This window comes from Cheilinus undulatus, linkage group 4 (assembly GCF_018320785.1).
Source record: "Cheilinus undulatus linkage group 4, ASM1832078v1, whole genome shotgun sequence".
In the NCBI taxonomy this organism is placed as follows: domain Eukaryota; kingdom Metazoa; phylum Chordata; class Actinopteri; order Labriformes; family Labridae; genus Cheilinus; species Cheilinus undulatus.
Genome location: NC_054868.1, coordinates 17532633 through 17593580, shown reverse-complemented (window position 1 = coordinate 17593580; position 60948 = coordinate 17532633). Strand labels below are relative to the sequence as shown.

The following is a 60948-nucleotide window of genomic DNA, read 5'->3' as shown; positions in this document are numbered from 1 at the left end:
ATCTCAGACGGCCTCTCTCACAGAACATTCATCTGTGACATTGTCTCTTTCAGAATTCAAATATAAAATCAGATTAAAACCTCCGTATAGGGTTAGGGTAAAGGTTAATGTTAGGGTGACCAGATGCCCCCCTAATTTCTGGGGATAATCCCCATTTTGAGAAACCCCTCCCTGGAAATGTCCCCAGAAATTCAGGAAATGTTTGCTGTTTTGCTTCGCCTAAATGCATTTTGATGAACAGTTTAGGGCTAACGCTAAACGCAGGCATTTACTGTAAGAGGCCCCTTCAAAATAAAAGCCAAATTGTGCTTTACTAGTTAAATACTTTTAGTGGGAAGCTGCAGCTGCAGGAAATATTAGGTTTTCATAAGCAAAAACTTGACACAGCACCAAGGCAGCTCAGTGTTAAAAATATGAAAAATGAAATAAAGTTTAAAAAAATTTCCTGGAACCGGAATACGATTCAGATCACTGCCAAAATTTATTTCAGTATTTTTAACATTGCTGAATTGTTAACATAATACAGTCTCCAAACGGGGCTGTGTTTGATGCTCCCCCCAAAAAGTTAAACTTCCTGAAACTGTAGGAGTCCCCATTTTGTATTTCATAATGAAAATTTGAAAACATTTCTCTCCACTGAACAGAGAATGTCCCGGTTTTTAATTGCGAAATCTGGTCACCTTAGTTAAGGTATGGGTTAGGGTACCAGATGTTAAAATTTTATAACCTGACCTGCAAAACCTGATTACAAAACATTAACAGTCTGCCAACAGGAAAAAAGCTCACCCTCCATGAAAACATTTTAGCAAGTGTAGCTTATGTAGCACCATTAGCTGCATAAGCTACATAGATAATGTAGCTACATAGATAATGTAGCTACATAGCTAATGTAACTAAAGCTACACTATATTGTTTTGTACTTTTACAATGCAATGGCAATAAACAACTATCTATCTATTGCCGAAAGTATTTGTTCACCTGCCTTGTCTTGCATATGAACTTAAGTGACATCCCATTTTTAATCCACAGGGTTTAATATGATGTCGGTCCACCCTTTGCAGCTATAACAGCTTCAATGCCTCTGAGAAGGCTTTCCACAAGGTTTAGGAGTGTGTTTATGGGAATTTTTGACCATTCATCCAGAAGCACATTTGTGAGGTCACACACTCATCTTGGACAAGAAGGCCTGGCTCTCAGTCTCCGCTCTAATTCATCCCAAAGGTGTTCTATCAGGTTGAGGTCAGGACTCTGTGCAGGCCAGTCAAGTTCATCCACACCAAACTCTCTCATCCATGTCTTTATGGATCTTGCTTTGTGCACTGGTGCACAGTCATGTTGGAACAGGAAGGGGTCATCCCAAAACTGTTCCCACAAAGTTGGGAGCATGGAATTGTCCAAAATCTCTTGGTATGCGGAAGCATTCAGAGTTCCTTTCACTGGAACTAAGGGGCCAAGCCCAGCTCCTGAAAAACAACCCTACACCATAATCCCCCCTCCACCAAACTTTACACTTGGCACAATGCAGTCAGACAAGCACTGTTGTCCCGGCAACCGGCAAACCCAGACTCGTCCATCAGATTGCCAGATGGAGAAGCACAATTGGTCACTCCAGAGAACGTGTCTCCACTCTCCAGTGGCGGTGTGCTTTACACCACTGCATCTGACGCTTTGCATTGCACTTGGTGATGTATGGCTTGGATGCAGCTGCTCGGCAAAAGAAACCCATTCCATGAAGCTCTCTACGCACTGTTCTTGAGCTAATCTGAAGGCCACATGAAGTTTGGAGGTCTATAGCGATTGACTCTGCAGAAAGTTGCTGACCTCTGCACACTATGCACCTTAGCATCTGCTGACCCCACTCCGTCATGTGGCCTACCACTTCGTGGCTGAGTTGCTGTCATTCCCAATCGCTTCCACTTTGTTATAATACCACTGACAGTTGACTGTGGAATATTTCGGAGCGAGGAAATTTCACCACTGGACTTGTTGCACAGGTGGCATCCTATCACAGTGCCATGCTTGAATTCACTGAGCTCCTCGCCAAAGCTAAAGAGGCTAAAGCAAGCCACTGTTCTTGTAACTGCTTCTTTAAAAAAACATAATTTTATAATGGATTTGACCTTGGACCTTTTTCTGTTTTATTTCTGAAATGTTGCTTAGTTTGTAATGTTTGCAATGTGGTTATTTCATGGATGCAACTGACATTTGAAAATCACAGCACTTCTGTTCTGAATGATCAGATGAACGGTCTGTGAGAGTGGCTCTCAGAGATGTAGGTCAGACTATCTTGCATTGTCACACTTTGTCCACTGAAAGGGCAACCTGGAGGGGACTTTGTCAGGGACGGTCAACTGAGGGGTAATCAAAACGGCATTTATTACATTTTGTGCACTGGAAGAATACCCTGGAGGGCACTTTATCATGTCTATCTACCAAAGGGGAAATACAAGAGGGCACTTACGTGGTATTTTTCATATCAACATTAGGACACCGAGGGGGTAGGGGGGTGATTGCCCACTGCCCACTCAGACAAATTATTGGCACACTGCTCAAGTTAGCTTTTCTTGTTCTGAGTTAGGTGGGCTTTAACTACAACCTTTGACTTCAAAGCTGGAGCTGGCCATAACGATAGTGGTGATGAACTAACTTCTGGTAACCCAGCAAAGTTTGCTGCAAAGTGATGTTATACATGATGTAGCTGACTTTGTATGAGGTTATACAAATTTTTCACTTTGCAGCAAATTTGGAAATCTAACTTAGAACAAACATAGACATCCTTGTTGATCTTCTTGACTAACTTACTCTATGCACATTGTTCTACCATTTTCTCAGTTATAACTGTAACCACAACTTGCACAAATAACTGGATTCAGGAGCAGCCTGATGATTAGCATCAATTTTTTTGCTATTCCTCCGGGTATAATAATAAACAGTCATTATAAATCAATCATCTATCGGGAAATTGTGATTTATGAGGGATAAAACATACAGGAGGTTAAGATGAAGAGAAACGAGAAATACAAGAAACCTGACACTGAGTGACTAGAGTTGTTTTTAGCAGCATGAATAGGCCGGCTGTCTGCACATTGTCCCTCAAGGAAAATGAGAGGAAGCTGTGCCAAGTTGCCAACAGTCAGCTCAGTACTTTGTCTCTGTTTTGGTTGTTTGCCCTCTGATTATAGCCTGAGGCTAGCTAAGTGAGATCACAGAGACGGAGAAGATGTTACTCACTGATGTCATGAAATACTTGACTGAGGTCAGTTCAATTCAGTTCAGTTGCTGAAAGTCCATGATGAGAAGATAAAAGCAGCATTTTTTAAATCCTTCATACTGAAGCTCTCAGTTTCCCACGCCCTACTTGTCATCCAAATCAACACCTTTGCCAAATGTTTTTTTTCATAACATGTAATGTGCAGCATAGCCATGCCAAAATCTCCTGTGTTAAAAAAGCCAGAGTGGAAGTGCAAAGAAACTGCTTTTCCTAAAGTTTCCACTTGAAGCTAGGTGCAGAAGTCAAGAAATCTCCAAAGGTCACATGCTAGTTTGGAACAAACTAGATCACTATCAGTAGCTCGTTTCTTTGTTAGCAAACACCGTAGGGAGATAAAAAAAAAAATGTTGTTGGCTCATCTGTTTGGATTTAATCAACCGTAAAAGTTATGCTTGATTATAGGTGTGGCTGATCCGACTGACAGGTAGATGCATTGTAATGGTCACACAAAGGTTTCAGGCCCTTCTCTGCCTTTTGCCTCTTTTTACACTGATCTTTAGTCAGATGAAGATGACCTTTCAGTTTGATGACAGCCATGAGTGAGCTTCTAAATGCCTCCTCAGAAACCAGTAGGTGACATCAGTAAGCCTACTGTATTATCTACTATGAGTTAGCCACAGAAATACCCATTATGGCATGATCAGAGGAATCAAGTACTCTTGATAGAGGGACACTTTGTGGGACAACAAAGTAACTTGACATGCCAGATAGTTTCCGATAAATCTTTTGCTTGGGATTTTTCTTTTTTTTTATCTGGGTAATATCCCATTATCTGTGTTTAGGAAAGGCAAAACATGTAACAAATAACTTTGAGGGTGAATGGATGAATGCTCTGTCTATCAAATTCATTACAGGCCAGTCAGAGCAAAAAAACATACGGCATAGTGGGCATGCACAGCCCTGAGGAGTTAACAAGCAGCTGTTTCAATGGAGCCAGTTGGTGAATAAAACTCATACTGAAGCCGGCTGGGAGAAGAGCAAAAACAACTTCTGCCAGGAAAAGCTTTCAGTGCAGTTTCTTGCTTTTCTTTAGTAAACCAAGTTCCCCATTGACCCAGTTCTGAAAAACCTGTAGCTATAGCTACATCTGAGCTAATCACACTCGCCGCCATTGTTTACCAGCTTGCAGTAAAACTAAAACTGCCAACTGCTATGGCCCATTTTTCCTCAAATGATACTGAATGTTTGTTTGAATCTTTGCAAGATGGGGTTTCTTAAAGATATTGAATCTGTTCAGTCCATCAGCTTTGCAAGGTTCTTGAATAATATTAAACTATCAGTCTGTTTCCCTGTGTTTGAAGTATTCACTTTAAACATTTGTATTAGTCTTTCTAGTTTATTTCTGTATACTTTTACTACGATTTTAACATTTCTTACATTGCTACATTATGTATAAGAGTGTCTGTAATGACCAAATTCCCTCCTCAGATAGATAAAGTATTTCTGATTTATGCTAAATTGGGCTAATCTACTGCTGGTTGTGTTTAGCATAAAGGGGTACCAGTCTTCTAATCTCTTTGCAAAATAAAAGTGTATCTAATTTTCACTAACTTATAAACTTTTTCTTTTTTTTTTTACTGTGGTTCTGTGGAACTGGAAGAATAATTACTTAAACACAGGAGTGTACAAAGCCTTATCAGTCAAACTGCCATAGGCCTACAGTATTTCAAAGTGATTTTTTACCAAATCACTCTTAGCCTTCATATCAGTGAAATGTTTGCTTTAGTTTTACTCATATCTGCAACAGTTTAACCGGAGGCTGACGCCCATATCAGCAGGAATGTCTGATGGCTCAGGGTCAAAAAGCCCATAACGATGCTGGTGAGAGAGGGAGTGTTCTCTTCTCTATTCTGGAGCAGTGTTAGGTTTTACACCCAAGCCCAGAGGAATGCCTAACCTCTTTGCTAAAGGACTCTGTGCACTGTATGGCATTAGACCCTCCTGTGAAGTTTTCAAACTGTGAGCTGCAGCCAGGCATAGGAACATTTGAGAGGTAGAGAGTGGAACAAAACCAAATACACTTCAGGAGCCGACAGACTTGGCCAAGCCTGAGATGGATGATTTTTTTATCCATTTGAGTTTGGTCCTCCTGCTTAAGCAAGAACAGTTGTCTTTATAGACACTCTTTGACAATGTTTATCTTCTCTGCAGTGAAGGACAGCTCAGAGGAGGGGGTTAAACAGGTAGAACTGGTTTTAAGAATCACGCCCTCCGTACAGTCTAGAAAGTCTGCAGACCGGGGCGGATTACAGCAGTTCAGCAACAGTTTGCCTGCTATAATGAAAGAAGGAGCTTATACAAAGAATAGGTTTGATCCCTTTGCATTTTTCTGGAGTGACTATTAAAGGGACAGTATCCACTGGAGAAACTTCCCACGGGCTGGGCAGATGTTTCATAGTATTCAGTCTGTGTTTAAAGAAACATTCAGTTTTAATCTCTATTAAGATGCACAGAAATCACAGAGCAACCACAAAGGGAGAGACACGCCAATGAAAACCACTCAGGATAAAGTGAGGCACATTTTCCCTGCAAAACAGTATCTGACTGTAGTGTAACTGTGATTTTCCAAATTCTGTACATTTATGTTTTACGTAAAGGTTATGAAGAGGCTCACAATAAGGTTTATTCACCGCAGTAGTCATAAAATTAAGCATTAGTAATTAACTCAGTGTTCTACATGCTGATGTCAGACAGGGATAAAGCTGCAAACTATTCAGATGTATGCAATTTTTAAAACCAGGGCAACCTAATTTCAATAAAAGCAAACAAAAATGGAAAGTACTGCATGTGCATTTGGCCCTGAGCAGAATGCAGCTTTTAGGTCATCAGTTTTCAACATACAGGTCAATTTGGCCTCAGCCTTGAATGGACAACTCCCTTTTCTTTAGAAGGCTACAAGGCGGCCTCCAAAGCTGCTTCCAATCGGCTTGCATCACTTTATTTGAACATCTGATGAGAGAGACTTTGTTACAATCTTGTGAAAGACAAAACTACTAATATGTGTCTAAGTGTTGCTGACAACTCCAGACTCACTTTCTCAATATTTAGGCAATACACAGAGTCTTTGTTCATGTGTGGCTTTGTTTGAATAAATATGGCTTTGCTATGTGCTAAAAGAACTATAAGAAATAAGAAAGAAATATAAAAAGAACTTATATATTTGGAGAGTGTGTTTTTTGTACAACAGGAACATCTAAGTATAGTATGGAGTTTGTTTTTAGATCAGAGAATACTATTCTTGCAAATTAATACAACCCTGAGAGAAGGATCGTTTCGACATTACTAGCAGCAGATGACTCACACGGAGTGCTCCAAGAAGTACAAATAAGCACATCTGGCATTAGTTTGCCCTAAAAGGTCTTATTCTTTCACTTTGCTCTGCAGAAATACTCCTCCTTGAGTACTCACAGTCAAAAGAAACCTTCTGAGCTGTCTGTTTCATGGTGTCATGTTTATTTTTGGCCTGTTTCACCTTTCAAATATCAAACACTAACATCTAATCTGTGATGCCTTATAAAGCTGTAAACGCTGTCCAGCTGGGCTTTTCCAACAGGGTCAAACATTTTCTTTGTACAACTCTGCCATCTAGAGGAAGAAAGAGGTAACGACAGTAGGATGGGTAACTACAAGCATACTTATGAGGGTAACAATAATAAACAACTTGAGCTGTACAGGGTTGTTTTAGTCATCTCATCACTCAAAAGCCTTTTTACACCACAGACCACCCTTACCCATCCACACCACATTCAGACACTGATGGGAAAAGTTTCTATCCTGTGTTGCAGCAGTGGCCAAAGTTTGGAGTTCAGAGTCCGTCCCAGAGACTTTCGGACATGTGACAGCAGGAGCTGAGGATCTAACCTTTGACTTTACACAGCTGCCCTACCCCCTCTCTGTCTTTGTCATGTCTGATTAAATACATTTAAGTGTAGGCTTTAAGGTTACACTAGATTATCATCAAGCAATTTCAAATCTGTTGTACTGACTGTTAGAACTGCTGTGATCTGGTCACAGTCACAAAGCTTCAGTTATGATATTCATCTATAATCTCAGAGTTACCATAGTGATGACTAACCTCTTTTAATGGCACATTTTGAAGTTTCACAATTTTGCGTTTAAATCTTCCTTTTGCTTTATTTTAGATTTTTTGTACTGTCTTAAACCAAGGGTAATACTTCCTGTTTGGATACAGACCTGCTTTTACATTTGAAAGTAAATAAGGAAGTTCAGAGGTTATGATGAAAACTCAGCAATGGAAAAAATAATTTACAAGGATTGAAAAGGGAAATAAAGAAGTTGTTAAGGAGGTAAATGTTTGATACAAGAGGTAAAGATGGCTTCAATTGTCCACTGAACTGTCTTTGAGTTTTTAAAGTGAATGAAACTTTAAGGAGAAGTGGTGGACTTATTTTTCAGCACCTATGGCTGCAGGGAGACACTGCAATGGCTTCACCTGCTAGGGAAAACAAAGCAAGTGATTAAAAAAACATAATGCAGTAATTATGTGCCTTAATGGCATCCCAATGTCATTAATTCAGACAGCAACCCAGATTTGCTCTTACAGTCTATCTTCTTTGTGTCCATTGGTACAGCAGAGCTGAACATTTACGTAGTTGTATGTTATAATTTATAATGCATTTATCATGCAGGGAGTATTTTTTGTGATTCAGAGATACAAGCTTGATCGATCAAAACAAACCCTAATGTTGTACTCTACACTCACTGGCCACTTTATTAGGTACACCTGTTTCATTGCATGTTAACACAAATATTTAGTCAGCTAACCATATGGCAGCAACTCAATGCATTTAGGCATATAGATGTGGTCAAGACTACTTACTGAAGTTCAAACTGAGCGTCAGAATAGGGAAGAAAGGGGATTTAAGTGAGTTTGAAAGTGGCATGGTTGTTGGTGCCAGACAGGCTGGACTGAGTATGTCAGAAACTGCTGATCTACTGGAATTTTCACAATTTACAGTGCATGGTCTGGAAAAGGGAAAATACCCAGTAAGCGGCAGTTGTGTGGATGAAAATGCCTTGTTGATGTCAGAGGTCAGGGGAGAATGAGCAGACTGGTTTGAGAAGATAGAACGGCAACAGTAACTCAAATTTTCATTTTCAATTTTTTGTTAAAATCAAGCTATGCAGAATATCATCTCTGAACACACATGTCCAACTGTGAAGCAGATGGGCAGTAGAAGACCACACCTGGTGCCATTCCTGTCAGCTAAGAGCAGGAAACTGAGGCTACAATTCACACAGGCTTACCAAAATAGGACAATATAGAAGATTGGAAAAATGTCGTCTGATCTGATGAGTTTCAACTTCAGCTGCAACATTCAGATGGTAGGGTCAGAAATTGGTATAAACATGAAAACATGGATGTATCCTGCCTTTTATCAATGGTTCAGGCTGGTGGTGGTGGTGTAATGGTGTGGGGATATATTCCTGGCACATTTTGGGCCCCTAAGTACCGATTGAGCATGGTTTAAATGCCACAGCCTACCTGAGAATTGCTGTTGGCCATGTCCATCTCTTTATGACCACAGTATGCCGTTCTTCTGATGGCTACTTCCAGCAGGATAATGCACCACGTCACAAAGCTCAAATCATTTGAAACTGGTTTCTTGAAAATGATAGTGAGTTCACTGTACTCCAACGGCCTCACCAGATCTCAAACCTTTGGGATGAGGTGGAATGGGAGATAGCAGCATGGATGTGCAGCAGACAAATCTGCAGAAACTGCATGAAGGTGTCATGTCAATATGGACCGAAATCTCTGAGCAATATTTCCAACACCTTGTTGAAACTTACCATGAAACATTAAGGTAGTTCTGAAGGCAAAAGGAGGTCCAACCCTGTACTAGCAAGGTGTACCTAAAAAAATGGCCAGTGAGTGTCCAATCACAGTAATTGGTTGAAACTTAACTAGATTTATTGTACTGTTACTCTCACTCTTTACTTAAATCTTCTTCCAGATGAGTTCAGAGGACTGATGAAGAGCACATGGTACTATAAAAGACAGCATCAATAAAACTCATGAGCTCGAGGTGCATTAAGCTTTGACTTACTGAGTCCTTGCAGAAGATCCTCTGAGGTCTTGTTGGATGTTTGGCTCAGGTCTGCTGCACATCATCATTACAGAACGATTCAACATGTACACTTCCACTCTCTAAAACCACCTTCACTGTCACTGGTGTGTATTTACAGATTCATTCTGTTAGTGTCACATCTGTTGTAAGCATGGCTGTGCTAGTAAAAGGGATTGATCCTCTGCTTTCTCTGAGTTTCTTGTACAGCATGTTGTCTATAAAAAGGGAGCTCCACCTTATCCAAGATGATGGTTCAAATAAAGGATGTCTTCATTGGGAAGCCCCTTCAGGCTGTTTCTTTTATTTCCTCTACAGAGATAGATTCACACAAAACATCTTTGACTGACTTACAATCTTTATTTTTGTCCTGCTGTATCTCGATTTGTTAGAGAGGACCTAGAAATAACAAAGCACCTCATACAGGCCAAAAAACTGACTGAACTTAGAGGACGCAAAATTGTAGCCATGATTGTTGTGCACATTGTAAAATATGATTACAACCCTCCATTCTCTTTTAGAGCTTTTGTGTAAAATAAAGGCCAGGAAAGGGATTTTGCAAAACGTCATGTCAAGGTGACATTGTCCTTGCATATACTTGGATATACTGTAGAAGTTCATACCTTTCATTGGACTTGTGTAAACCATTACTCCTCCTGCTGGCATGTTGCTGAAACAGCTGCTAAGTGTAAGGCTCTTCAGTATTAAACCAAAAAAATCTCTAATTGAAATCTCCTCTCCTGTCCTGTTAAACTGAACCTTTTTAATTGTAACAATCATAAAAGACAAAACAGATCAAGTTGTTTCGTATCACTTTAATTTTATAGGGGAACCACAAGTACTTTAAAAGAAGGTTATACAGCGCTGTACATCTGGGAGCAGTACAGACAGACTTGATAGTCAAATCTTCTCCCTTTAAATACTATTCATTAAATGTCTATAATCTTATAATGATACAGTGATACAATAAAAGCTTGTTTAACTGGTCCTGCAGCTCTTCTGATATGTCGGTATCATTTTTGTTGGGACTGTTATTTCCTTGTCATGTTTTCCAAAAAAGGAAAATAAAAGTTATGATCAAAAACCATACGACAGGCAGAAACTGCCAGGCTGTAATCCTGTATGACTCCCAATTCACTCACACAATAGAGAGAAATAGAGAGACAGAGAAAGGGAGAAGGGAAAGAGAGAGAGAATTTCCATGTTCTGAAGGCTGGTCCGTGATGGAGTACGGCATCAGTTCATACCGAGGCACAGAGAAGCGCAAGATACATTTTGCACCGTCTGTGACGTAGGCTCTTACTCTGCCCGATAACCAACCCACTCGAAGACTCACTTCCACAGCTGTGTGCTCAAAGTCTGGCCAGATCCAGCAGCGGCCCATCCACCCATGGCTGACGGGGGCTGAGCGAAGGCCATCTGACCACCAGCACCATTCAGAGTCAATCCTGACATCTGCTGATTCATCTGAGGATATCACAGAAGTTTTCAATTACTAAGGGAACAAAACAACTTGTAGACTGTCCAATGGCCAGTGACTGAATAAAATTTTGGAGTGACCCATAGTATTCCCCAACTGGCTACTTCATTGACTATATGTGCTGAAGTGCTCCATAACACAAGTATCTATTCAGCCGTGATAGCAACCATGGCATTCAAATTTAGTCAAGACAATTTGCTGAAGTTAAAACTGAGCATAAGAAAAGGAAAGAAAATGTATTCAGCAGACACAGATCATGCCATGGTTGATGACCTCATATTGTTGCATTTAAGACTCTTTAATAATTTTGTAATCACTTTAAAAGCCTTAATTTTAGGAAAATGGATTTATCAACTTTTAATACTTTGAAGACCCTTAAAGCCTAAATGCATCGGCTGCTCCCATGTGATGGCTGACTGGTTAGGTATTTATGTTAATGAGCAGGTGAGAAGATGTACCTAATAACGTGGTTGGGGATTTTTCAAGTCTGCAACATGTAGTATAAATAAACACACAACCAACTGGACTTTAAGTTTTCAAATTATGCATTATAGTACTTTTCCTTAGTGTTCCCCTGAGGATGGGTAAAAGAACTCATGCACACATTGATCATTATTACAGTGAAATTTCACTACTTGCACACCTGCACACATACTGTTTAAGGCTATAATAATTCAACGGAGGCAGCGCTGCATGCACAAGGTTAGCCTTGATCAAGAAAAATGATGGCTGGAAGTAGTCAAACAAAGAAGACGGTATTAATGTGCAGTACATGATATTTTGTGATAAATTTGGGAACCACGGAAATACTTGTGTGATGATAGAGCACATTTACATAAAGTATGAGAAGAAACCAGCTGAGATGAAAGCCAGGCTTATATCAAATCATTGCTAGCCTTGATATCACACGTCATTATGATGATACCAGAGCAGAGCAGATTAGCCTGCTATAGGAAGATGGTGATGTGCTCTTATTGAGTTTTGTGGCAGGAGGAGCTTCAGCATACTGATGGTCAGCTGGAGTGCAAGGCACTATCACAGCAAATACCAGCTACAAGAGTGAGTTGAGTGAAAGCACAGCAGAAATATGGGTTGATTTGCAATGTGCAGACAAAATGGCAGCTCTAACCATGTGTTACTATTACATGTAATTCAAGCAGATCTAAAGCTGTCCTAAAGACATGCAGCACTGAGGAGCTGTGCACTGCAGGAAGCATTATCACCAACAATCATAAAATCTACTTATGTTTTATGGTATTTCAGTTTGAAGTCCTGCTTGTGCTGCCATCTAGAGGCCACTCACTCTTCTGTTCACATCCTGTACAGTAAAGCACCTAACAATGGACTAGTTTGAAATGCATCACCACAGCTGGGTGTGGTCACGTGTAAAATAAATCCTCCCTGACAGACACTTGAACACAGTCTAACAGCTGTATGAGGTAGGCTTTTGAATATCTCCCTAAACATGGCATTTATCAACGTACCTGACCCATGTTCCACTGAGCCTGTTGCCCAGGCTGGATGGCGTACATGCCCTGAGCTGGCATCATGCCTGCAGGCATTGCGCCACCCTGTGGTCCCATCATCCTCGGTGCCATGCCCATCACACCTGTGGCTTGTGCATTCCCCATGAAGCCATTGGGCATTGTCATCCCAACCATCATGCCTGGATTAGGCCCCATCATGCCCGCCCCGCTCTGAGCCATCATGGCACCCATGACAGTTGTAGGTGGCATGGCGGTGCCCATGCCAGGGAAGGTCTGATAACCAGCAGCAGCCTGGACAGGAAACTGCATCTGGGAGGGGCCCATGAACATGCCAGCTGGGGTGGAGAAGACACGATAAGAAAAGGGAAGATATAAAGTTATGTCAAAGTAATGCTATGAATGACGTTTCAAACCAGTATTTTGAAGTGTGAGGTGAAATATGACTTCCAGTATTACTTAAATATTTGGTTGTTTGTTTAAGGAGTCTTTTGTTGTACAAGATGAGAAGTTAGTGTAGCTCTGTAGGGCTTTGTCCGGTCATTAGAGCAAGTTTCTACCAGGGGATTTACTATGAAGGCGGTTCAACTTTTCCAAGATATCTTTTGTTATCTTAAAAAAAGGTTTACAATACAAGTCTCACTTAAAACACAAGTCTAGATCTTACAATAAATTTATATCCATGGACTCCATACGATAAGATGCTGTAGAAATGTATTTTCATTATAACGTTTTTGTCTGAAAAAGTATGTATTATATATGTTGCTCTGCTCTCAGTGCTCTTTTCCTCCTGTACAATAAGAAACCACCAACTTCCAGTGTGAGGACAACTTCAGGTGTTGTTTTTACTCTGGCTGATCTTATACCTTGAAGCTAACCTGCTCTAGAGCAGGTAAGTTGTGTAGGACAAGTTACCATAGAGATATATCCCAGGGGTCAAGTTACTTGCTAAAATGGTACTGAGGCTTGGGATTTCAAAGTAGACCCCTGTGAACCCACCACAGGGAAAAAAACAGGACATCTTTTTCATCAAATCATGGGAAAAAAATAATAAAGTACTCACATTAAATACCCAGTCATATTTGAAATCATGCTGGCTCATGCCCTGACTGACGTAGGCTCAAAGTGTCAGTTTGACTGAATGACTAGACAGCATGCAGTATTTAAAAAAAACATGGCTACTTCCGTTGATGAAAAATGTCTTTTAAAGAAAATATTACAGAGAAAATCACAGTCACATCCTCACCAGCAGGGGCTTGTTGTGACATGCTGTTTGTCCCGTACAGGGACAGGATGGAGTCCTTGGACAGGGGCTTCTTGGCTGTGTCGTCAGTTTTAGTGGTGCTACTGCTGTCACTGAACAAGTCCAGGTCTCCCTGCCCTGACCCTGAGCTGGCTGTACCTCCTGCTGCTCCTGCTGATGGAGCTTGTGTCGGAGTGCTGGCCGCATTACTAGAGCTCACCTGAAAGGAAACACATTAATCTATAAAGATCTTTTGATTGTGGACTTTGTTGTACTGATGAAGGGGAAAGAAAACAGTCTTTTAATTTCAGTTCATGGCCTGGGTGCTGTCCTGGCTTTACAGGATTCATATGAACATTGAGTCATCAACAAAGCTTCAATAATTAAATATGTGACACATTCTGTTACTCCTCTCGTATTCAGACCAGCCCTGAGAGCAAGTTAAAGCCCTGGATATAATTTTGGCAAAGTGTCAGCAGCCCTGGTTTGCCAAATCTGACAGAATGGTTCCCATATTTTATTAATTTAGAACTGAAGTAACAACGATCTGTCTTGAATGGTAATGCCCCATATATAAGCTTAGGCGTGCTGACAGGCTGTTTACATCAGATACTGCCGTTTTTATCGAAACCTGATCAATCTAGAACCAGTAGATATTTCATATAACTTTATTTTTGATCTGTCTTCTAAGCTTTCTTTCTTTTACCAAAGTCAAGAGGCTCAGCTTCCTCATCAGAAATACAAGTACAATGCTTTGATATTAAATTTGTAGAGTACATTTGCTCAGTACCGTTTCAATGCAATTTTACCTTCCAGAAACTGTTAAAGTTTCTCAGTGTCTGGTAAGCAATACTTAGAAGAAAAATCATGATAACTAGTGTTACTGTGTGTTGAATTACTAAAATCCTTATTTTTGGGGGCAAACCAAACACTAAGAGGAAACTTCAGCAGGTTTTGAAGCCCTTAATGATAGAAAATTCAATTCTTTTACACAGCATGATTCATCAAAGTAATCTCAGAATGAATCTATAATGAAAACAGTCTGTGGTTACAGTCTCATTTAAATGCTTAGCTTATTGCTCCATAGCAATAGCTCCATTCATTTTCTCTCACTGTCTCTCCGTTTCACTGTGGCTGTCTTGGGCTACTTATGCTGTTCATCAACATTTCATTTTTTACTGCAACTTAATTTAAGCTTTTAACTGAACAACCTTGGCTGCCCTGAGCTTTTTGATAAATTAGGGCAAGTTATGGATGAGGGAATCCTTGCTTGGTCGTACCTGAGGAAACTGAGCTGCCGACGAGGATGCAGGGAGGGGGTTGGACACCATGGGGCCGAATATATCCAGGTCATTGTTGTTCTGGCTTGTGCTCGTGCTACCATTGTTAGCTGATGCAGCTGTTGGTGCGTCTGTGACAGAAAGGTGAAGAACCAGTTTTACAGGTGGAAAATGAGCTCACAGTTAGAGGAAACAACAATGAGGGAGTACTCGAACAGAAACAGCATAACTCACTGACACATTCCCAAGAGTTCTGCATGAATTCACAAAGAACTTATGTAATATAAGAAAAAAGACCCAAAGACAGTAATTGTGGGCAAAAGAGCTCTGGTTTGCTATAGTTCAATGTGTTCTTTGTTGTTCACTTAACAGTGAATTACAGAACTACAGAGCTGCTTGCACATTAAGCAGAATGATTAGTGCAATAAAAAATTAATCAGCTTACTCTTATTAGTTCATTGGGCACAAAACAAAAATAACAGTAAATCCAAATACCAATGCACCTACAGGGCAATCACTATCCTTCATATGTTTAATGAAATTTCTGTAATGAAGTGATAACACCAGGTACTGTGAGTAATGACGTCAATGATTGATTTCAAAGCCATCTCATTGAGAAGATAGATGGACTAGAAAGCTAATGAATATGACATCAAAACTGTAACACCTGTATAAATGCTACTATTACACAACAAAACCTCCAGTAAGAGGTCTAGAGATCAAGCAGCTGTTTGCAAACCTGGTCTTCAAACAGAAATTACTCACCATTTTTCAACATAGTTTGCAATTTTGTGCTGCGACAATCAGTGACCAGATGTCACCTATTTTTTGAATTTCAAGCCAATCTCATGCCTATCATTTAACAGCTTTGTAACACCGATTCCACAAAACAAGTTAGAAAAAATAAATATGTAAAAACAAGAATTCAACAATGAGTTATAAATCTCAGAGACTAAGCCTTAAGATTTAACACTTGTCTTTACACTTTTCTAATAACCCATAACCCTCAGCAGTGGTTCACTGGTTCAAAGTTTAACTTTGGAGGAGCATGAGTGCTACAGTTAAGATTAAGGAAGATTAAAAAAACAGCAGACACATCAGCAGCATAAAAGGTCGACAACTGGTCAGCACAAGCTGTTAAGCCCAGTTCAGACCAAAGATTTGCGACGCGATGAGACGGTTCTAGAATGAGTCGCAGCGGTCTGAACTGAGCGCTGCAGCTCGAATGAAGCCGTCTGATGGAGTCGCCAGCAATTCAGCCTGTTAAGCAACGCAGCAAGCAGAGAAATGTTAAAAGGGAAATATAAATCTCATTTTGAAAGGCTATATATGCCAATTCCATCAGATATTCATGGTATTAATTTTAAAAATATCTCTTTTCTCATCGATCCTCCTGATAATCACTTGTTATCACCATGCAGCACGGCAGCGAAATTTCACGGCACATTAAAGTCTAAAATGCTTTTTTTTTAGATCAGCCTTGTTATAACAAAGATATCCGCTAAGTATAATTAAAGTTCTACTGACATATTCACCTCCTACAGCCTTGAATTTCTCATGGATTATCCAGTAAAGCGCAGCGCTTCCTACTTATGAGTGCAACTAAATAAAGTTAAGGAGAATCTTTTCTAAACAATGTTTCTATTTCAATTTTATCTATCAAATCTATCTGCTTCTTGGAAATATTAGACAAACATCGATCTTTTTAATGATTAAACATGAAAACTTCTGCCTACCAAACTCCAGTCTCCTCCATCAGCTGTCATCAGGCTAAACAGCTGATGGAGGAGACGGCAGAGTTTTCAGACTGAGATTTAAGGGTGAAAACTAAAAAAAGAATATATAGTCATTTCCAAGGAGCACACATATAATAAAGGGAAATAGAAACAACCTTTTAGAAAAGTCTAACATGCTCCAGCTGCATTTGTATGCAGGAAGCGCTGCGCTTCATGTGATAAACCATGAGAAATCCAAGGCTGTAGAAGCCTGACTTGTTCACAAAAAAATAATAGAGGGACCCAACTGCAGTCAAGATGGCTGACATCCAATCCATGCCAGAAGTCCCAAGCGGAAGTTTCTTCTTCGCATTGGACTCAGCTGCCAGTGTTTGTCAGCCTTTTCGCGCCTAAGCCTAACCCTTGCTGCTGGGTCTCAAATATATCACCTTCCCCACTGCCTTACCCTGAACCTAACCCTTCGGGTTTTAATGCCTAAGCCTAACCTTAGGCGTATGGACTTCCGGTATGGATTGGATGTATGTCAGCCATCTTGTCTGCAGCAAGGTATTCTTGAAAAATAATAGCTTTCAGCAGATATCTTCATTATGACATGAGTGAGCGAGACAAGCATTTTTTTGTTTATATGTGCCATTAAATTGCTCTGCAGTGCTGGAAACTTCTGCTTAGACTCCTGTCTCCTCCAGCAGCTGCATCAGGCTTTAATGTGCAGCTGATGGGCTGAAGGTTCTGTGTAATAACAAACAAAAAAGAGGATCGATGTGATCATTTCCAAGAGGCAAAAAATGCAATGAATAAATAAATGAAAGGTTAATAGATTATATCATTAGAAAAGGATCTCTCTTTCCAGCTGCGCACGGACAGGACGCACAGTGCTTTATGAGATAATCCATGGGATTTCAACAGGCTGAATGAGCTAAATCTGTCCATGGAAAAATAATTTTTCTCAGCGGATATGTTCATTATGACATACGTGAGCTAGAAAGGGTTTTTGTGTTAGATGCGCCGTTAAACTGCGCTGCCATACTATAAAACTTCTGCCTTTAAACTCCTGCCTGCTCCAGCACATCAGGCCTAAATGCACAGAAAGAAGTTTCAGCGTAATAACAACAACAAAAAGGATCTGTGTGATCACAACAGGCAGTAATATAAAAAATAATGAAACGTTACTAGATTATATTGTTTTAAAAGGCTCTCTTTACAGCTGCACACGGACAGGACGCACTGCGCTTTATAAAATAGGCAGGAGAAATGAAAGGCTGTCTGCGCTAATCTGTCGGTGGAAAAAATATTTTTCTCAGCAGACATTTTCATTATAACAAGACTGATCTAGCAAAGAATTTTTGTATTCATATGTGCCGGGAAACTGCACAGCTGCACGATGTTGATGACAAGGAGGAGTAATCACTCTCATGCACCTGCATGTGATATAAAGGCGTGATCATGACGACAACAACACAGAAACAGTGAATGTACATTTCTTTCCCTCTTTAAGAGACAGATTTATTGCACAATAACTTAGGTATATCTTTTTAAATTGAGTGACGGTGAGAGTCATTGCCATGGAAACGATGCATCGTCTCACTCAATCACAGTAGTGTGAACTGGGAGGTGTTTAGAGCATTGCAGAGTGGAACGCTGCAAGCAGTTGCAAGCAGTTGCAAGTTTCAACTTGTCTGATCGCGAATCTTTGGTCTGAACTGGGCTTTAGATGAAATAACAGTAAGAATGAACAGTCACAGTGACTCCTGTTAGCAGGAGCTAGACACAAACCAAACCATAATCACAAAAGGGTTGTCAGTTTGTCACCATATCAGACTGTTTTAACTGATACGGTACTAGCTTAAAGAAAACATCAGTTAACTATGTAATGATCTGAAAATTTCATGTTTCTAATACAGCACCTATCCTACGGCACCTATTGCGAAAAAAAACACGTGCTTCACACACACCGATGTCTGAAGGTAAATGCTAGCTACTCATTGAAGTGTTTGTATTGTTGCTAAGGCGTTTGAAAATGATTAGCTTTAAAGTTGAGCAACACATTCACTTGAAATCTTTGGTGAAACTGAACAAAACAGCAGTTGAATCTTTTTGTACATTAACTGAGGTGTATGGGGAACACCGCATGTCACGTGCACATGTGATTGAATGGCACAAAAGATTTTATGGAGGCAGAGAGGATGTTCAAGACCATGAATTTTCTGGGCAGTGAACTAAAGATGTCACTCATTGGAAACGTACTGCATGTGTGCATTAATACACGGGCCTTTAATACATAACAATTTGGACTATATCTGAACACAGAGAAATGGAAAACTCTCTCTCTCTCTCAGTCCTAGTTCTGTATCAATACACATCTAATCAATGAGTCTATGATGACAACAACTTCCTGATTGTTCAGCCTTGTGCCAAAAGGGCCAAGATATTTCACTTCAGTGCAGTTATTATACGATTTAACAACACGTTAAGGGGTAAACAATCACAGCCGTACTATATTTCAGCATAAGCAATAAGCCATATTCATATGAAACCTACACTCATTATTTATTAAGAATAATTTCAACATTATACAAACAATGTCTCCTGGTGTTAGCAAGCTGAAGGAGAGTGATCAAGATTTTAAAGTACCATAAATCCATAAATCCTGATTCCATGCTAAGAATTTCCCCTCTGGGGATCAATAAAGTCTTACCTTATCTCATATTAAACATGCAGTCTCAGTCAGCAGATTCAGGAAATGTATCTTATGTATCAAAAAAAGTGCACAGATACTCACCAAGGCCTAGTAGGTTCACAGCAGGTTCTGAAGTCTTAGCAGGGCTAATTTTTGGAACTGGCCTGGGCTCTTCACACTTTGAAAATACAGAGCATTTTACATATATAAACAAAACTTGACAGTTTCTGCAGCTCTCCTTCAGAGTTGTATGTGTGTAAGAATCTTACCTTGCTGTACGATGACACCTTGCTCCCTCCATCTGGCTCCTTCTCTTTCTTAACTTCTTTTGGCTACAAAATAAACAAACATAAGCAAACTGAAACTTAAAAAATGACTTAGATGACGCTGCAACTTACAGTAAAAGTCTACTAAAATGTGCACAACTGTTTAAAAGGAAATGACACGTACACTGCTTCCATTGGTCACATTCTTGCTGCAGTATTTCTTCTTCTCATATTTATCCCTGATGAAGAATTCCACAGCTCTGAGGTCAAAGTTAAGAGAAAACTGTGACAAATAGGCTAAAGGGAATAATCAAAGTGTACCACACTGAAAAGAAAGATAAAAAGCATCAAGTGATGCTGAAGGATACTGGTCTGTTTGAGGTCTTCTGAAGCTTTCTGGAAGGTTGGCCTCGTAGAGTTGTCTGGCCTTGGTGTTACCCATATCCTGTATACTCTGCAGAGAAAGGACAGGATGATCAACAGAGGATAGGGACAATTTATGTAAGCATGAACATATTTAAAGAGTTATTTAGTTTGAATTATCAGGGAATAGAAATACATTAAATGTATCACTTTTTATGATGTTTTAATGTCCCTCTTTAATATATTGTATTTTAAGACCACTTTGCATCTTCAATTTCTAACTGTTTTGTGCAGATTTTAAGATAAAATGTGACAAGAAAGTCAAGAAGATGCAGATAGTATCTGATACTGTAGTATGCAAATAAAGCATTCTTTGAGATGCTAGCAATGCTAACATGTTCAGACTGTGTGCTAGGATCACACTAGGCAAACACTTCACTGCAAAGCTGCTGTTTATTTGCAAAATACTGTAAAATGTTAACAAGTATTGGTCTCAGCCCCAGAACCAAACCCTCCTCCTACAACCACTTCTCAGAAAACTTGCATTTAACTATCAATTATATGCACATATTACTTGATTACACAAGTAAGTAGCTGAGCAGAGATATATGCATAGAACATAAACAAGCACGCAGACTGACATCTGATCTGGTGGAGTTCCATCAGAATCTCACTTAAGCTCAAAAGGTTGTATTAGTTAATTTGAAAACAGATACAAAATTAAAGAGCTTATGATGTCAAATGTAAGACTTTTTAATATTTCTTAAAAGCCTTAATTTTGGCTTAAATGACTTATCAAGTTTTAATACTTTTTAAAAACCTGCAGACACCCTGAATAACTAGTGATGTGATGGCTTTCTTAAAGATTTAAAAATCCAGATTAAGTCATCTGGGTTTAAGAGAATGGCTAACTGGGGCCTGGGGTTGTGATGGGTGAGTGAGTAATGGGTATTGTGAGCAGATGTGTGGGGAACAAAAGAGAAACTGTCTCAAATTTAAGATTAATGAGCAAACACAGTGGACAATGGCTGACTTCAGATAGCCAAGAAAATCTAATTTCCAGGCAATTTGGGATTACTTGGCCAATGGAACAAGTCGCAGCTTTCAGAAAAATAGTTCAGAGCATATTTGTTGGTTTCTTTTCGGCCTTTTCTTTATTTCTTAGTTAGTAGGGCAGATTGAAAGCAGTTACTAAAGTTAGGCTTGAGAGTTGGGTGTCCCTGATAGACAGAGCACTATTTGAATCGTACAGCATGTACATCTTGTGTATTTTTTATTTTATGGTTAGCATGTTCTACTTAAGTGAAAGAGATTTAAAAACCCAGAGTCTGGGTTTGATTGTTTGACATGTGTGGTCAATGTAGAGACCGACTAATTATCAGTTTGGCTGATAATCATCAATGATTTTCAGGATGTGGCTGATGATCTGCATCTGCACTGGCGGTTTATTTTACTCATTGCTGATAAAACTTAATTAATGAAAAGGTGCACCACTTTGGTTCTGCTGGGAAGTGCATCTTGCCAACTTCCACCAAAGTTCCCACCAACAACACAGCCTCATTGGCTATGATGATGCGTGTAATAGCCAATCAACACGGAGGCCAGTGACACATATCGGTGCCAAATATTGGTAATTGGTCTCATGAACTGCAGATAAATGGCATCAGGCTCAACCTTGACAACAGACTTCAGACTGTAGACGTCTTAAAATTGCCCTTATTACATTTAACAGCTTATATCCCCCCCCCCCCATGAGACTTTAAGTTGAACTCTGGTCCGTCTCTTCCAGTCCGCTAGATTAACTCAGGGGCACTAGTTCAGTTATCATGAGAAGCCCTTAAAGTGTTTTTGTGTTGTCACTGAAATTAAAAGGTATAAGGAACAAAAAGGGCATGTATAGGGACACAGTGACTAAGTCTCGTCTCATAAAAGATCTGACAATAATGCCTCACCAAAACCACTAACTAAACAAACTTCTGTGACCCCACCACACTTAAGTAAACAAACAAGAAGACAGCACCTGGATTTGTTCTGAAGTCCACTGGTCCAGGTTGACAGATTTCACTCTGGATATGTGTACTCCCAGGTTCCTGTGGATGCCTGCACATCGGATGCAGATAAATACTCCTAGATTCCAGGAAGCCCATCTCGGACCTACAAAAGCATGAAAGAGGCTTGTGATTTGTTGTTAGACGGACGTCTCTGGAAAAACAGACATGAAGGATCGAGTACCGTCAGCTCCTCAAAGTGCCAAAGGCAAGCTTTACATTCTTTAACGATAACACAACATGAAGCTAAGAAATCCTGAAAATAGTCTCAGAGGGGGATTTATACAAGTTCGTCTATGAGTTGAAAGCCGAGGGCGGCGGCGGCGACGCAGAGGTACCGTGGGGAGCTTATGTAGATTTAGAGAAGTTAGCTTGCTAGTTAGCCACTTAGTTTAGCTTAAAGGGAAGAGATGTCAGCTGACTTGCCCGAACCAGTTACACATAGACGAGTTAGCTTAGCTGGGCTAACAAACGCCGATGCTTAATTGATAGTTATCGTAAGCGATGGATTCTGTGTAAATAATATAAACTTTATGAGGTAAATTGGATTTATTTCGATAGCGTAACTGTCGCACCTTTCGCCTCGCAGTCGGCGCAGTACTTGTTGTCTTCCTCTCTCAGCATTTTGGACAGGATGGCCTGGTGCTGCTCGTTCAGTTTCTGGGCCTTCTCCCTCTCCGAGCGGGTCGTCATATTCACGGCTTCAGCTGGACTTTCTCAATAAAAACAACTCTACTTTAATGGTCGTCAATCTTGAAAAGTTTCTGATAAAAGACCATAATCAGAGGGATGAAAGCCTCCGAGACGGATATGAAAACACCCGGAACCGGAATCCCTTCTCCGCCCACAGGAATTCTAGAGCTGACGCGGCGCTGAAACGCGATTGGACAGTAGCTCTGACGTCACATGACGCACATTTTCTTGTGAATCAAGTTTTACATTTACATAGAATATTAACTACTAGTGGTCTAAGTTAATTCACAACAGTCCTTATTAATATTGGAGTATTTTTTTTCTTTCTGACTCCCTTCTAAATAAACTGACTGCATGTATGTATTTTAAATAAACAGCTAATGTAGTTTTTCACCGTCTATGTCAGTGGTACCCAACCCTAACTTTAAGTTTTTAATTGACAGAACCCCAGCATATTAGGCCTACATACACTTGTTCTTTACAAAATATCTATGTATATACTGTATATTATTATGACGATGTTTTAGACATTCTAGAAAAAATATAAAGAGGATCTGTTATTTTTCAAGAAAAAAACTTGAAATTCTTAGGTTTAAGGTGTTAATTTATTAGGAAAAAAAAAAACTTTAAAAGTTGTGAATGGACGTGAACCAAAAACCCAACCACTTTTTCATTTTTTTTTTGGTAAACTTTTTTACCTTACACTGTAGTAAACTGATTATTCTAACTATCCAGATGTAAATACCTAGAAATAAAAGATGAAATGTTGATCACTTGTCTCATATTCATCTTTTGTTGTCAAACCCAAATGTTGTGTTCAATGTTCAGTCTATAGCAAAAATAACATCTGAGCAGACAGGGTCCTGTGCCCCAAACTGGGAACCACTGGTATGTCAAGGCAAAATCATCTTTACTATATTTGTGACAAACATTACATGAAAAGTACAGATGAACATTTTAAATAAGATAATAATGTGCATCACTTTTAGATAACAAAACCTTGCCTTTGAAAAACAGAAAAAGTTGATCCAAAGACAGCATCTAAGAGAAGACCTACAAGACATCAGAGTTCAATCAGTTTAAATGAAAGTGACAACACTTTATCCAAATATGACTTCATTCAATATATGAATACATGCTCTCAAATGTTTTAAGACCCCTTTGCTTTTTTATTTCATACAAAACAGTTTATACCCAGACCAAGCTTAAATGGGCACTTTTTAAAAACCTTTTTATAAAGCACACAGTTGTGAAACATGTCAATTTACATACATACAGCTAATCATAGCATCATGTCTTTTCTAGTTATTGTTCTACGCACTAATTTACAGAAGTATACACCCTGATATCACCATACAAGCACACATTGAAAAGGAACAACTTTAGAAAGGTGGTGCTTGAAGGCCAGATTCACCACTGCCTCACCAAAAGGTTTCCAGGCGTATCTTGAAGTTGTTTTCTTGGTGCCTCACTGCAATACCATAGCGGAGCAGCATCTCTACATATGGAGGCCAGAATGTGCCATCTATCGTCACATAGGGGTCATGTGGGGTTGTCAGAACTTTGTTCATAAGTAGCTGTTACAAAGACAAGACAGAGAACAATTTAAGCCAAGTATTATGGGTATTTGATACAATTTACAAAATACACAAGTACACACAATTTAACCTTTGAATAGTGACTGTTCTCCAATGTTTAGGTACTAACCCTATTAAAAGTAACTAGTCTGATTTTAGCAATCATTATTGAAAATAGAGTATGATACGGTTTTGGAGAAAAGGAAGTCATTATTTTCTTTGCTCTTTCAATAAAAATATGAATAATAACAGTATCATGCGATAACGTTTCTCTTTTCACGTTGACGTTATATAAAGCCTTTACTAAGTCTAAACTGCTGCCTTCTGTGTGATGCCTATGCGTTGAGGAAGGAAGCCTTGCCTGTGAGCCTGTGCTAAGGGCAACAGACCCAGCTCTTATGCTTACGGATCTGAGTACACATTTGCGGATCATGTGCGGTACAAGTGTTGCAAAAGTCACATATGTAAGACAGCCAATTGAGAGGCAGATTTCGGTTGTAACTGATGGCTTGTGAGGATTTTGAAAACTTGAAGCAAAAAAGAGTGAATTTTCTGAACCAAAATGAACTAAGTCCACAATTACAAATTGGTCTACATTTTTGTAGATTGGTGCACACATTTGTGGATCTTGACACACTTTTCATATCTGTACACAAATTTGTGGATTTTTGCACGCATTTCCAAATCTACCTAAACATTTGTGTACAGATCATTGCAAATAATAGCCCCATAAGAGTCAACTTCATAGTAAGACAATACATAGAATAAGCCCTATGCGTCTTGTAGGAACATCTAAAGTCACAGGTGGGAACACTGACTCGGTGGATAACTTCACTCATGGTGCAAATGTGTCTCACATCAAAAACAACAATCCACCGGACACATGAGCAAAGAACCCCAGCAGGGACCCATGCACAACAGGCAACATTCAAACACAACTAAACACATCAAAACACTTTGCCCAAGGGCATGATGAGAAACTCCATGTACACATCCCCCCAAATTTGAAATCCCATTGGGTAGAGCTTAGATCAGTTGATTCTCTACAGAGATGAACTAACACTGATGGATCAACACTGTCAAATAACTCCAACACTGAAGACCATTTCACTCAGAATTGAGTTAAAGTTACACCTTGGGAGGTAAAATCAAGTCTGAAATTTTTCACCCTATCAACACTCCATTTTTTGCTGTGTACAGCAGCTGTTTTGGGATGTGATATGGAATCATTCTCTCACTATGTGCTACTGTGTAGTCAACAGAGGTGGTAAACATACAAGTAGGGCTGTAGTCAACCAAAGAAAAACCTGGTCGACTAAAATCGCACCAGATCATCAATTAATCGACTGGTCGTGGGACAGACTTTCTGGGTATTTAACCTGTAATTAATGAGCCTTAAAGGCATGAGTAAATTATATTTGAATAGTTAAATTCATTGTTTTATTTTATGTAAATTATATTTGTAACACTAGATGACTGAAAAAAATAAATACACATGACTTCGCCCTTCTCACCCCTGCAAAAATGGATTCTTCCAATTAAAGTAGCATGTCCAATTGTTCGACCAATTGGATTTTGGTCGGACATGAGGTCATCAACCAATTAATCGACCAGTTGACTTGAGGCTGTCAGCCCTACATACAAGAGTATTGCACTCAAGTAAAAGTGCAGTTAGTCTGGTTAAAACTTACTTAAATAGAAGTAGGGTTGTAACGTACGAGAATATTTCGGTTTGGTACACACCTTGGTTTTGAAGTCACGGTTCAGTACAGTAATTAAACGGAATAAATAACAAAATGTATTTATCTATTTATAATTGTATTCAAATAAATAGGCTGAATAAATTCCATTTAAATTACTAATAATGCTGCAACCTCCCTCCAAAAGGTCTTCAATTAATAAAAATATTAATAAATACATATTGGAATTACTAGGTTATTTTAATTGATATATTGACATATTTACACCCATTCTTTAAACACTAAAATTTCCCAGCCAACTTGAACACGTCATCATACAACTGTAAGTTAGCTTGTTAAGTGTGCTAATTAGCATCTATCCTGCTGGTTTCAAAATAGACTTCAGCACTGGATTACTTTTTTAACCAATGGGACCTACTACAAAGTTTGGAGAACTTTTCACAGCCCATCTTGGTGGATAAGGATGTTGGAGCCGTGTGAAATCTGAGGATAACTTTACCACTGATGCAGCTGCAGACATGATTAAGTCCCCCCTCTCCGTACTCTGAGGCTGGCAGTTGAAGGAAGAATTAAAACCAGAGCACCATCGTTATAATAAAAACATCTTAAATCATGGGAAATTCATAACTGGCTGGTGAGACTTTTTGTTGTTCGTCCTTGTTACAGTGACGTTATTGTTTGAGTGGTGCCCTTTTCAAATGCTTTGATTGATCCGCTGGACGATGTGCTGTCAGCGACACACCTGCTGAATGATGTCAGTGCTACTGTTGTTGTCTTTGTCCACTGTTGTATTTTACTGGGAAACAAAGTGTCACTAAACAGGGCACTTTTATCTGGGAATACTCAGGCTGTTGCTGTCATTTGCTGTGGTTGCTAGGACAGTGTGACGGTGAGTTGTTTTCTGTTTTTCCGTCAGTGTATGAGCTTCGTTCAACGTGTGTCCGTTTGGTACACGTCTGTACCGTCCTGAGAGGCCTGTACCGAATGGATACGGTACGAATACATATACCTTTACACGCCTAAGTAGAAGTAAAAACACTGATTTCAAAATGTACTCAAAAAAGTACAATTGCCCAAAAAAAACACTCAATTGCAGTACTTTGAGTAAATGTAATATGTTTCTTTCCACCCTTGGTTCAACAATTAAAATGTTCCTTTTTGACTTATTATCAGTCCATAAAAATATATCTGAACCTACCTAAACTGGATGTTTATCGGGCATAAGTGATCGGTGAATTGATTCATGTATCTCAATTTACGTATTTACCAATTAAAGAAAGCACTCTGAATGCATCTGACAGCCAGGACCTTTAAGTGTTAACAGAGCTCAATGTCATTCTTATGCCTACCACACATACAACTCACAACGATATTAACTCTATATTAAATTAGATGTAATACATTGACCCAAAACTATAGATGATCATTATTTCTTAATACCGTGATGTTTTACACATTCTATCCACCTTATTTAATCACTATACTGCTTTTTCATTTTTCAAATGTTTTGCAAACATTAAATCTATAATTAATATGCAGGTTCTTTGCTTTTACAGTATTTACTGTTCTCTTCCTTTTATTTGGATTGTTATGAACTATACCACTAAAGAAACTAATATTTTATTTCAAAACCAACTTGGCTATAAGCCTGTTTTTATATCTCAATGGACATTGTGCTGATAGTATTGTCCATCACAACTCACCTCAAGAATTTCGTTAAGTGAAATCCAGTCTTCATGTAGCTCTGAGGTTATGTTCTAAAAATGAAAACAAAATTGTTTAGCTGGACCAGAGTAATAATGGAACAGTCTGTCAATGCACAATTGCTGCAAAGCACAGGAGATCATGAAACACAGAGTGACAAACTGCACCTTCTTCTTTTTGTTTGCACTGGATTCATTCTGAGGCAAAGGGGCATGTTTCTCTAGAACTTCGCCCAGAGACTCCATCAACCGTTCCTCATACACCTTCATCTTCTGAATTTTGGCCTTGGTGTCATGCCATACACTGTAAAATGGATGACACAAACATACTTTTTAAAACATTCACAATTGTCTATTTATGTAAAATGTGTTATAATGTTCAATACACTTCTGTCACTTTCACATGCTTTGCTGCCCTCTAGTGGAGTAACATTGCTTCTAAACTTTTAATACTTAGGTTGATCTGACTCTACCATCACACTTACCTGAGCTCTGATAATTTCTCCTTCTCATTCTTAAGCTTTTCAACATGATCACTGGCAGCTATCAGCATATGTTTCTTCTCCTCCAGCCATTTCAGTTCCCTAAGAGACAGAAATTTTTCAGAACACACAGAGTAAAATGAATTAAATGGCAAAATGCTCTCTTCAATTCACCTCTGAAAGCCTCTACATGCCCAGAGTAAGGAGAGTGAGATATTAAAAGCTTGCACTATGACTTAAAGGTAACTTACAGTTCTTTAGTTTCTCTCAGTTTGTCTCGCTTTGCTTCATAGCAGGAAACAATCATTTCAAGTTCAGAGCACAGCTTGAGCATCTGTGACGTTAGAAAATGGATTTTAGAACTTCTGCAATGTATCTAAATCAGACGGTTTAATAAGAAACATTTCAAAGGTGCATTTTACAAACAAACATACCTCATCTTTTCCAGCTTGAAGTAGAACTTCAGAATTCCGTGCCAGTACTGAATGGAGCCAAATAAAGAAAAAATTAAGATCATTCCAAAAAGCACATTGCTATATTTGGAAAAAAAAATGCATCTTCTCCTATTTCACACAGGGCAAAACTTATACTTTCTTTTCAATTGTTCAATGTGGCATGCCTCAGACAGTAACTGTGGCATAAACCTGTGGCCCTGATTTCTGATATTCTTTTTCTACAATACTGATTTATGGCGTTGTGGTCAGAGCTTCACTCACAATGTAAAACAGGACTTACATTTTGGTTCCACTGTCATCCACTGCTTCAGCTCAGCTTCTGTTGCCATCAGCTGATTCACTGACTATTGAGGGGAAAAAAATCACAATGCATGGAAAAAAACAAACAAATGCAAGTTATTTGTTTACAATATGTCACAACTAAAAAGATTACAGCATTTTAAAGTAGTAGCTGTTGGATATCAGTTACAGGAGAAACAGTGCAAAATGTTTTGTGAAACTACAATTACTAAAGTCTTGTAAAAATATTTTTCAAAGAGATTCTACAACACTTAAAGCTGCTGTGAGAAACTTATGGTTGTCTCAACTGTTCCCATAACATTCTGTTACTAACTTTGTCTGATATCTAACCGGTAGCAGTGGAAGATGTTAACATACCAAAATAGAAATGGGCAATCTTGTCATTAATGGGGTTTTTTTTGCCTTAAAGTTACATAGGGGCGTCAGTGTTTATTTATGTTTTATAACCAGCTAAAAAACATCTCAGCCGATTAAATTTCCATTATGATTTTTTTTACAGACAAGTACAGTAATAAAACAGAAATGTTCACTATCTGTTTGTTGTGTTGAAATATTCAATTTCAAAGTTTTCACTTCATGCATATCAAAAACAAGCCTTTTAAGATTTAGTAATACCTTTGAACGGGGTGTGTGTACAGTTTTATCAGCTGAGGTCAGTGAGGTCTCTGCTGTTTGTGAAAGAGTCAGATTTGTTTAGACACAACTTAAATCAGGCCTATGTGGTATGATAGTGAATGATGAACAAAATAATGGCAATATAATAATAATTTGATTGATGATGAATAGTGCACTGTATTTAATCTGAAAATGATATTACTTGTTGCTTCATCTTTGAATCTCCTTTTTAAAGTTGTGTACCATTACTACTGAGGAATTTTTCCCCAGTGCAAAAAAGGCGTTGGGGGTGTACGGGTTAATCTGACAACCAAATGGACTGAATTGCATATTCATGTCGTGGAAAGTAGAGCTAGGTCAATTATTATGTAAACAATGACAGAATTTTTACCATTTTGCCTCTATTCACCATACGGCTGAGCAATCAATCAAAATTTAGATTAAAACGCTATTTGGGCCTCTGCAATTTTCAAATCGAAGATCATTTTTTGCAGCAGAGATGTTAAGCTTTACCCGTTGTGCAAACATTCCAGTGTCAATTTTTTTGCAGATTAATTAGCAAATAATCTTACATTTCGTAGTTTTTATGCTCCCCTCATTAAAAATGAGAATGACAAAAAATAATCACTCTTCAATTAAACAATTCATCTTGAATTTGCAATATGAGTGTGAGTAATTGCAATGAGCAATTTTTTTTTTTTTCAAAATCTTTCAGCCCTAAGTTAAATCTATCTAATATTGTGTTGGTTATAATATAGATTTATTGCTTGTGTTTGTTGAAAAATACAAAAGCTTAGGAACTTAAAAAAATACTAGCACTAGTGTTGATGACAATTTACACTTACTTACGTAACCAGAAAGTGCCATTTACCTTTATTTTAAATCCCCCCTTTAACACTATATTTCAAAAATGTCATCATGTGTACCCTTGATACCTCAACAAGTAAAAAAGAAAATGGAAATGTGTTAAGGCATTGCAGCTTGAAGGTTTTCCATGTTGTACGAGTAACACAGAAATGTAGAGGTAAGAGTAAAGTGCAGAGATTAACAACTAAAACCAACTCACCTGCTCCTGTGGACTCTCACAGGAATCTGGTTCACAAAGTATGATCTCATTCTGAAGCTGTAACACAGAAATAAACACTCCAGTTTTTACAGTTTCTCTACACATCTAATGATCAGACATAACCAACGCTCACAGATATGAGTTTACCTTTTTAAGCTGAACAAACTGATCTTCACACTGGTCCATCAGCTCGTTTCGAGCTTCCTCTGACAGCTCTACTGGCTTTAACTCTGCCTGAACACAGAGACGGTAACGGTGTTATGATGAGTAAATATGGGGTTTATTGTGAAAAGTACAGATTAACAGGTGTTTATGCAGTTCATGGGTACGCTTTTGTTTTTGTTGTGGTTAATGACGAAGACAGAAACGCTGACTTAACACAACTTTACTACGTTAGCACGACGGATATTAATTCAAAGAACGAACTCAGAGTTTTATTATCCTATAAGTATTGCAATAAATAGTGACAAAATGCGCATTCTTACCATCATTTGCGAAATACACAGTTTTTTCTCAACGACGCGGGTAACAACAACTTCAGACTGCTTATTTTTCAAAATACCGCCAACACTGATGACGTCACAACTGCGACGGCGATACTGCGCAAGTGCAGGACCACTGGGGCTTTTCTGCCCTGGCAAAATTGAGTCTCTGTTTTTTGAAATAGTAATTAGCCAAACAACATGTTGCATCTTGCACCCTTACATTATAGGCTATAGCATTACGACTGTCATACAGTTAGCATTTTTAATCACAATCATTTTAAAATTCCAATATTTATTATTTAACACTGTTTTGATTCATTTTGATTTTTGTACTGTTTTAAACCAAGGGTAGTTTACTTCCTGTGTGGAAACAGATCTGATTTTATTTTGAAAGAAAGTAAGACATTTTGAGTAGATTCAGGATTATGAAAGGAATTTAACCATTAAAAAAATAATTTGTTATGGACTGAAAAGTAGCCTACATAAAGGACCAGTTAATGGGTGATATTTGGTATCACAAGGTGCAGATGACCTTTGACTTGTTCACTGAGCTATCAGAGGTTTTTTTGTTTGTTTGTTTGTTTGTTTGTTTGTTTTTAACAGAAATGAGAAGTCGCAGTGTCCTTATTTTACATAACTGTGCCTACACAGAAACACTGAAATTAATCTTGATTTTATAAAATTTAATGCACAAATGTTGGATCTAAATGCAACTAATGCATAAAAATATATATTGAAGGCACATTTCATGTATTGACATTCAGTAAAATATAATTTTAGATTAACGTTACCAAGCTCCAAGTAGTGTATCACACTAACATACAGTCACGGATGAAAATATTGGCACCCCTGGAATTTTTTCAGAGAATACACCATTTACTCAGAAATTGTTGCAATTACAAATGTTTTAGATACACACATGTTTATTTCATTTATGTGCATTGGAACAACACAAAAAAAAAAAAAAACAAGAAAAAAGCCCAAATTAACATAATTTTACACAAACTCAAAAGTAACAAAATTAAGTAAAGAAAAGAAAAGCACGTCATTCCACTGTTTACAGGAAACGGAATGAGGTCTACAAAGAAAAGAACACAGTGCCTACAGTCAAACATGGTGGAGCTTCAAAGATGTTTTGGGCTTGTTTTGCTGCCTCTGGCACTTGGTGCCCTGACTGTGTGCAAGGAGTCATGAAATCTGGAGACCATCAAAAGATTTTGGGCCACATTGTAGGGCAATTTTTAGAAAGCTGGGTCTGCTTCATAGGTCATGGGTGTTCCAGCAGGACAATGACCCCAAACAAACCTCAAAAAGCATGAAGAACTGTTGGAGACAAAGGGCTGGAGAGTTCTGAAGTGGCCAGCAATGAGTCTGGATCTAAAGCCCATTGAACACCTATGGAGAGATCTCAAAATTGCCGTTGCAAGAAGGCACCCTTCAAATCTGAGAGACCTGGAGCAGTTTGCAAAAGAGTGGTCCAAATTTCCAGTTGAGAGTTGTAAGAAGCTTGTTGATTGTTAAAGGAAGCGATTGGTTTCAGTTATTTTTTTCCCAAGGATGTGCAGCCAAATATTACATTGAGGGTGCCAATAATTTTGTCCGGCCCATTTTTGAGTTTAATGTAAAATTGTGTCAATTTTGCCTTTTTCTTCTGCTTTTTTTGTGTTGCTCCAATGCACATAAAGGAAATAAACACGTGTATACCAAAAATATTCGTAATTGCAACAATTTCTGGGAGAAATGGTGTATTTTCTGGAAAATTCCAGGGGTGCCAATACTTTCGTCCATGACTGTAGGTCATTAAGGGTCAGTCCCATTTCTACCCCTTGTCCTTCACCTTTGCCTGTCCCCTTTGTCTACCCCTTCCCCTTGCCTCTTGAAGTAGAATGATAAGGGGTAGGGGTGAAAACGTTCCCTGAAGAATGGAAACGCTATAACCTGAATTGACCTATGGCTAAGTCCCGCCCTCAAACGCGATGAGCCAATCCCAGTGCGTATACCACTCCAATACACTCGGACATCGGCTGTCTGGATGTCTATTGAAATGAATGGGAGAAGGTCCGTTTTTGTCCAGTTTTATGAGTTTTTTTTTTTGAGATTTTAAATTTAAAGATGGTAAAGATGGTAAAAAAGGCTGTTATATTTTTGTCATATTATGAGCCAAAACCTTAACTTCAGTGCCACTTTCATGCTGATCCTCTATCTTGTGGTCTGAGATTGTGATGGCAACGAGATGCAGTTTATCACGTTTACACTGGGACCTGTAAATTTTGGCTTGTAATTGAAGCTTTTTATCAACCGTCTTGACAATAAAATGATTAATATATCCCTCCAATGCGTAGTTTAGACCCTCTTGGTGGCTTCTAGATGATAAGTGATCTTTCTGTCTCCAAAAATCATCAATGACCTCCAGTTAAATGTCTCCTACTATGACAACTGCAATAGCGTCTGTCAGTGAATGTTCATTGTTTGTCCGAGTGAGTGGAGGGGGCGTGGCTTAGCCATAGGTCAATTGCACCGGCCTCTTGCTGCAGCTTGTTTGCATCACAACTCTGTCGTGCCTGAAAGTACTGCCCCTCGTCGTTGATTGGTCCTTTCACTTTCTAACCGGGCCCAAACGCTTCAGATGGGAGTTTAACAAGATGGATTTGCCAGTGAAGAACAAGAAAATGGGCGTATCCATCTGCTTTGCAAGGTTATGGAAACGCCACTTGATTGCTGTAACATCATCCCACACACTACCGATAATAAATAGCTGTGTCATCAGAGGTGATAAGAGTTCACATAAACAAGTTGCCCACATGCTTAATGAAGATGATAAACAAGGTGAGCATTAGCACAGCTGAACATCAGAATGTCAGCATCGCTGCATTTGTGTTCCAGTGTGTGATTCTGCGTTGTGCATCAGCTAGAGATGCACAGATTGTGAAAATTAAAGCTGATACTGATGTTTATTTTGTTACTTCTTTTGATACTTCTTTCGTATTTGAAAAACACATCAGAGTTTGTCTAACTGGTCACACCTTTTGTCCTTATCATTTATTGCTGTTGCAGTAAGTGAAGAAACATAACAGAACTGGCGACTAGGCTGTAAAGACTCATTAAGTGTTCCGGACACCAACATGGAGAAAGGTCTGAGTTTCATCTGCCCGGCACCACAGTGTATGGAGTTTGTAAGTGTGAAGACCAAGGTAAATAAACAGATGTGATAACGTTGCTGCTGAGAAGAAAGCACATAACACAAAAACCTCTGGAAGTGTTGGACACATGGACAGCTTTGATAGCACCGTAGAGGACTGGGAAACCTATATGGTTGTGATCGATGACATATTTCCATCCTTAACACATGGTGAGCATTTCTCAAAAATTGACCTTGCACAGGCATATCTACAGATGGAAATGGAGGAATCATCAAAGAAATACTTGACCATAAACACCCGTTAAGGTCTTAGTAGGTTTGTGTTTGTCATGACCAGCGCCCCAGCCATCTGGCAACAGCCATGGGCCAAGTATTACAAGGGATACCAGGCACTCAGTGTTACCTGGATGATATTATTGTGACTGGCCTGGATGATGCCACTCATTTGGCAAACCTAAATGCACTGACAAGGCTAGAGGAGAATGGACTGAGAGCCAACAGGACCAAATGTGAGTTTTTAAAGATGCAACTGAGTATTGTGGACACAAAATCTACAGACATGGACTCCACAAAACTCAGGAGGAAATCAGCACTATTTTAAAAACTCCACCACCAGAAAACATGATCCAGCTACATTCATTCTTGGGCCTAGTTAACTATTACCACAAATTTCTGCCAAATCTTTCAACCATGTTGCACTCACAAATGCCACAAGACACCAAATGGAGACAGACTAAAGACTGTGAGGAGGCACTGACAGCTGCCAAGCAGCTGGTAACATTAGATGAAGTGTTAACACACTATGACCCATGCCTTCCTTTGCCCCTAGCCTGCCAATCATCTCCATACGGTACTGAAGCCGTTCTATCACATAAAATGATGCTTCAGAGTGACCCATTGCTTTTGCATCACAGTCCCTTACACCTGCTGAGCATAACTATGCTTTGATTGACAGAGAGGCTTTGAGCATGGTGTGGGTGTGAAAAAGTTCAACCAGTACCTTTATGGAAGAAGTATCACCCTGATCACCGATCATCAGCCCCTGGTCTCCATCTTCAGTCCCCAAAAAGGTGTTCCCTCCATGTCAGCTGAAGAACAGGGAGGAGGAAATCTCCTCCCTTTATTCTGAACTGTTTTGTATGTGGAGAGGACTCATCACTACAGGAGTCGCGCAAAAACATCATCTCTGCCAAGACAAGCTTTCAGTGTGGCTCTCTGCTCTGGTTTTAACAAGAAAAGTGGCCCAGTCATTCCTAAAGTGACATCCAAGCTAACTGCTAACATGCTAGCAGGCCCTGAACATACTGGACAAGCCGACCGAAATGATCGGAAACTCGTACCAAACCGGGAGTAGAGTGAAAACATCTTTTCTTTCATGGAAAGCTTTCAGTGTTGCTGTCTGCACGTGTTTTAATAAAGACACATTGTCCAGTTCAGACAGAAGCGCCGCTGCAGCTCAGTCCAGGCTAATGACTGCACGAGCAGGCCTTGTATCTCACAACAACTAAGCCTGTCCCCATAACTACCACATAGTCATGCCAAAGCAGCTCAGCAGAAGAGTGAAAACATCTTTCCCAACATGAAAAGCTTATAGGGTTGTTATTATTCTTTGTCATACATAAATGTGACCCAGTTCAGGTGAAACAGAGGCCATGCTAAATCTACATCTGAGGTATTTAGAGCAGTTGAGACAGCCATTAGTGGGCTTTCAGCCCCAGTAAACCCCACCCATAATGCAACTCTGTATATATGGCTTCAGTTATCACAGTGGAAGCAGCCATTACTTACAGCATTCAGTAAAAGCGAACGAAACTCTGTATGCTATGACCCATAAAGTAGGATCACACACTCAGTCAGTTACTTAGTTACTTACTCAGACACAGACAGAGGCATCTGTAGGGATGACTTCTTCTTCTTCTTCTTTCTTGGGATTATTTGGCGATTGGCAAACAACGAAATGGTGCATTTCCGCCACCTACTGGTAAGGAGTGTGGACCAGAATATCTAATACTAACACTTAAATGTAAAAGAAAAGAAAAAAAAAAAGGATAATAATAAGTAAATAAATTAAATTCTCTCCTCTCTATCAACTATGTTTGTATGAGATACTGAAATAACAGCGTGTAGCACTTATTTTCTGAATCCTTGGGGCTGACCTCAGTGGTCAGCCAAAAAGAAAAGAAGGAAAATGTATGCTGCCAGAAATATTTTCATTTGTTTGTTATTGTTGATGCAGAGTTCATAAAAGCTGGAAGGGAGGAATTGTTATGTACAATATAAAAAATGCTCTGAGTTCATATTTTAGAAGCCATATTTTGAATTGGCAAGCAGCACTACTTTTTGTTAATGATGCAAGTGTGAGTACACATTAACGAAAGTTTAAATGTGTCTCAGTGGAGTGATACCTGTGTGATTGAATGGGCAATTGAACAGTAAAGAAATGTTAAAACTGTATCTCGTGGTTTCACTCGTCATTTATTGCTGTTATTGTCAGTGAAGAAACAACAAAAAAACCTGAATTTGATTCAGCAGCTATACCAGATGACAACACAGACTTAGTTGGACACAACAGATAAATACATCCCAGTTACATGGTTGGAGAAGCATGAGAGGCGTGGTGTGTCCTCTACCCTTTCAGGATTACTTTTCACCCCTTTTCTGCCTCTGTCTGCTACACTTAACATAAAAGGTCCATCATGGGACGACCATGAATATCTCACCTTTTACTCAAAGTAGCAGTACAGAGGCTTAACTTGTCTCCTCAATGTTGACAGTGGCAACAAGGCATGTTGTGGTCAAGTATTTGGTTCCATAGATCAGCAGAAAATCACTCTATAATCATGAGATGCATGTTGCTTGTCCTGGAGAAAGCATCTCTTTAAGTTTATTAATCCAGTCACCTTGTAAAAATCATGCAGCGAAAACTTGTCAAATCCAGGTTTTGCCTAGTGTACTTGTCAAGTGTTCTACACTTATTTTCACTGATTCCTCATACACAGCTCTTTTCCCGTTTCTGTCTTCCCGAACATTTTTTCCAATATTTTTATGCTCAAATAACTCAGTTCTGCACAATATACCCTGCAAAAGTCAGCAAGAACTCTGATTTTTTTGACAAATGGAGAAACCTTCACACCAAACCAAGTCAGTATGCAATGATCAGTTTTTCTTTATCATGACATCATTAGTAGTTAGTAAGTAGCCTTTCTCCATCAGAAACCTCCCTACATCATTAATCTGTGATTGTTGGGATTAACTTTTTGTAGAGCAAGGTCTTGACTAAAAATCTTGATAATTTTGTTCTGAACTTGACTGTAAGTTTTGGCTATGAGCAGGATGCTGTCTACAGATCCCTGTCTTTAAATATCAGCATTTGAACCGCATTGATTATCCAGTTTACAATAAAGGGGGCCACTGTGTTTTCCTTCTATACAGAACTACATCCAGCCTCAAGAAAGGCTATAATCCTTGCGTGCCACCTGTCAAACACAGACAAAGAATTTGTCAGAACTGGAAAACGACCGTATTTATTTATTATTTATTGTGTAAAAACTGATTTTACCATAGCAGGAAATACTAGAGAAAGTATCCATATAGTGCAGTATCTGCTGTGAACAGCAGGTGTCTCTGTTTCTCTCCTCAGTGTCAGAATAGCTGATTGGAATTTGTCAGCAGTCATGCTTCACTGTTCACTTTCACTTCCTTCCTGTTTATTTTGTAAAAATTAACATATTGTGACAAATAAGTGATCTGACTTTTAATTGACACAGGTTTGGATGTTCTACAAAACTATCATCACAGAAAATTTTACTTTATCACACTTTAATTATTGGTTTATCTGTTCAAGTGTTTCCCCTTTATTTCCTTGCAGTGCTCCTTTTTACTTTAGTTTATTAGAAATTGTTCAGTGCATTTCTATCATTGCTGGACTAACACATTTCCCATAAACTGATCTGACCATCTGAGAGCATTAAAAACCTTCTCTGCAGTCATTCCATGACACATATTGTATGGAAATCCAAATTTTCAGTCAGATTTTAAATAATGTTAATTGGGGCTGAATGGACTTCAAGTGATTATGTTTATTAAATTCAAGTCTTGTGTAGTATGTATAATGTGGGATATGCTGTGTGTTGTATGTGGTTTTCTTTGGTATGTGTGTTGTTTACATTTGGATCCTTTATATTTTTATTAATTGCAGCTACTGGGAGGCAGAAAACCTGGTGTACTGGTGTTCCAGAAAAAAAAATCCTCCAAGGGCACAATAAAAATGTGTCACATCTCATCTTTCAGGTCTTCTCAAACTGAAGTATGCCATGGCAATGTCTGAAACCTGAAAATCTTTGCTACTAGAAAAGTGTTTGCAGAGTTGGAGAGTTCAATTAATGAGTCACTACTTTTTGATGCTTCAAAGTCACCTACTTTTTTTCTGATGTTGATCTTTTTAAAGGGACAGTGTGTAACATTTAGCCTAGTAGCATTTAGCTGAACAAACCTGGTAAAAATGAAACATAATTGGAGTTTAATTAATAAGGATAAGCCTTTATTCATACACAGGGAGGGTCCCCTCCACTGACACTGCCATCTTGGATTTTCGCATTTTTCAGGTTTTTATGGTACAACAGAAAACAACAAGTACAGATATACATTTTTTAATTCCACTGGTTGCCCCAGATTTCACCTGAGAAATAAGAATGACAATCTACAACTGGATATCGCTGAAATTCCTAATTTTACACACTACAGCTAAAAAGATACTTTGTGATTTTGCAACCCCTTTCCTGATGACTATAATTAGATAAGAAAAATTCAAAAAAGGCTAAAAAAGGGTTTTTAAAAAAAGGCTTTATTGCTTTATTAGCATGAATGGTGAGGACCAGTTGCCAAAGCAGAGTAATATTAATTTAGAAATAATAATAATATTAATGGGGCCATAATAATAGTAATAATATTTATTATTACTATTATTGTAAATATTAGATATATATATTAATCAAATTAAATCAAGAAAATAATTACAAAGAAACTGATTAATGAAATGTTAATGGAGTGCCATTAATTACTTCAACACCAGCTAAACAATATCACTGGTTCTCCACATCTCCAAATGAAGAAAAGTTGACGTGTAAGATTTATTTTCATGCTATGTATTCACCTGACACTTTTGAAAAAAGTAAAAAAAACATGTTATCAAATATTTAATGATCATTGAGTGATTTCAATTTTTAATATATCTAAATATAACTTCAATGATATTTATGATTTTTATCTACAGTAAATGACCTCTTGCACCCCTCCAGTGCCTACCACAGGGCCACAGCCCACACTTTGGGAAGCACTGATGTTTTGTATCCTGCAGTACTGAGTTCAAGTGTACTCTGTCGTAACATAATGGTATGGTATGGTATCATAATGTAAGGTATCCTATTGTATCGTATTGTATCATATCGTATTATAATGAACTGATCATACCGTATTCTTTCATTACCTCCGCCAAGGAGGTTATGTGATCGGGTGGGTTTGTTAGTTTGTCTGTTTCTTTGTTAGTTTGTTTGTTAGCAACATAATTCAAAAAGTCATGGATGGATTTTCATGAAATTTTCAGGAATTGTCAGAAATGGCATAAGGAAGAAATGTTAGATTTTGGGAGTGATCCAGATCACCGTCTGGATCCAGGAATTTTTTTAAGGATTCTTTACTATTGGGAGATAGGGCTAATGGCGGACGTCTGTGCTGTTACCACTTTACACCAGGAGATGGCGGACATAAGAAACTTCAATCCCAGCAGCATGTTTGATGTGTATCTATTCAAAGTTTTGGAGTTTATAGAGTTTGAAAGATGCACGCTCGGTTGAGGAGACAAGTCTGAGCGTAACAGAGAGAAAGACAGCGAATTGTAGCGAGAATACTCACAATGCTGGGAGAAATAGAGGAGTATTCACCATCTGCCATGACTTTCAGTCATTCAGTGAGACCATGGGTGCTTATGGCATGACAGTCCACATGGTCACCGTGTCTCCACCCCACCGGGGAGGGAGTAATTGCCGAATTAGATTTTAGGAGTGATCCGGATAACCGTCGGGATCCAGGAATGTTTTAAAGGATTCTTCACTGGGAAATTGGGCTAATGGTGGAGGTCTGCGCTCTCTGAGTGCTTTTCTAGTTTCTTATGATTTAGTAAACTGTGTTTGAAAAAACATCATTTACTCATAAGATTTTTTGTTCAATAAAATCTTAATGATATAAATGTATCTATTCTAGAAATCACCACTGAAGAAAGACTTCTTTATGATTATCAGCAACTGAACGTCAAATCAGGCTTCAATGCTTCATGTTTCTCAGACATACAGAAGTCTGCTATGTTTAACAAGTTTCTCTCTACAGTAGTTGTTTGAATGTTCAAAAACTGGTCTAACCCTGCTGCCAGAAAGACCATAGAAGCAGGAAAAATCAACCTCCACATTGAGGAGGTTGATGCTTTATGCTCAGTGAAGGTCACAAGCATGCTGATAACACAACAGCCAATCTTAATTTCAATATGCTCTCATTTTCTTTCAATCCAGCTCACTCTCCCCTCCTTTTATCATGCATGCAAACACAAAAACACACAGGCACATGCTGATAGACATAACTATAATCTACCGCTGCATTGGTTGTAACAAAACTAGATAAACAATTTAGCCTAAATGAGCCTTACTCAGTGATTGGATGGATTTTATTACTGTGTACAGACAGTAGCAGCAGCAGCAGAAGCAGAAGATATACATGCACGTGCTTACTGATTTTCCTGCCATATTTTTACCAGCTATTCACCCCCCCTAAAATCACACAGCCCAGATTATTTGAATGATCAACTAGAATTTGATTAATATGCAAATTTCCAAACAAACTGTTCCATTTGAGCCTTCAGCACAACCTAATTAATCAACAGTTAAAGGAAATTAATACATACATCAATTCTGTCAGGAACATGCTTAGTTCAATCGCCCGTAAAATTGAAGTTTGAAGTATTAACTGGCTCCACAGGAAGGCTATGATTAAAACTCTACAATTCAGACAATCCAGGCGACATAATATCACTCATTTACTGATCTCCTATTTAGACTTATTCATTAATAAAGATAATAATAATAATACTATTAGAATGAAGTCAAATGATGAGTCATATTTTTGCTATTTAAAAAAAAATAATCAGAGATCAGACTAAAAACATCATAAAGCTTTTCTTTAACAGTGATAGTGATACAACATTTCTTAGTTTACAGTTTGCACCTGAGAGAGAGAGAGAAAGAGCGAGAGAGAAAGACAGAGAGAGAGAGAGAGAGAAAGAGAGGGGAGGGCAGCAGATGAAAAGAGCGAGGGCTGTACCATTGTTTCAGTAGGGACTCATGCATCAAACTTCAATTTTCCGGACGATTGAAGTAGTGATTTTTTTCCATCTTGAAGTGAAATACTGAAATACACTTAAGACCTCCAGATTAATTACCACGAAGTGGTCCCACAGACTGTAGTATTACTTATCACCAGGCCTGCCTGACAAGCCCTCATAAAATAAGCAAGTGAAATCCATAAACTTAGCTGCCTTAACACTCTCTCCCTTCATAAATATGCTGCATTGAGAAGAAGCTGCAGAGACACACACACACACACACACATATCAACACAAACACAAACACAGTTTTGGAGTGTACTCCTAAAAAGTAAAGGAGCAATTACCTAAAATAGGGTCTTAAAATTTGAAACTTCCTCTATTAACAAGTCGGTCCAATTTAAACGTATTGACTGGGATTATTTTTTTGCTGTTGAGGAAATTCAGATTACAAACCCATCATACCTATAATCAACGGTTTACGCTGTATTTATTATATTCATTTAATTAATCTCATGTTGAAAAGAAAGTGTGTTGCATTTTAAGTGTAGATCATTTTTAGTACATTTGTATTTGTTTACAGATGCACCAGCTGTGAAAACTAGGGCCAACATTGATACCAGTCTGTATCAAGCATGCCAACATTTTCAGACCAGGGTTTGGTTTTCTGGTCTCTTTTTCTGCACTGTAAAAAAATCTCTTATTTGATTTTGCAGGTAAATGTACTAGATTACCGGATTTCAGCATTAAATTGATTTGGCACAACAGATCAAAACTGATATCTGTTCATTCTGCATCATTGGACGATGGCAGATGTTTCTAGACAGAGCCGATATCAGCAGATATGCATTTCTAAAAAACAGCAACAAAATTCTAAATGTTCATATTCAACATTATTTATTTATTTATTTAATTTATAAAGCTGTCAAAGGATTAAAGTTTTTCATTGTGATTAATCCCAGAATTTCTGTAATTAATCACGATTAATCACACCCTTTCTATTGCATTTTAAAATAGAGCTAATTGGCATTTCAAACTGTTGCTGTTTTATTTTGGATTTTTATAACTATTGATAACTGACTTTGTGTTTGGCTGCTTTTAGAGGTAGATCAAAGATTTGAACATGGACTTAACCACGGGAAAAAGAACTTGTAATGGATTTAAAATGAATTAAGACATATTTAAGGTTCAGAGGTTCAGTTTTCAAAGTGAAGTGAGATATCAAGGAGCAGTGGTGGTCTTATTTTACACAAATGTGGTGGCATGGGATATATATATATATATATATAATTATTATTATTATTTACCTCAATATTTTAAATATTTCTTAAATATTAAAAAATATTTAATATTTAAAGAACATGAAATAGTTTGTAATATTATTTATTTATTTATTTATCTATTTATTTATGTGTCTATTTGTTTATTTATTTATCTATTTATCTATTTATTTATTTATTTATTTATTTATATATTTATTTATTTATTTATTTATCTATTTACTTATTTATTTATTACTTTTTGCATTTTGCTCTTAATGATGTGATATAAAGCATCTGTGATTCCTGGGTACCCACATAAAGAGTTGATTGTTGGACATCAGCCAACATAATGAGCCATTTATTCATCTTATTAAACTAAAGTGAAATGTGTAATAAAGCATTTATAAATTGGTCCTAAGAGTTTCTTTGGTCAGAGTGAAGAGCTCCAGATTGATATTTTATAAGGACTAATTTCCCCACAGAGAATTTACAATAGTTTCAGTCATATTAAGAGCTTACAGGTCTATAAAGTATTGAGGATTTAGTGAATAAAAAGTTTTCAAATAAAGAAACAGTGTGTGTAGAAAAGAGTTGAGCAGCAGACAGGTCTACTTATCATTTGTGGAACAAAGAGAGTTAAACGGGAGGCACTCTTTCACTTTCTGCTCTGGACACTTTCTCTTTCTCACATCACCATGTTTTCAGCTTCATTAAACTCCTCAAAGACAAAAGAAATAAAGAGAGGACGTGAAATAAAGAGTGGAGAAGAAAACAAACAAAGGACTCCCTAACCAGACTTTGGCATAAATGTCACAGTCCAAACTCTTTATGGCTCCCTGCTTCACATTCAAAAACAAAATCCATTTCTTGTTTAGAAACCCTTCTTGGACAGAAGTCAAACATATTATTCCAAAGCTAAAAAGCGGAGAAAGACAAGCGGCGCACAAAAAAAGGCCACTTTCATTGTAATTCATTGACTTGTTCAAAACGCCAGGCAAAGAAAAGGGCCAGACATTAACAGCCGCAGATGCCCTCATGAAGGGAGAGTCTATGTAGGCATTATGGCCTTTGTTCGCTCCCAGTTAAAGTGTTTAAAAGGAGGGTTAACTCAATCCATCAAATTGTCTGAAATTGTGAGGAAATTTCAAAAACCATATGGCCTCCAAACGTTTGCGTCTTTTTTGTGCGGTGGGACACACTTGTCTCAGTATGGCTGCCTGCGGGGGTCCGGCCCTGCTCCTTTGTGACTCGTCCCATCAGGGGCCGCGGCTCATTTGTCCCCACTTTTCATGCTTTACGCTCAAAATTACGGCCCAGTCCCGCAGAACAAAAAAGCTCTATAAAGGCTTGGAGAAACTGGCCCAAAACTTTGTGTTTTTGTGGCATCCTCGCCCCTTTTTTCCCCCGGCACCAGATTTGTGTTTCTCACATAAATTTTTAGCTCGAATGGAGAAACACGTCTAAGGGTCAAGAAGCCACGATACGCATTTAGGAGGTGAAAGGAGATGTGAGATTCCGGGCCACAAAATGTTTAAAGCATCAGAGTAAAAAGGACACAAAGGGACAAAATAGTTCAGAATAATAACTCTAAATGGGCCTTTTTGATTGGCTTACACGCCAGGATTTGGCACCGAGAGCGTGTTTCTTCATTTTTTTCTAAGTTAGAAAAGAGTCACACAATAACAGCCGGATAATAGTCACAGAATTATTCAGAAAAGCCATTTTATTCCCATAGTAGCCTATATACATTACAGTCTGTGCATTGGTTTCAAATAATGTCCTGATTTTAGAAAGGCACTTACAGGTGTAGAAAACATAACAAATTTAGAACCGTAAATCTATTGTATCCAAACAATACATCTAAAAAGAGCAGAGTGTCTCAAAACCACCGCAGGAGTCAGTTTTGCTTCTTAAACATTCCAATAAAAGCAAAATTGTGAAGCCAGAGTTTGCCTTTCCACTCCTCCTCCTCCTCTTCCTCTTCTTCCTCATGAGCCGCAGTCAGAGGAGAGCCGGCAGTGACACAGGGTATCATGGCGATTTGGCAGAAAACACAAAAACAATTAAATAAAAAAAAAAAAAAAAAAAGAAAATATAATAATAAAGTAAAAATAAATAGATAATGATCACAAATCAAATCATGCATTTACATGCAAAAGAGATGAAACTGGAGCGTTTTGATGGTGTGTGAGGGTAGGCCTTACAGGAAAAGCGATGAAACAGGTGTGTGTGTGTCTTTGCGCGCGTGTTTGTGTTCGAATAGCGTGTGTCGGTGTGTGTGTTTGAGTTGGCCTTTAGTGTAAAAAAAATAATTTCCTCATGTCATATTGGATCATATTGCTTTGATTGCAAGAATGAATAAAACATCACTGCATATTTCTGCGTCTGTGTTCATGCGTCACTATGAAGAGTTTCTATAAAAGTCATTACATTTTGGTACATGTTCTCAGATATGGTATACAATATATGAGCAGTAAGTTACAAGTCCTTGCGAGGATTTTGAAAATCGTCTTTTTGTGCGCCAGCTTCACGCTGCGCCATCAGTCATCCACATCAATCTCCACGTCCTCGTCCTCCGAGCACTCTTTACTCGTTGTGTGGTCTGAAAACGGAGACAGCGGCGACGAGCGCAGTTTCTGAGCGAGCTCGTGCTCCTGCTGGCCGCTCCGCGCGGGGGACTCTCCTCGCGGGTGGCCCAGAGTGCCGTTGGCGCATTTCTCCAGGTCCGCCAGCTTGGCGAGCTTGTCCAAGGGGACCTGTCCGATGGCCTTGGCAGACTCCACGTCGGCCTTCATCTCCTCCAGGTCCCGTTTTAGCTTGGCCCTCCGGTTCTGAAACCACGTGATGACCTGCGCGTTCGTCAGGCCGAGCTGCTGAGCGATCTGGTCCCGATCCGCCGGGGACAGGTACTTCTGGTACAGGAAGCGCTTCTCCAGCTCGTAGATTTGGTGGTTGGTGAAGGCCGTCCGAGACTTCCGGCGCTTCTTCGGGGTGCTTCTCTGGCCGAACAGAGTCATCCCGTCCCGGCCTGTGAGGGGGGAAAAAAGGCGCGGTGAAAATCAACAAAAAGAGAAGGTGCTGTGCGTAAAAATCACATTAACGCAAAAATGAGGAGAAAGCTAATACAGTGAGAGGAACAGTAAAACATCCAGCTCTGGAGAGAGCAGGTCATTTCAGGAATATTACCCAGACACCACTGGGAAATATAAAGCAGCACACACACGAGACACTCATATTAAAGATAAGCTGCTGCGATTTATTTCTTTGAGAAACAGACAGCAAATTAACACATCTCTGTTCATTCCACAAATAGAGAGAAACAAATGCGCAATAAAGGGATGAAAGGAAATGATTTTCTCTGGCTGTGAAATAATTATTTCTAATGAACTAACTGCACCAGAGTGCGTAAAAACAAGGAGCCACGTCGACCGTTATCTATCTTGTGCAGGAGAAAAAGAACACTTAAAAAACAGTCAGTTAAATTGTGTGTTTTGGAGTGTGACTGTACCTTCCGCTGCCTGTAACACGCTGACTTCCAGCCCTTTGAAGGTCTTGCTGGCCAGCTCCTCCAGCGCGCAGAGCGGGGAGGTCTGGGTGAGCAGAGCCCGGCTGGACAGAGGGATGCTGGACGGACGGTGCTTCTCTGAGGACGAAATGAGATGAGCCGTGCCGCAGATTGTGTAACTTCGTTTCACAGACGGTTTGTTGAGGATGTCCTCGATGCTGAAGGGGGTCAGCGGTTTGTTGGAGTTAGCAGGAGGAGGCAAGTGGTCCAGCGGACTTCGCCTCCTGGTTTCCACTGCATCACATTTGGCCACTTCTTTGGATGTCATCATTGGCTGTGCGCGGAGTTTGTGTGGGACTCTTGTAGAAATATTCAGTTCAAAATAGACGGTGCTATCGAGGGGTGAAGAAAAAAAGTCACATAACAGTTAGGGGGGTTAAAAAACAAAGACAGGGAGGAGAGGGGGGAGAAAAGGAAAATCTTATTCCAAAATGGGATGCCTTCAAAGTGTGGATCCTCGGGAGCAGCGGGTCCGCAGGAGTGAGAAGCCTCCCTGAAAATGGCGAGGTCCAAAGAGTTGACGATTACTAACAAGTTCTCATTGATTGGAAGGTAATCAATTATCTCCAGTGGCACTTTCGCCCTCTTCCCTTTCACTCTTTGACTATGTTGCAGTCCAGTGCGGGGCTTTTTGCGACTGGGGGTGTCCCATTAATTAGGACGCATGGCTGGAAGGAGGAGGAGCCCGGCGGAATTATAATGCTTTGTGCTCTTATCATCTTTGGTCTAATTTAGTCGTGTGCTGAGATACCAGAATAGGTTTGTGGGGTAAATGAGGGGAAGCAGAAAGAGAGAGGGAGGAGAAAGAGAGAGTAGTGTGGTAGAGATTTTTAAAAAATCCTCAGATTATTTTTGCGTTTTGCGCGTAAAAGTCAAGCCTCAGCCAAGGACTTTTTAGGCTTTTATTCTAAAAGCATTGGGATTACCCGGATGCTGCCAAAACGACACAGGTGGTATGTTAGATGTCGCAGGTAGTCAGAAGGATATTTTCTCGAGCCAGAGCGCGGATGATCCTTTGTTTTGTAAAGGTAAAGTAGAGCTGGGCCATAGATCAGCTCTGATGATTCCTCCTCTGGGGCGGAGAGAAGGAGCAGCATGCATCCCTCTCAGCTACGCCAAAGCCGGGCCATAACTCAGGCGAAAGGGCTCCTTTTAGATCATCTGAGAAATATTTCATCTCCTCTCAAATTTCTCCTCGTCCTTCAGGTTTGATATGATGGGTTTATTTTGGGGCTGCTCGAAAACCGGCGAAGGGCTTGATGCCTGAAACGAGTTTACGCACGAGGACGAGACGCTGGATTTAATATTTTTATTCCAACAATATATATAAAAAAAAAAAGAAAAACTGTTGAAATGTTTTTTTAATGCAATTAGATTTTATTTTCATCTTTAGAAAAACGAAGTGTCGATTAACAGCGGATAGTGTCGATTTAATATCAAAATAGTGGTTTATTTGAATTTTGTGTAACTGTGAGTTTTATTACCACATTTAGTTTCAGTTTTATGTCGCTGATTTTGAGAAATTAAATGATTATTGCTCAGCTTAAGAATTATTTTCCTCAATGACCTCTATAGATTTTAAAAATTAATATCGTAATATTTGATTTGACGTCACTGACGGAAAAAACAAAACAGAATCAGAGTGACGATGATGAAGACTTCATTATTTAGATATTTTGATTATTTAAAAGTTTCATATTTAATTATGCTCCATCCTTTCCTGTATTATTATTATTATCATTATTATTATTTTTATTATCATTTTAAAAACAAAAGTAGATTTTAAAAAAGCGATTTTAACAAATGTAATAATTCTTTTAACACCCTGCCACCCCTTCCTGTGTTTCTGATACTACAGCAGACATCAGAACACCCTCATTTAAACCTTTTAAAACAAATGAAAAAAAAAAGGCGAAACGTTGCAAATAGAGCAGTAAATATGTTGCTATATGAGCTCAAAACCTCATTTAAGAAGTTGAATGTCCTGTGGATGATGTGTTGAAATCTTACTTATTTTATTCCTAGTTATGTCTTTGGTTTTCCTTTGTTGTTGAAAATGTAGTTTAATTAAAAAAAAAAAAACACAATAAAATAATACAATAATTAATGTAATTAAATGTATTCATGTTTTATTTATTTATTAATCTAAAAAAAGCAAATGACTCATGATCATTGAAACTAGTTCAATCAATGTGAATAACCTAAAATGAACATTACTGCTTAGTCCATCTAACATTCTGAAACAAAAAAAAATTATGGTTTTAAAATTTAAAATTTAATTCAAATATTTGGAATTAGTACATTTTGAATTAAATGCCACACTGATCTGGTGTTGGGGATCTGGTATGTTATAACCTTCTGTTCTCTCTTTGCAGCCTGCTGAGCTGACTGGGGTCTCCTCCATGTCTGTTTATAAAAGACAGATATTTGTGTTGGTGCGTGTCATCATCTCTGTGTGTTGCTCGCCAAGGTCAACGACACAGCCGGCCTCTCAGCTCTGCTTCAGCCACACATCTTAATCTCTTAATCTGGCAGACTGAGCAGGGGACAACACACAGCTCTGAGTGTCTGGGAAAGGACCCTCTAATGCCACTCTCTCATAAACTGATATATTCCTTTTGGGGTTTGCTTTGGGAAAAGGGTTCTCTCTTTTTTTTAAATTGTTTTTCATATTTTTTATGAACTAATATTGAATTTATGTTTGTACTGACCTCACTAAGCTCCAGTTGATTGTAAGCCAGCCGTGCTGGTTCACTATATTTTCAAGCGCCACTGAAATCTGCTCCTTTAACTCAAGAGTCTTTATTTCTGCACAACCAGGTGTTGATTTAGGCCGTCCACACTGCGGTCACTTAGCTTACAGTGCCACCCTGCATCATGTGCAGCAGGACACACACTCAGCGAGGGCTCAGACAGCTGCAGGGGAAACTATCCACTTTGTAGCCATCTTGTGAGACCCCAAAGATGGGTGTCATGTCTCCCTCTCCCAAAGGCCTGCCTGTTATCTCACATGACACCAGATATAGATACAGAGGGAGAGGTGTATGTGTCTCAGTTTAAAACATGTACTGTATAAATCACATGTCATTACAGAGGTCAGTGGCTGAGGAATGCCATTGGCTGGTTTCATCGCAGGGGCCAGTCTGGTTGGAGGAGAGTGGATTTATCTCACCGTTGGATCTCAGGAGAGGCGGCCATATTTTATGTGACTAGAGATGTAATAACAGGCCTCTGACAAATCCCTGACGGCCCGGCTTTTCCTGCCTCACCAGAGCTGCTGAACAGAGGACCAGGAGCTGCTCTGTTATCACTGCACTCAAAGCTCTTCTTCTCATGTTTGGAGGGCTTCTGACTAAACTACAGCTTTTTTAAAAGGGTAACATACAACAAATCACTAAAATAAGCCTGACATTCACCTCTGGTGGCATTAAACCATGCATAGAAAAAGAACCTCTAAGACATCCATTCATCCTACAAACCGTGGAGATCCAAATGTACTGAAGAACATCCTAGAAAAATGTACCCCGTGTTTTGCTGTTGAGGCAAACAGGGTCTGCTATGACCACTAGATCATGTTGGCTAATTTTAACATACAAAAGACTTGGTTGATATCATTTAGTCATTATTTAACACTCCCATCCATCCACGTAGGTCAATGAAAGAGCAAGAAAGGTTCAGAAGATAATAAATGCTACAATAACAATGAAAGAAACAAGGGCTAGATAACAGCGAAGCACACCGACTGTGTGACACAACTTAAAATCAAAGTAACGCTTGAATTGACTTTTATCTTCAATAATCTTTAATCAGATAAAGTCTTTAGAGAATACTTTGACAAATTTAGGAATAAATGCTAGTGACAACAGTTTAGAGCGGTCCTGTTGTCTCTGATTTTATTTTAAGGCAAACATACTGCTGTGCAGCTGAACATCTGAATTTTTAAAATACTCCTAACAACAAAAATAATTTTATTTGTGTCTGTCATCATGATTAAGAAGCAGACAGGTTTGGGCCCATAACTCTAAAGATAAACTCTAAACTATCTGCAGGGCAGGTGTAAAAACCAGGCAAGAGGAAGAATTATTCAGATTCTGTAGGTAATAAAAAATATTACAATAAAGCTCCTGTGAGTTTTTTTAGCTGGTTATAAAACAGACTGAAATTATATTGTTTCCTTTATTATTAAGAACAAAACTAAGCTATAAAATCGGCTTAAAGGCTGATTAATTTATTTAACCAGGTTAGTCCCAATGAGTTTAGAAAGCTCTTTTTCAAGGATGACCTGACAATACCAGAAAATTATTATTATAATTATTGCTGTTTAGATTAATCACATTAATCACGAATAACTATGAACCACAATTAATGCACATTATTTAGAATTGGGATAAATTCACAAATATCTCATTCCGATTGAAAAACTCACAGACCACTCAGTGGACAAGTCAAAAGTCCCCTGAACTATGTGTTATCAAGCATTTTTACTGTTCACTTATTTCCCATTCAGCACATTAAAAGTTCCTTTTTCTGTGTTCAAATACTCGATCTACTTGTAAAAGCAGTTCTGTATCCAAACTAAAATTCTACTACCTTTAGTTTAAGATGGTAAAAAAAAATCTGAAATAAAATAAAACAGTTTTAAATACAGAATAGTGGAACTTCAAAATGCTATAAAAAGTGTGCAATTAATTGCGATTAACTACAAATATTCTGGGATTAAATGCGATTTAAAATGTTAATGTTTTGTCAACCATAATAATAATAATAATACTAATAATAATAATTTTCCCACAAAAAATATCCTCAATAAGTGATACATCAGAGAATTTAAAATCAGAAAAGATTTACCAAAAACAAAGTCAGTGAAGCATAAAAATGTTATTCAAATTGTCACAAACCCAAAGTTCCTCCCAAAGATTTATAACCCTCCATCAGTCAGGATTATAAATCCATCTGCGAAGCCTTGCATTCAAAACTGGACCGAATCAGCTGTGAGGAACTTCCAGACTTTGTTGATTTTGGCGCCCCCTGTGAACAAAGCAACTTCTATTTAAGGTGCAGTGTTTAAAATTGTGAATATTAGCAACATCTGATAGTCAGATTGCTATGCTGGTCGCAACAGTTGCAACCAATGGTATTTAAAAAACAAAACACATAGTAGGTCCTTTGTGTGGTGTAGAAACATGCAAGATGCAAAAATCCAAGATGGCAGAGTCTGGGAGGGGGTCCTTCCAGTGAATGAAAAAAATGCTTATCCTGAGTTGATTAAAAAAGAAAAGTATATATTCAGGTGATTGACACTCATTTAGAAAGGCCTGTTTTTCATTTTTATGTTTCATTTTAACAGGGTGTGTTCAGTTAAATTATATTACACACTGTTCCTTTATATCTCTGCTGGTGAAAAGCCTCACCTAAATTTTACCCATCAGTCATATGATCCCTGATTGTAGGTCTTTGTAGTGGAAAATGTGAAAAAGAGTGTTACTGCAGCATGCCACCTACCCTGTGGCAGCAGTTTTAGTCATAAAAATAAGTAAATAGACACAGTCAGTCTTTATGCTGATGGTCTCTTTTGCTCGTGTAAGTCATAAAGAGGCATCAGTATTTATTTCAGCTAATTTCCAAACCAGTTTAAAACTCCTCATTAAGCTTTAACAGATCTTAGTTCTGTCAACCTACAACACACTGTTAATAGTAAAAATATAAACATACAGGCAGCATTTTACTGCAGAAGAGTGGAACCAGAAATGCTGGTATTTGATTGCTACGTTAAGTAAATTTCTACAAGGTGCATCATGTATTATAACCAGAGTTTGAAGGGTTTATGATTGTTCATTTTTGAAAACCTTTATCTACAGAATTTACTGTTAAATAAATGAATTAAAGTTGAGAAGAAGCTGTCCCTACTGATCCTAAAAACAAGAAAAAACCACCTTAACTCTGCCCATCACCAAGATAAGAAGACATCTTGATCTGTATTTTTAAAAAGTGGATCAACAAAAAAGGTTGACTTCCTCTGTTAAGTTTTTTTGCCCTCAAACTGAAAGTATAAAAAAGAAATTAAAAAATAAAAAGAAAGCTAAAAAATGAATTGAACACAATGGTCAGTTAATAAAAACGTCATTCTCTTCACACAGTAAAAAAAAAAAAAAAAAAAAAACAGGTGCAAAATCTCCCAAGAAACACAAGAAGTGCTGAAGTGACCTCATGTGGAGCGACTAATGCAGAGTCACTTTCTGCTTTAAGAAACCTTTTCATGCTCTCTGACTGAGGTAATACAGAATCCTCGCACTTAAATGGACTCTATAAAGACCCAGTCACTCATTAAAGAGTTTGACACTGATGATTTAGAGCTCAGAGAGTTCAAACATAGTGTTTCTCTCCTTATAACAACACTAAAATCAGATCTGTTTGCTCTGTGCCTCACCTGGTGGAGCAGTTGTTCCTCTCACTGTCGTCTGCCAGCCTGTAACAGACCGTCTGCACGCCCCTCATCACACTGCTGTGGTTTGGGGCCTGTACACTTGTTGTTGGCGCAGACAGAACATTCCTAATTTACAGAAAGCACACTTTGAAACGGAGCATATGCGGCCTTTGGGGTATGAGTCCGAGCTAGGCCAATATCAGTCACTAATCTGCTCCTGCAAACATGTTTCACTTTGTTTTCCTGAATGAAAACATTTACCAGTTTTACCAAAGCCTCTCCTGTATGCAGGTTTCTTTCTGCAGCTCCACACTCACAGAGCTGCTGAAGGATTCCTCCTCCAGCAGCAGACAGTGCTTCATTTGAATGTGCTCCCTCTCTCATCTGCACTTCACCATAAAGCACAGTAAGCAGTGATGCTGAGGGATGGTGTTATTCGGGATGGCCAGGGTGGAAAGAGATTATTCACCGCCTTTGGTAATAAAAACCGCCAGAGGAGAACTGCAGAGAATTATGACAACAATCCTTTAGTTTTAATCTGTGCAGGCTGTTTTTTATATTCATGCAAGGAGAATAAAGAGACCTTGAGGTGAAAAACAACAGAAAATCCAATTTGTCACATCCAGACGTGTAAATACCAGCTGCATTTCTTTTGATTACTCATATGTAAAATTATGCATCAAACTGGATCTGGCTGTTTGTTCTTACTTTTTATAGCTGGCTGTAAATACCTGCTGCACCATTTCTGACCTGCAGATTTCCACTCACCATAAAAAAATGTCTCCTTTCTACTTTTTAAAGACAAAATCTGCTCTTATATGATTTAAACATGCATTTACAATAACATAAGTCCACCAGGCCACTCTAATTACATGTAGTGGGTTTGTGTCGTGTTAATTCAATGCCCATAGGGGCTTCTCCAATATGGCCGCATGGGAACAAATGCTGACAGGTCAGCTGTTCTCTCTGTGAGGAGAGGAATGTCTCTTTCTTCTCCTCACTTCCTCTTCTTCACTCTCTCCTTTCTTTTGTCAATTATTTTCCTCTCTTCTCTCCTCTCTCTCTATCTATCACTCTTCTTTGCATCAAGTTTCCCTCCCAGCACACACTCACATGCACACACAAATGTTGTCTTTGAGAGATGGCCTCTGTCTTTCAATTAGCCTGCGATGGCCCTCTTACAAGGCTGGCGTCTGGCGAGTACGGCCCGCAGCAGATGCTGCTGTGGATTGGCCGTTCATCTGCAGCCTGCAGACTGTATTGAATAGTCATTAGGGTGGAGCTGACTATTCATGACAGGAGAAGTGGCTTTGTGTGGGAGGAGATGCTACTACATCAGGTTATCTTTATCCCCTTGTTCTCTGTGGGGTTTTTACAGTGTTCAGAGTGGGGGGCTGTGATTAGGACGATAAACAGATAATGAATGGTGGCTCAGCTTGACAGTCATCAGAGAGTGATTTCTTTTATTTGAGTTGTTAAAGTGTTGTGCTTCGCTTTTAAATTTTGATTTAAGATGGAAAGGGAAAAAGCAGAAAAAGAAAGAAACAGCCAGACTCAGAAACCCCCCGATGGGCCGAAGACCACGGGCCAGTCTGCTGCGTTTGTGTATGATTTGTCAACTCTCAGTGGGTCCACACATGAAGCACCTGGCAACCCTGCACAGAGGAATATGGTGGCTGCCATGAGCATACAGCAACACAGACACAACCATATGCCCTCATTGTCATTCCAATGAGCTCGGACAACATTCGCTCTCCCCTCCTTTCAGCAAACACTATCAATGCAAACCCCATGTGGAGGGGCCCGGGTCAAGAGGATGACTTGCTACAAAGTGGCCCGAGCACACACACTGAGGCCCCAGCAGACACACACAGCTCCTCCCACCCCCGCCGCTCCTGAACCCCCGTAGGCTGGACTGAGGAAATGTGAATTAGCTTCATCAATGCAGAGGTTAACATTGCGCAAAGACGATGTTGACCTCTCGTTGTATTCTTGGTTTGATGTCTTTCTTAGGGGCCAAACACTTATGAATAAAAATGGCGAGGGGAGAGGTTGACAAAGGGATTTGCCTGACTAATGCCGAGGGAAAACCCCTGAGGGAGAGCCTGGTTAAGCTGAACACCGCTGAATCCCCCTCTCATGTATTATCAATCATAGAGTGGCTCACACAGCGCTGTTATTGTTTCTGCCATAATTGTGTCACAATAGCTTTCATTTGTCTCTGATAAAAAGTGTCTGCATTCATCATGTTAATGCAGCGGCACACATGAATATTACACGTGGCAACCTATGGCGTCCTCTTTTACATATACCATTAAAACATGCAGGAAACACATGTTTGTGATCATAAATAAATTCATTTCTCTGGAAAATTAAATGATGTGTTCAAATCTAATTAGCCAAAGTAATGTTATAAATATATCCATAATGCAAATATAGCTTCATTTAATGAATTTGGACAAGATATTCCCTTATGTTAGCTAGCTTTGCAAAGTGATTAATCCCATTTGGGATGAACTAAGATCCAAAATTTGTGCATTAATTTTTCAATCACGACTTATTGCATTCTTTCAACACACTTTGGTTAAACCACTGCAGCGTCTCCCTGCAGCCACAGTTATGCGAAATAAGTGCACCAATGATCCTTTATGTCTCATCTCAGTTAAATAAACTCACAGACAGCCTAATAGACAAGCCATCTGCACATTGTGTCATCAAACATTTACCATTTAATCTTCCCCTTCTTTTTCAATCCATAACAACTTCCTTTATCCGTGGTTGAGTTAATGTCCCGATCCAGGATTGGACATTGCCTTTTTGCCTACCTGCCACTGTGGCAGGGGGATTTAAAAATCTACCAGTCATTCACATTTCTTACAAGCCTCTTTATTTTAACATGCAGAATGATGGTATGGGGTACAATATTTAAATCAAGAATGACAGTCCTTCTTGATAGTATTATAGTGTAATATTTAAGATCTTGTTTATCAATCAAGATCAGTAAATTAGATAAGAGTTAGTGCACCAATGATCCAAACTGTCGCTCATTTCAAAACATGTTTTTGAATAGTTTGTCTTATATCTGTCCATGCAGAAATTTGCTAAGAGACGAACAGGGACACTACATATTCATTGTGGTATTTTCCTGCGTTACGAGTGTCAGTCTTATGAGAATTAAAGTCCCTGCAAAGTGATGTTTGAACTGATTCGTTGTATGACCAGCCACTGTGTTATGAATCACTAAGCTAAATTTCAGTCATAAAAACATCTCTAAGTTTATAAAATTAAGCTTCAAAATCATGAAAAATGAGGAAGTAAAATCTGCTCCAGGATGATGTGGGCGTGTAGGTTGAATGAGCTGAAGCCACGCCCACTAATAAGAAATAGGACCCTCTTAAATGAACTAAAATGCTTCTGATCAGAGCACAGATGCCTGGTTCTGCCAGAGCAGAGAGGCAGAAGTTGGGGATTAAATTTACTGTTTTCTGGCACATTTCTCTATGTTATGACACTTTAATGACTGTTTAATGACCTGTAGGCCATTGTGGCTGATGGATTTGGGAAATTGACCTCACAATGAACAGAAACACAGCATGTACAGTAACTGTCTGTTAACTTTCAATGAAGGCAGTGACATCAGCTAACAACCGACTGCACTGAGATGAACTGCTTTGTGATTTTATATCATTGTAGCGTTTAGGGGGCTGGTTAATTCACCATCAAGACTGGTGATGTCAAGGGCTCAGATTTTTGATCATCTCAAATTAAACCAAGCCTGGAAAGAAGCGAACAACTTTGTAACGATGACAATAAAAAATTCAGTCACATAGACTTCAGTGTTTTCATATGTTTAAAGCAAGCTTCTTTCAACATAAATAGTGTGTTAAAACACACATTTCGGTTTTCACTTTAGAGGGACTTATAAATATTTTGTGGACGGCTCTTGCAATCTCACATTGGAATTAAAGTCGTATTTAACTATCTTGGACAGCAAAACACTGGTTTAAAAACATCTTAAGCAGGTATCGAAGTTACAGCACTACTCATGATACTGAGTCAAACTATTCCAGTAAACAGACGACTGTAAACATTTGACAGCAGCCCTACAGTGAGGAGGAGGCAGGGTCCTTTGGTCAGTTAGTAGTCAGGCCTGCTCAGTTCTGGTCACAAAGTCAGTAGCTAAGAAAACCCCTAAAAAACTGTACTCAATTTATGTCTTTTACCCTCTCAAAATAATTCTGTTATTTGGATGGTGGTGGGTGTCAATTTCCCACCCTGCTGCAATCTACCTATAAAAGTAGGTCTGTGTCCAAACAAGAAGTCAATTACCCTTAGTTTAAGACAGTAGAAAAATCCAAAATGACAAAAAACAGTTTTAAATGCAAAAAAGGGGAATTTCAGAATGTGATTACAAGGACTCCATTAACTGGGATTAACTATACAGAAATTCTGAGCTTAATTGAGATCACACTTTTAATCATTTGACAGTTCAAGTTTAAACAAATTTTTATCATGGATGTCTGCTGAAATTTTTATATGATGATCATATAAGAGGAACATTTAAAAAGGCAGCGTTTTCATTGTCAAGAAATCGTTTTTCCTTTTATTCTAAACAACTGGGGAAACTTTTTACAGGTGCTATTTTTTGGTTGATGAAAGGTAGCATGCTGATTCTCAGAGTGTTTCCCAACCCTGCATTTGTCTCTCTCCTCAGTCCTTACCAGGAAACACCTGACTTTGCTACAGGTGTCCGAAACAAAATGGCATTTTTTATTAAGTTAAGCATGAAAAGTGCATTTCAATGTGTTAATAGTTAAGAATGAAAAACTAAGTATTTCTACTTTTTTGTAAATAATTTCATAAATACTTACACCTTATACCTTATAGTGTTACAATATGATTTATGCTGCTGATTTATATGGCCCATAGATGGAGAAGGATCTGGCTGCAGACTTTTTATCTCTGAAGGTCACTCTCACAGACTGTTCATCTGAGACACCGTATATAATGTGCCATTACAACATACCCCAGTTTGGGTTTTTTTTATTCAACTTCTTTCATAAAGAAAATACAGCAATTACATTCATGAAATAACTACATAACCGGTGGCTCAATTTAGCTTCATTAGCTTTAGCTAAAGTTAACATAGCTACGCTAGCTAACGTTATTGTAAAGGTTTAGCAAATGTAGCTAAAGATAACTAGTAAAATATAACATACCTATGTATCTTACATGGCTGCTTTGTGAGCTTAGCTCTAGATACGTTTTCTACATAGCTATGTTAGCAACGCAGCTGACATTACTATAGCTAACTTAGCATTAGTAACCTGAGCTTAGGCAAAAATAGCAAAAGCTAAATTAGCTAAACAATTAACGTAACTTATATGGCTACTTTGTGAGCTTAGCTTTAGCTCTGGCAGCTAACAGAGCTTTGTAAGCTACATTTGCTGTGTCAGAATGTTTTCACTGAGGACAAACTTTTATCGGTAAGAAGACTGTTTACTCGGCTTTATTAAATGTTTTGTAATTAGACTTTGCAGGTTAGGTTTTTAACTTTTAAATTAAGGTGTCCTAACCCTTACCCCAACAGAAGTTTAATCTGATTTGATTTCTGTAAGTGTTAATGGTATTTCTGTCCGGAGATATACGGCATCTCAGATGAACCGTTGCGACTGTGGCTATCCGAAAAGAACGAACTGCAGCCTGACTGTCTTGGATACATCAACTGTAAATAACAACAAATTTGAATATCTGTCAATATCAATATCAACATCATCCATCATAACATTGTGCATTCCTAGGAAAAATAAATGTAAATATAAGACTCAACTATCAACACTTTAATTGATTTAAAACATATAAACGAAAATACTGTCAACCTTATATGCACAGTGGAAAAATAAATAATAGATTTTTAAAAAATAGCATATTTGTCTGAGTTTTTATTATCAACGATATATTTCTAATAGTCTTAGTCTAGTCTTCCACCTGGATAATTTTAGGTCTAAGAAATTAACACCCCTCTTAAAAAATCTTGTCTCATTTTTAGGCTTCGTTCACACTGCAGTTAAAAGGGACCTGAAACTGATTTGTTTTTTGCTCATATGTGACTCATTTGATTTTTTTCTGACTTTGTGAACAGCACGAATTACAATGAATCTACATTTTCAGATCAGATTCAGGCCACTTTCATATGTGGTTCCAAATGAGAAACGTATCTGATCTTTTGGAATTCAACTGCAGTGTGAACAGCCAAACAAAACAATGAGATCTGGGCTAAAGATCAGAATTTAGCATGAAAGCTGAATTTAAGATTAATAAACCAAATTTATTTTAACTCAAGAAATGATGTAAGATATCAGCTAAAAGTCAAGAAAAATAGTCTGTTATTTTATGGTTCTGTTGACCTGACTTCTTCTAATACTTATTTTAATGTACTGTAAAATAAAAATCTGATTTGTGTGAATCTACATCTTAACTCAGCATTTTCTATGACACATCAACAGAATCAGCACTAATTTTACAAGCACCTTAAACAGGATTTGCTGGCATCCTCTATAAAGGCACTGACGTTAATAGCCATTGGTCAGAACATAAACAACAGAAAACCCGGGGCAAAAAGGGCGAGGCCAGCTCTCAACCTTTAACCCTGATATAATTGAGAAACATGTCCGTGATGGTTGGTTACACAACGATACAAAACAGTTTGTTTTAGTGTGACACTAAAACTAAAGAAGAGAATGTGGTTGTTTCATATTTAAAATATGCTTTTGTGGCTTTTTGTGTGTATGAGTGTAGCAGCAGGTGCTTATCTTTGCCATTTTGTGTGCAAACAAATTAAAGACTACACACTCCCACACATTCACACATTTTCTGCTCCACAGGGCCCGGCCTTGTCTTTATGAGTTTATTAAGAGCGTCTTATTTTGCATCATGCTCTCCCAGCTAAGAAACCATATCCACTATATATCACACTGTTATTGTAGGTAATTAAGTCCAAAACTTGGTGGCTTGCGGTGCCCGTTGTGCATAAGCAAAATTGACCATTTTAATTGCAAAGGAAATATTTGCCTGCACTTTATCTAGCGTGAAAGATAGTATTACTCTTCTTAATATTGAAGGAGGAGGCCCTGCAGAAGATAGTCCAGGCATTCATTATACTAACAGTCCCCTTTAAAAATGAATGGTAATGAGACACAACAGCTATTTACTTTGCTTTAATGCTGTGGCGAGTAGCTAGCAGGACCCCCCTCCCTCTTGCAAAAGCCCCCGCTACTGCCCAAAGCTTTTTAAATCTTCAGACTTGTTACACTGCAAAAAAACAACATTGCATTAAAAATTGAAGAGATAAAAGTCGAGCTAGGATGGAATTCAACTCATGCTTATTATCTTGCTAATCAGTGCAACACAGCATCTGCTCTCTACTGCTTCTGCCTGCATGTTGCCTTAAACCTCACATTTTTTATTATCATCATCCACCTCATCTATCAATCATGATTTCCTCCCTTCTCCTGTTTTCGTCTCTTCTTCTTCGTGTCAGTGTGCAGTGTTTTCGAGCCCCCCTCTCTCTCTCTTTTCTCCCCGACAGATGAGCGTGGCCTGGAGGAGGAGGGCTGCCATTCATCCAGATCTGCGCCTGTTCCTGCCGTTTAAACCCGAGCAGGCTCGACTAATGCCCCTGCCTCACTTCTCCGCCACGCTGCTGCTTTATAGGCTTTGTTCGAGGCAGCTCCTTTACCCCCCCCCACCATCCATCTTTATCCTTTCTTTTCCTCCTAATTTTTCCCACATTGTTTCTGTCCTCTCTTCCACCTTCTCTCCTTCTCCTCTTGTGCTTTCATTTATTTACCTGTTTCACCTTTACATCCTTCTTTAGCATTTGCTACCTCCTTCTCCTTTCCCTCTTGTAGAAAAAAAGGGGGCCTTAGACGAGAAGTCGGTGGCGTTGAGCCGAAGAGGACACACTCCACTTAGATAAATATCCCCATCGCTCTGAGCAGAGCCAGGGAGATTTATTCATCCGCCGAGCTGGCAGAAAATTGACTTGTTTCATGGGGGCAGGCTAGTGACGCATCGCCATGAGAGGCAAAGAGACAGGAGGAGGGAAAGGAGGGAGGGGGAAAGGAGATATAAAGAATGATAAAGAGAGGAGGCGCATGGAGAGGAAGAGAGAGAAAGG

General features: G+C 38.7%; 3 protein-coding genes across 5 annotated transcripts; all 3 read right to left on the bottom strand.

The window, feature by feature from the left end:
• Window positions 1-10160: 10160 nt before the first annotated feature.
• LOC121508966 (stromal membrane-associated protein 1-like) lies at window positions 10161-22770 on the bottom strand. The gene is made up of 10 exons (XM_041786113.1): window positions 22513-22770; window positions 21910-22043; window positions 19895-19980; window positions 19711-19786; window positions 19530-19592; window positions 19363-19438; window positions 14848-14978; window positions 13571-13787; window positions 12325-12662; window positions 10161-10827 (listed from the first exon to the last, which is right to left on the bottom strand). The coding sequence occupies exons 1-10, from the start codon at window positions 22628-22630 to the stop codon at window positions 10693-10695; spliced, it is 1374 nt and encodes a 457-aa protein (XP_041642047.1). The 5' UTR covers window positions 22631-22770; the 3' UTR covers window positions 10161-10692.
• Window positions 22771-23491: 721 nt separating this feature from the next.
• Window positions 23492-36046, bottom strand: cenpk (centromere protein K). 3 transcript variants are annotated; one of them, XM_041785591.1, is made up of 11 exons: window positions 36026-36046; window positions 30676-30762; window positions 30529-30585; window positions 28828-28891; window positions 28527-28573; window positions 28344-28426; window positions 28096-28194; window positions 27779-27914; window positions 27611-27664; window positions 24056-24207; window positions 23492-23683 (listed from the first exon to the last, which is right to left on the bottom strand). In XM_041785591.1, exons 2-11 carry the CDS (start codon window positions 30712-30714, stop codon window positions 23524-23526), a joined length of 891 nt encoding a protein of 296 aa, XP_041641525.1. In that variant the 5' UTR covers window positions 30715-30762; window positions 36026-36046; the 3' UTR covers window positions 23492-23523. The 3 variants fall into 3 exon arrangements, with proteins under 3 accessions (XP_041641525.1, XP_041641524.1, XP_041641526.1); XM_041785590.1 differs by lacking the exon at window positions 36026-36046 and adding an exon at window positions 31014-31110; XM_041785592.1 differs by lacking the exon at window positions 36026-36046 and adding an exon at window positions 31014-31110 and having other exon boundaries at window positions 23492-24207.
• Window positions 36047-45320: 9274 nt separating this feature from the next.
• Window positions 45321-46616, bottom strand: lbx1b (ladybird homeobox 1b). The gene is made up of 2 exons (XM_041786300.1): window positions 46289-46616; window positions 45321-45808 (listed from the first exon to the last, which is right to left on the bottom strand). Exons 1-2 carry the CDS (start codon window positions 46614-46616, stop codon window positions 45321-45323), a joined length of 816 nt encoding a protein of 271 aa, XP_041642234.1.
• Window positions 46617-60948: the final 14332 nt, after the last annotated feature.

Coding starts and splice junctions, on each gene's coding strand:
- LOC121508966 (XM_041786113.1), bottom strand. CDS start 22,630: ATGACGACCCGCTCGGAGAGGGAGAAGGCCCAGAAACTGAACGAGCAG. Junction 14,979..19,362: donor TGTGAACCTACTAGGCCTTG/GTGAGTATCTGT, acceptor TTTCTGTCACAG/ACGCACCAACAGCTGCATCA. Junction 12,663..13,570: donor GTCACAACAAGCCCCTGCTG/GTGAGGATGTGA, acceptor TCTCCACCCCAG/CTGGCATGTTCATGGGCCCC.
- cenpk (XM_041785590.1), bottom strand. Junction 28,892..30,528: donor GTGAGAGTCCACAGGAGCAG/GTGAGTTGGTTT, acceptor TCCCCTCAATAG/TCAGTGAATCAGCTGATGGC. Junction 28,574..28,827: donor GATGACAGTGGAACCAAAAT/GTAAGTCCTGTT, acceptor GGCTCCATTCAG/TACTGGCACGGAATTCTGAA.
- lbx1b (XM_041786300.1), bottom strand. CDS start 46,616: ATGATGACATCCAAAGAAGTGGCCAAATGTGATGCAGTGGAAACCAGG. Junction 45,809..46,288: donor CGTGTTACAGGCAGCGGAAG/GTACAGTCACAC, acceptor CCCCCCTCACAG/GCCGGGACGGGATGACTCTG.